The sequence below is a fragment of the Schistocerca nitens genome, chromosome 6 (genome assembly GCF_023898315.1).
Source record: "Schistocerca nitens isolate TAMUIC-IGC-003100 chromosome 6, iqSchNite1.1, whole genome shotgun sequence".
Taxonomy (NCBI): domain Eukaryota; kingdom Metazoa; phylum Arthropoda; class Insecta; order Orthoptera; family Acrididae; genus Schistocerca; species Schistocerca nitens.
Window position 1 is genome coordinate 593003390 of NC_064619.1, and position 72089 is coordinate 593075478.

Consider the following 72089-nt stretch of genomic DNA (forward strand, 5'->3'; position numbering starts at 1 on the left):
AGCGACAGCGACCGTGGACTGTAAATGTATGGTGCGGAATCATTGGCGACCACCTCATTGGTCCTCACTTCATTGCAGGGGCCCAAACAGCTGCAACATACATCGCGTTTCTACAGAATGATCTGCCAACGTTGCTCGAAAATGTCCCACTGCAAACGCGTCGACGTATGTGGTATCAGCATGATGGTGCACCTGCACATTCCGCAATTAACACTAGGCTGACCCTTGAGAGGATGTTCGACGGGCGTTTCATAGGACGTGGAGGACGAATAAATTGGCCAGCCCGTTCTCCTGATCTTACACCTCTGGACTTCTTTCTGTGCGGTACGTTAAAGGAGAATGTGTACCGTGATGTGCCTACAACCCGAGAGGATATGAAACAACGTATTGTGGCAGCCTGCGGCGACATTACACCAGGTGTACTGCGGCGTGTACGACATTCATTACGCCAAATTGTGAGCAGCAAATGATGGCCACCACATTGAAGATCTATTGGCCTGACATGTCGGGACACACTCTATTCCACTCCGTAATTGAAAACGGAAACCACGTGTGTACGTGTTCCTCACCCCTCATGGTAATGTACATGTGCGTCAGTGAAAAAGACCAATAAAAAGGTGTTAGCATGTGGACGTAATGTGCTGTTCCAATCTCTTCTGTACCTAAGGTCCATCACCGTTCCCTTTGGATCCCTACGTAATTCGGTGCTCTCCGATACACACGATCGACCAGCAGAGGAGTGGTACTCAAGCATCAACTTTAGGTTACAATATCTCCGGATGTAATTAACATTTTACAATGCAACAAACGGCACTGATTACGTATTTGTTTATATGTTCAGATGTGCTAACAAAGCTAACGGGGTTCCATTTTAAAAAAACCTAGGTTTGTGTTAAAAAACATACTTCCGTGCATTTTTTTATGGTTTGTATTAACCAATTATACTAGCCCCTCTCCTCACGTTCGGTCTGTGGAATCGATTCGTCAGTATTTGATGTGGTTTACGTAATATATCCAGCGGTAATGTTAGGTGACTCACCCTATATATATATTCCCGTAAAGCAATGAGTTTTGATCTGGGAAAATGATTTATTGATCCAGTGGCTGCTTGTTGTTGAGGTTTTTCAAAATAGTCCCCTCCGGCCTTGATACAGCACTGTCAATGCGACTACCAGGCGTCAGTGCCTCCCTCGATGTCTGCTGGTGTAACTTCTTCTCCCGACTCTGTGACATCCCTTTGGATGGGAAGAACATCGTCGAAATGGTGATCCTTCAGGCCTTTCATGAACTTTGGGAACAGATAAAATCTGATGGGCTCATATCGGTGTTGTATGGTGGCTGTGGCAAGGCTGCAACCAATATTTAGGGCAGGTAGGCGGTCACAAAGAAGGCTCTGTGGACAGAAGAGTTTGGTGGATGTACCACCGATCGGGAATCTCGGGACGTGTTCACTTGACGGCTCTGTGCAGGAGGCCAAGGACTTTTCCGAAGAGAACGTGTTGATTACTTTATTCCGGAGGTACAATTTCTCTGCTTTTTTCAGTTTAGCCTCATTTAGCCTCGATACAGTTCCGCACTGTCGCCTGATAAACAAAGTAAGAGCCTACGGAATATCAGACCAGCTGTGTGGCTGGATTGAAGAGTTTTTAGCAAACAGAACACAGCATGTTGTTATCAATGGAGAGACGTCTACAGACGTTAAAGTAACCTCTGGTATGCCACAGGGGAGTGTTATGGGACCATTGCTTTCCACAATATATATAAATGACCTAGTAGATAGTGTCGGAAGTTCCATGCGGCTTTTCGCGGATGATACTGTAGTATACAGAGAAGTTGCAGCATTAGAAAATTGTAGCGAAATGCAGGAAGATCTGCAGCGGTTAGGCACTTGGTGCAGGGAGTGGCAACTGACCCTTAACACAATGTAATGTATTGCGAATACATAGAAAGAAGGATCCTTTATTGTATGATTATATGGTAGCGGAACAAACACTGGTAGCAGTTACTTCTGTAAAATATCTGGGAGTATGCGTGCGGAACGATTTGAAGTGGAATGATCATATAAAATTAATTGTTGGTAAGGCGGGTGCCAGGTTGAGATTCATTGGGAGAGTCCTTAGAAAATGTAGTCCATCAACAAAGGAGATGGCTTACAAAACACTCGTTCGACCTATACTTGAGTATTGCTCGTCAGTATGGGATCCGTACCAGATCGGGTTGACGGAGGAGATAGAGAAGATCCAAAGAAAAGCGGCGCGTTTTGTCACAGTGTTATTTGTTAACCGTGATAGCGTTACGGAGATGTTTAGCAAAGTCAAGTGGCAGACTCTGCAAGAGAGGCGCTCTGCATCGCGGTGTAGCTTGCTGTCCAAGATTCGAGAGGGTGCGTTTCTGGATGAGGTATCGAATATATTGCTTCCCCCTACTTATACCTCCCGAGGAGATCACGAATGTAAAATTAGAGAGATTCGAGCGCACACGGAGGCTTTCAGACAGTCGTTCTTCCCGTGAACCATACGCGACTGGAACAGAAAAGGGAGGTAGTGAGAGTGGCACGTAAAGTGCCCTCCGCCACACACCGTTGGGTGGCTTGCGGAGTATAAATGTAGATGTAGATGTACATGTAGATTTTCGTACAAAGCACTCGTTGGAAGGCGTCCAGTTCGCTCCGTGCCTTCAACATTCTCCCGTCCGTTCTTGAACTCATTGATGCACGGAGAAACCTGGGACGCCGTCTTTGTAAGCCTTCTAAACCAAGGCAAGCGCCTCGTATGCCGTTTTGCCCAAGTGAAAGCAAAATTTTGTCGTCTAACACTGCTCCAAGGAACGTTCCAACTGACAAGTTTTCCGACGTGATAAAAATTCGAAAACAGCTTTTCCTTCTCTTGCGATCCGCAATGCGTCAGACCTCGTCTGCTGCTTAGCTGAGACCCCCGCCACACAGATCCATCTGGGGAGCGCTCTGCTGGTGACTGGAGCGCTGCTCGGCGGCCAAAAGCTTTACTTCGCGGACAAACTGTGTACCAGTCTGCCTCTGCGGAAACCCTTGCTGCACTTTGCACTGAATACGCCACGGAATGAGCTCGTTTCGTAGCTCTTATTATCGAGAAACCGTAGGCGCAGAGAGTAGTTCTACGATGTAGGCGAGGAGTACACATCCCAGGCGTTTAAAAAAAGGATAATAGCAGAATCATAGACCTACATAGATAAGGTCCGTCTGTTCCAGGACCCTATAGCATATTCTAAGATCAACATTTACGTCGATGCTGGAAGTAAACAGGCTTCTCTCGGTGAATCAACACGGATTCAAAAAAGGTCTGCTACCTTCATACACGACGTCTTGTGAAGAACAGAAGCAAGTGAGCATTTAGAGTGCGTCTTGAGATGTTGCCACATCTCGTCACTTGAAACACTGATCTGAGTGATGAAAGAGGCCAAGAGCCATTTATTTGCCAATGTATAATATTTAACTACGCACTGTAATGATGTATTTTGACGATTTACAAGGAGATATGAATCCAACGCCACTGACGCGCCTAAGAAACTACAGACTAATTCAACGCGCATGTAAAAACATGTATATAAAAAACAGACTCTGAAGGCATTTGAATAATAAAAAAAACAAGCGGGCAACCCATCGTATACTGCCGGACGATATCATTCTCTTTTTATCTCCTGTATAATACGGACGCACCATTACATAGGCGTCATTATAAGATTTGTAATTTTTTTTAATCTACAGATATATACTGTTATTTTGTTGCATGTGAGATTAGTATGTGTGAAAAACGCAGAGTGGGTAATGAATGAACATTTCTATGCGATTTGCAAACTTTTCAAACCACTTAGGCTCTGTCATTGTTATTTACGTAAGTGTTAACATGTTATATGTGTTTTAAATAAAGCTGGTATTTATAGTGTCAATTACTCTAAATTTGTGTTTACTTTGGTTGTTCGACAACCTTAATCATTTACTTTCTATGTGACAAGTTATTCTCACAGAGCCAACCGTGTCCGACGTGTCATTGTGTGAACAGAACAGTCGAGGCCGACGTTAACATACTACTTATATTTCCCCCCTTGTAATATTCTTCAAACTCAATTTTAAACTAGCCCTTAGGTACATTTTCAGTGCCAGTGACGTCCTGGAATTTCTTAGCAAACTTCACTTCTCAAATCGCACGTCGCTCGCACAAAGCCTTGCTGTTCCACAATGGTACGCGTCACTTTCTAAACGGGAAATGGAGCCACGTAAGTGTGTCGTGCTTCCCCTTCTCAATCTTATGCTTAGTAATATTAATATTTCCTTACATAAGAGTCTTCGTAGATTTGTAAAACGTGTTAGACACTCTTATCACTTCGTCATATACCATATAAGATGCAGTCACAGGGGGCATCATTGCAAATTACGATTGGCTGCACGAGTATTCGAGTAATAGAACCCAGCACCCCAAGGAAGAGTAACAAGACCTAAAATGTTTTCAATATACAGTATGTAGTCTAATTTATTTATCGTTTTCTGACGGTGTACTTGTTCAGAAGAAAGTTACGTCGCCAGGAACTGCAGAGAGACTTAGGCAACATTTCCGCCTGGAGTGACGGATGGTAGCTCTATTTAAATGTGCGTACAGGTATGATAATGCCTGTAACAAAGAGGAAGAAGCTGGTAGCATCTGATGACAACATTCCGGGCAATACTACGGGTCGATATGAAATGTGACGACCGCCTAAATTAGTGCTAGGGAGCAGCGATGGAATATTTGTGGCAAGAGTTCTGTGAAACTGCAGCACATCTTTAAAGCAACTGGCATACAATACGTTAATGCAACCAATTCTAGAGTACTGTACCCATGTTCTGAGTCCTTACCAAGCAGATAAGAGAACAGACATCGAACGAGCTCAGTGATGCACTGCGTAACAGGTCGGTGCAGCCTCTAACAAAATGCGATAGGAATGCTCGGGGAATTTAAATGGGAATGCTAGGAAAAAATTTTCGAATAAATTTGGAGAGAGTGTATTCGAAGATTACTGTGTGACGTTTATTCAAGAAACCTCCGTGTATGTAGCTTTTGGTTCATGAGACAAAAGACGAAAGAGGTTAGGGCGTACAGAGGCCTTTAGAGAGTCATATCTTCGTCGCTCAGTACATGAATAGAAAAGGAAGAGACAACGATCTTAAATGTGGTGTCACCGCTAGACACCACACTTGCTAGGTGGTAACTTAAATCGGCCGCGGTCCTGTAGTACATGTCGGACCCGCGTGTCGCCACTGTGTACTCGCAATCCTAGCGCCACCACATGGCAGGTCACAAGACACGGACATGACCTCGCCCCAGTTGTACGGACGACATAGCTTGCGACTAGACCTACCAAGTATTCCTCTCATTTGCCGAGAGACAGATTAAATAGCCTTCAGCTAGTCCATCGCTACTACCTAGCAAGGCGCCATGTGTATCATTGCTAATTGCTTACTACTATGCCAGAGATGTAGTTCAACAAGAACAAGACTACATTAAAGTTAAGTATATTAAAATCTCTCTTCTTTTCTTTATAGTTTTCATCCAGTCTCCTGTTTCAGAATTTACGCCCGTCTGCGTTAGTTTCGCGTGCACCTAGCCACTCATTGTGTCGAGACCTTAGGGAATCGACACAACATTAAATATCTACAGTTCATAAAATCTAGCCAGAAAATTACATTTTTCAGTAAGAGTGCTTGTTTCGTAACAGTTTCGTCATTCCACAACATTCATAAGAAAATAACTTAATATGGCCACAGACAAATCACTCTCTTATACGTTTATTTCCGTACTCGCTGCTCTATACAGGATGATTCAAAAAGAAAGAACAGGTTCCAGTTGTTTATTACAGACGAACTAAAAGGTAGAAACACATTGCGCATACCACTGGGTAGTGGAAGGTTCAGAGTCATATTTTCGCACAGACACTGTTCCATACACTCATCACGAGCACCACACGTTGCTCTAGAAACGTCTAAACTGTAGTCCATAAGACTCCACACACAGATCAACAGATCCTTGTTTATAGAATCGACAGCTTCAGCAATTCGATTTCTCAGGTCTTGAAGAATAGTTGCCATAGTTGGGACAAAGACTGTCTTCTAGCACAGCAGAAAAAAAAAAATCGCAAGGTGTGATGTCTGGTGATCTGGGAGAGCAAAAGCAATGAGAAAAGATTTTGTTGTCTACCTTTCCCATCCATCGTTGTGGGATGGTGCTGTTAAGATAACGCCGCACCTCATTGTCAAAGTAAGGCGGGCCTCCGTCATACAAAAAAATGAAGACAACGGCATCGCCGTGAAGTTGAGGAAAGAACCAATTTTTCAGCAACAAAATTAGAAATATATAATAGTACCTTCAGCTGCTGACGGGCGTTGATATATCAACGGGGACAAGTGAAAATGTGTACTCGGACCGGGACTCGAACCCACGATGTCATGGCAGACGCTCTATCCATCTGAGCCACCGAGGGCACGGAAGATACTGCGACTGCAAGCCTTCCGGAAGACCCACATTCTCACCTTATATGTCCACACACTACATTCGTAGTGTCCCTACGCAACACACTCATTACTCGTAGAAGACTTTCTTACCAAGTCCCGTAAGAGTTCGGGTAACGTGTGCATCCGCACAGAAAAGGGAGGTCATGGCCGGTATTGCCAGCATTATATAGTTACATGGATATGTTGTCTGTTCTTTCGGACATGTCCGAAAGAACACACACCATATCCATATAAGTATATAATTTTTCAGCATGTCCGGGTATATCTGTCACAGTTCCGTCCACGAAAAAGAAAGGTCCATAAATGTTGTCAACAGAAACGGTAGAAAACACATTCAGTTTCGATGAGTCTCCTTCTTGTTAGAAGACGACACAATAATTTTGTGAACCATAAATTCTTATATTATGACGTTTTACAAGGCAGATGTAACATTGATGCGTCCGAAAAGACAACTCGTTCGGAAAAACTGTCCTCTGCCGTGTCCTGGGGAAGTGTAACGCTTTCGTACCCTCCGTTATGGTCGTCGGGATGCAATTGCTGTAGTAACTTCTATTTGCATGACTTTATATGCAGGCGTCTTTTCAAAACACTCCAAACAGTTGTATGAGAAATCCGAAGTTTCTGGCCTGCCCGTCTTGTGGACATCCGAGGGGTCCGTGTGGAGACATTTCAAATACGCTTTACATTTTCATAAGATGTACGTGAACGGCCAGTGCTCATCCCTTTGTACAAGCAACCAGCTTCCAAGAATTTGTTTCGTCAGCCACACATCCGCTCACGTAAGGGCGGTTTCTTGCTAAATGGACGGTTGAATGCATGTTGCACTTGAATAATGGATTCACTTCGCGCAAATTACGATACACCAAATTATTTGTCTTGTGGTTTACCCGCCATATTGCTACAAATAAACAACAGCGCAGTTGAGCAAACGGTTTGAACTTTCCTCTACCCAGTAACAAGCGCAAAGCATTTCTGCCCTTTGTTGTTCGTCTGTAATAACCAACTGACATCTATCTGAATCACCCTGTATTCGTGATGATTTCCTCTTCTGTTTCACCGGGTATGCATACTTCTATGCACCTAAGTTGCGGAAATGTTTTAGAGTTGCAATAGTGGCAGCCGCCAGCGTGAAGCTTTTAATGACAGGGTATGAAATGACAACTTGGATTGTGCAACGGTCTTCTGAACTGTGGGATTAATTGAGAAAGGATATTTCTCATTCTGGAAACATCCCCCAGGCTGTGGCTAAGCCATGTCTCCGCAATATCCTTTCTTTCAGGAGTGCTAGTTCTGCAAGGTTCGCAGGAGAGCTTCTGTAAAGTTTGGAAGGTAGGAGGCGAGGTACTGGCAGAAGTAAAGCTGTGAGTACCGGGCGTGAGTCGTGCTTCGGTAGCTCAGTTGGTAGAGCACTTGCCCGCGAAAGGCAAAGGTCCCGAGTTCGAGTCTCGGTCGGGCACACAGTTTTAATCTGCCGGGAAGTTTCATAATTGTGAGTTGATGAAAGGTTAGCTTATGACAAACGTTCTGAAATGCACATAGAGCCACAGGTATGCTTCTCCCATAGACCTGTAGATACATGCGGATTGGGATTTAGCAGGCCATCGGGCCAGCTGGAGGTTAGCGCCCCCACAAAGGACCAGCAGGTAATTTGAGTGCTCGCTGGCCAGCTGGTACCACACAAACAGGACGGTGACGGCGAGCAGCGAGTGTCTGGCTTACACGCGCGTCACCCGGCAGCGTTTGGATACGTGGGGATAAACATACTCCGCCAGATTCAGACCCCTTTATACACAACTTGATATGTTGATACTAGTGCCTTGGTGGCAAACAGAGCAACGAATTATCGGGGATGAAGGATATGTGACTACTAAGCGCAGACACCGAAACAAAGAAACAATGGACATGTGTAATTAATATTTCATTAGTTATTATCTTTGGAGTGATTCAATGCCGTTCTTAATCTCTTCAGACCGTGTGATAATTTCTTTCTCAATACATTCCTACGACGCTCAAATATCTTTGTAATCTATCTCACATACTGAAATCATCGTCTGATCAACATCTGTTACGATATATTGTCTATTATGCATACATCACGCTAACCACTCCAAGGAGATTTAGGACCTGTTATTACTTCATTGTGTACTGTAACTCGTGAACAATTCAGTTGATTTTGTCAGTCTTGGATCAATTGCAAGGACTCGATCGTACGTCCAATCGATTATTTCACCATAGCTCATCGTAGCCAAAAGTTTCGCATGATGAAAGTACGGTGTAATGTTACATAACAGATATAATCAGACACAACAAAAAATTGATTGTCTTTCCAGAGAAAGTAATTTACTCGAATTTACTCTGTCAGACCTCATCTTGTGATTTAAATATTCGCCTACTATTTCTATTCTAAAAGATGCCTTTAACGTCACTAAATATAACGAACACCTCCTATTCCGAATGAGATAATCGGTTTGTGGAAGAATATTCCGTGAACTAATTTACTATTTTTTTGACACTTGCCTTAAAATGCATTAGAAGTAATTGTGCCTCAGTCGAAGCACCTGGTCAAAATTACTTACCTTAAAATACTGCATTCTAATTGTTATTCAGTAATTGAAACATCGATTCGTAGTTTTTTGTCTGTACAAAATTCTGATTTACATTACTGCTACTGTAATCGAATGGAATCTTTTGATTTACATCTTTCATTTCTAGTTACTCACACCCTGGCCCTACAAATGGCAGTCGGTTTTTGATCTCATAGTAACCTCCTCCACATTATTCTGACCTTGGCATCTTCTTCCCTTGCTCCTAGTATCTGAAGATCCTCGGCCACCTGGTCTATTTTCGTTCTACCTAAAAATCTTCGTGCTTTAAATTTTTTCTCTGATACTTCTCTCAATGTTCATCTCTACTGTCTTTTAAAGCCATGACCGGCCAGTCTCAGTCTATCTTGGCTTCCGCAGCAACGTCTCGTTCATTGTATACCTCCCTGAGTTCCTTGACCTTTCTTCTTCGCCATTCTTCTCCCTCACAAACTGCTCCAAACATCTTTCATTGAATTTTATTTTCGAAAGCCTCCATTTTTCTCTCTGTATGCTAATCTACTGTCCATATCTCTGCCTCATTGATGCTGCTGGTCTGATTATAGTTTTATACGTTCTTATTTGGTTCCTACTGGGAAACATATTATTTTAGATGTCGGGTAACCGCAGCCAAACTTCGAAATAGTGAATAAAATCTTCCACACTAGCTGTTAAAATAATTTTCTGAAAAAGTCACTAGCGGTTCCACGTCAGTAGACATGAATCTCCAGGTGACAGCACTTTAAAAAGTCATGCCGCGGCAAGCTGGCTGTTGGCAGCCAAGCCCCGTAGTTCATCGTCTAGATAAAACCTATAGCACGCTAACGGCGGTCGTCCATGACTAACCTGAAAGGGATCACGCGTCACCACGCCGTAGGGTACACAGGAGTGTGCACGACGCCAAGTTAAATGTACTTCTTAAAAAAAGTATTTTAACAGGCAGTGCGGAAGATTTTACTCACTTACTGAGAAAATGTTCGATGGCAGTAATCTGTTGGGTGAAAATGACACTGTGGACCCCGCTCTGAAACTACTTCTTGGGCCCGCATCTCGTGGTCGTGCGGTAGCGTTCTCGCTTCCCACGCCCGGGTTCCCGGGTTCGATTCCAGGCGGGGTCAGGGATTTTCTCTGCCTCGTGATGGCTGGGTGTTGTGTGATGTCCTTAGGTTAGTTAGGTTTAAGTAGTTCTAAGTTCTAGGGGACTGATGACCATAGATGTTAAGTCCCATAGTGCTCAGAGCCATTTGAACCATTTTGAACTACTTCTTGTTTCTCTTGATTTCTCTTGTTTACCACAACCTCCACCTATTTAAGCTCTTCTGCATCCAGGTCTTCCTGTATTGTTACATTGATCAAGAGTGTTGATATTGCATCTCTTTGCCTCACTCCTGTTCTTATGTCAAAATTCATGGAATACTTTCATTCCATTTACATCATCTTATTAGAGGCTCGCAGTGTAATATTTACAGTATTTATAACTTTCTTTGGTATTCCACACTTCCGCATTTCCTCCATAACTTTTTCTTTGTTTTTGCTGTTATAGTGTTCCTTTACATCAAGAAACAATTTGCCATTGTATTCCCAGTATTTCGATATGGTTTTTTTCAGTACATGTTTGATCAGCGATGGATAGCACCTTCATAAATCCCATTTTCTCTCATCTGTTATTACCTCTGTTAGACATGGTTCCCTTCTTTTTGCTTAATCTTGGAGAACAGTTCCTAGGGTGTAATAATTAATGAGATACGTCTATAATATCAACAGCCTTGTTTAGGACTGGTAGTATGCTAGCCACTATCCATGCAGGTGGAATTCCTTCTTCGTTCCAAATGTTGGTGACGAGTTAGTGAATTTGTTTCGCAATTTTATCTGCTAACTTTTGAATCATCCCCTTAGAAACATTTATGAATGACTTTGATGATAATCTTCTACATTATTTGATTTTCAAACAGCTGAGCAAAACTTAACGTACTCATACAGTTTTCTCTTTACTTATTCTGACCATCACTAAACTGACACACAATATTTTTAGCGCAACACAATCTGACTTTCAAAAATCCCTACAAAAGAATGCCCCTGACTAACACTAACCTATACCTTTCATGAATCACCTCACAAATGGTTCAAATGGCTCTGAGCACTATGGGACTTAACTGCTGAGGTCATGAGTCCCCTAGAACTTAGAACTGCTTAAACCTAACTAACCTAAGGACATCACACACATCCATGCCCGAGGCAGGATTCGAACCTGCGACCGTAGCGGTCGCGCGGTTCCGGACTGTAGCGCCTAGAACCGCTCGGCCACTCCTGCCGGCCACTTACCTCACAAAAATCTTCGTTACACGAACTACTGCAATGCACCGAGCGCCAGCTAAATAAAAAATTCTACCTACTGAAGACACTAACTACTGATAGGCATAGTTAGCAAATTAAAGATTTTGATAGAGAACAAGCAATGCATTTACCTTAATAATCTTCAAAAGTCATCATATATCAATTCATGACATCCATATTTACAAATTTCCTTTTTGTGGCTGACACACGTCCACATCGTCTGCTTGCAGTAACCTCTCAAAACTCTGGCAATTCTCTCTTCACATTCACTACTGCTGGCGGCTCACCTCCAACTGCACAACGCTACGCGCTGTTCACATCCAACTGCCCAAAAATACAATAGCAAATATTTCAACAATGCAAATCTGCCACAGACTGCACACAGCACAGTCAGAGATTTTCATACAGAGCGCTACTTGGCGTTACCAACATAAAAACCTAAACACCCTACTTACATAGCCCCCATGCTCCCCACAAAAATTTTACAAATTGTTTTGGGCATTGGCCAATACATATTTGTTAATTTTTTTTACATTAACGCTAACAAATACACTCCTGGAAATTGAAATAAGAACACCGTGAATTCATTGTCCCAGGAAGGGGAAACTTTATTGACACATTCCTGGGGTCAGATACATCACATGATCACACTGACAGACCCACAGGCACATAGACACAGGCAACAGAGCATGCACAATGTCGGCACTAGTACAGTGTATATCCACCTTTCGCAGCAATGCAGGCTGCTATTCTCCCATGGAGACGATCGTAGAGATGCTGGATGTAGTCCTGTGGAACGGCTTGCCATGCCATTTCCACCTGGCGCCTCACTTGGACCAGCGTTCGTGCTGGACGTGCAGACCGCGCGAGACGACGCTTCATCCAGTCCCAAACATGCTCAATGGGGGACAGATCCGGAGATCTTGCTGGCCAGGGTAGTTGCCTTACACCTTCTAGAGCACGTTGGATGGCACGGGATACATGCGGACGTGCATTGTCCTGTTGGAACAGCAAGTTCCCTTGCCAGTCTAGGAATGGTAGAACGATGGGTTCGATGACGGTTTGGATGTACCGTGCACTATTCAGTGTCCCCTCGACGATCACCAGTGGTGTACGGCCAGTGTAGGAGATCGCTCCCCACACCATGATGCCGGGTGTTGGCCGTGTGTGCCTCGGTCGTATGCAGTCCTGATTGTGGCGCTCACCTGCACGGCGCCAAACACGCATACGACCATCATTGGCACCAAGGCAGAAGCGACTCTCATCGCTGAAGACGACACGTCTCCATTCGTCCCTCCATTCACGCCTGTCGCGACACCACTGGAGGCGGGCTGCACGATGTTGGGGCGTGAGCGGAAGACGGCCTAACGGTGTGCGGGACCGTAGCCCAGCTTCATGGAGACGGTTGCGAATGGTCCTCGCCGATACCCCAGGAGCAACAGTGTCCCTAATTTGCTGGGAAGTGGCGGTGCGGTCCCCTACGGCACTGCGTAGGATCCTACGGTCTTGGCGTGCATCCGTGCGTCGCTGCGGTCCGGTCCCAGGTCGACGGGCACGTGCACCTTCCGCCGACCACTGGCGACAACATCGATGTACTGTGGAGACCTCACGCCCCACGTGTTGAGCAATTCGGCGGTACGTCCACCCGGCCTCCCGCATGCCCACTATACGCCCTCGCTCAAAGTCCGTCAACTGCACATACGGTTCACGTCCACGCTGTCGCGGCATGCTACCAGTGTTAAAGACTGCGATGGAGCTCCGTATGCCACGGCAAACTGGCTGACACTGACGGCGGCGGTGCACAAATGCTGCGCAGCTAGCGCCATTCGACGGCCAACACCGCGGTTCCTGGTGTTTTTTGCTGTGCCGTGCGTGTGATCATTGCTTGTACAGCCCTCTCGCAGTGTCCGGAGCAAGTATGGTGGGTCTGACACACCGGTGTCAATGTGTTCTTTTTTCCATTTCCAGGAGTGTATATCAAATGCACACACTTATCGATGCAATGTTGGTCAAAAGAAAAATTTTCTCACAGTCCATAAAGACAGTCCTGATCATTCATCACAGAAGTAATTGCAGTTTTTTTTCTCAAAGTCTGATCAGTGAAAGATAATGCACACGGAACTATTGGATTTTCATGCAGTCTTGAAGAAGTAGTGTTGTCCTTCCAACGGAAAGACAGTGCTGACTCTTGACATGCAGACATGTATTGGGCTGCAAGAGAGCAAACCCACAGCAGAGTCAGTCGAAGTTTTGAAGAATATTCGTAGGTAGGTCATCGCAGAACAGACCCACTGTAGTCGTGGTAGAGATTATGGTATTGGTGGGTCACAAGAGGTGCAGACCCATTGCAGTCCTTGTAGAAATAATGATATTGGTGGGCCATCAAAGGTGTAGACTCACTGTAGTCCTTGTAGAGATAATGGTATTTGTGGGCCATCAAAGGTGCAGACCAACTGTAGTCCTTGTAGAGACGGCCAGCAGCCGTCTGTTGCGACTGTGCAGGTGCACAATCACCATAGAAGAAAGAGTCTTGTGGACAATATAGCAAGTCCATAAACGACCACTTGTGCACTCACAAACTTTTTGGAATTGTCCTTAGAACCTTAGAACCAGCAACCAGTCCCTTGCTGAATTATTAACACACGTGCGAACACTAACAGTCCTTTTTTTCTTACATATTGTGCATTTACTATGACTTACAGAAACGTTTGCAGTGAAATGAAATTTGATTTGAAGAACTGGTGTCTATACAATTATAAATTTATAACATAAGAATGCAATTATTTTTTTTTCAAAGGTACAAAATACATCATTAAAGAACATAATAATACAGATAACATTTGTAGTAGTACAGGCTTTACAAAAGAATGGAAATAAACATATACATCAGTTTTACAGGAATTATGACATAAGTAAATAAATAAAAAAGTGAGAAGAGCTTTTGAAAGATTAATTTCAAACATGGGCATTAAAACAGAACAGAATAAATAATGCCTAAACATCTTTACAAAGTAAATAACGTATTATTAGAAAAATTATACAACATAACTCTTATCAGATAAACATATAAAGACAGGAAGAACACAAATACACAAGGGTACACAAACACATAGTGGAATAACACAAAAGGAAAGGTCAGGGTTTGTTTTACTGCAGTATTTATCGTATTTGATTTGCAAACAAAACTTTCTTTACTTCTTGGAGATCTCTCTTAGTTCATCATTATTTCCAAAAATTCCTATCTCTACCTGTTGTTCCTAAATCCCACTGTTTGGTTCATACCCTCTTTCAAATCTACTGAGCTCAGATGTATAAACTAAGGGACGAGGCAATGCAGCAGGACAAACCAATTAACACAAACAGCAATGACAAAAAAATGCAAATTGGCAAGGCAAGCAACAGTATACCTAAATTAGCAAAGCAAATGCAACATTACAACTAATATGAGCCAATGTGCAGCAACAAGAAAAAGAAATCAGTAGTTAAACTGGCTTAAGACAATGTAAAATTCAGTAGAACTATGCTGGCAAACAGCAGCAACAAATGCAATAACTTATACCTAAACATGATAAAGCTCAAGCAGAAAGAATATTACAGTAAAAATAGGACATGTCTAATACCTATGTCAGATCTTAACACCAGAGTAATGCATCACCTTAACTTACACTGCAAAAATGTTACCAAATCGTTGAAAAAATTATGCATGCAATTCCTGTGAAGGGAAATGTCTATTTGTGCTCCCTATTCTAAGAAAGTAGATCATAAAATTATTCTTTACTGGGTCTGTAGACAGAAATAGTGATATTAGTATAACTATTAAATTTTATTTTAACTAATGCAGCAGTGCAACTAGAAACTAGATATTAAACAAAATGAGCAAATATATAAATAAAGCAAGGCATGAAACGTTATTCACTAGCCATATGGCATTTCATAAGGCAGTAAAATATCTTTCAACTAGAAAGACATTAGTCGTAAAATGTTTCTCATCATTTCATTAGGCATTTCAGTAACTATCAGAAAGTACAAGCTCTAAAGTGTAATAATATGTCTTCAAGTATGAGCGTGTCGCATTTGTGATGCTTCCTACACAGAATAGTCAATAGTGAGGTTAATGGCCTCTCCTTTTTTTGTTGTGCTTCTGAAAGGTACAGTCTTTTTCTTTTCAGGTGACTGTCACATAGCAGGGCACATTGTGTCAAGGTCACTTGCTTTCCTTACCGACATATTTACGACAGCAGTTTCTACTACAGTGACAGTCTCATATAAACATTTCACAGGTTGAAAAATTACAGTAGAAATGCGTAGAAATGAAATCTCATGAATAGTAGTCTTCTGATACATCCACACATGTACACACATTTCATAACTCTGAAAGTACGATTCCTGGTTTCCAGCATTCGTTTCACAAACCAGTGTCCCTAACCTCTTCTCATTATTCATATGAACACGTAATCACATTCCTCATATAGCATCAGCTTATTGATCATAAACATATCTCAACAGCATAATACACATCGTTGTCGTAGTAATATCATTATAGCACATCTTTCAAACCTCAAACTCGTCGTAACTTCCTCCAATGATCTCAAAACCTTTTAGAAAATGCTCTCTCCTCGTTTCTATAATGTCAACTACCTGAAACGTACTTCAAAAATCATGATCCCTTACCCAATACAACACTCAAAGCTCTCATAGTATCACAATGGTTCCAAAAAAATATGAACAGTTGACAAAGTACAGGCAAAATACAATTTCATATATGTTAAGTTATCCAACTGTCTAATTGTGTAAACATGTGTCACTGATGTAATAAAAAAATGTTTGTTTCTCTGTTAAATATTCAGGTAGCTGTGTAATTCTGTGTTAGAGAAATATGGTACCGATGTGTAAAGTTGAATAAGCAAATACCATATTAGCTAGGGCTCCTAGGGCTTGCCACACGCTTAGTACACAAAGTAGGTGTGTACCCCCTGAGGATTAATGTAATTATACCCTCAGGTGTTACATTTTACAGCAATAGAATGAAATGTATCACAGAAAACTTTTTTTGTATCTTTGTAATTCAAAAATCTTTCAAAATAAATGTTTTAAGTACACAATTAATCACTCAAATACGTGTACTGTAGCGCTAAACTGTGCATCTTGTTGTAAGATAGTCTCTGTCAGTACTTAAGGGTAAAAAAAAACTGCGAAGTGTCGTAATTATCGTCGTCCATAAGCAAAGTTCTGCAGAAGTCACTGTACTTACCTTGTCATAACAAAAGTGAAATGCCTTGTGTATAGATATTGTTCTTATTACGCTTATTGCCATCATGAAGAAAGTACTGTACTGTGTTGTGCTACGGAAAAGGCTGTCTCATTGTAGCTATACCACAAAGTTACTACTAAAACATGTTTTACTTTGCAGATATAAAACAGATACACTGCAAAAGCAACAATGTAAATTGTGTCACACATTAGTAGTGTCGTGATATCATCGTGTAGCTGTCAAACAGACCAAATACAAAGTCATCTGTAATCTCACAGAAATTACTTTAAATAAGAATGTCTTTTCAAGTAAACCAAAATGCTGCATTCAAATCTCATTAGCAGTGCTGGTATATGTTCTAAGTATGTAAGCCTTATAGTTGTTATGTAATCATGCAACTAACAAGCAAGAATGTACACACAAAATAACACTGTGACATCTGTTCACTATAACAATGCATTCGTAATTACTGTCTAAATACATTATCTTGGTTCTTGCCTGGATAGTTAACTTCAAACATTGTTGCATGTTAACAGTTTCTAAGTGTGACAAAGCGTACTAGTAACGTGAAGTGAAAAATTTTATGGCAAAGACTAAGTTAAAAAGTAGAATATCTTTCAATGAACGGTTTTACATGTGAAATGTGGTGCCATCCTTTACTCTTTCTAGTTCGTAGAGTGTCAACTTCAATGCAATTACCATGTAGTATACGTCGAAATCTGTAAGGTCTATTGTAAATCAGAAAGAATTTGCGACTCAAGTGTTTCTTCTTATGTGATGTAACGGTACTTTGACTACCGCGCCTCCGCCAGTGGAAACATAAGATTTACGATCGCGCATGCAGAAGAGCGCTGCGCCAGCGACAGATTTTTATAAGTAATTTTAATTTTCTTTTTTTACTTTTGCGTAGGTGCTTTTTTTAAACAACTAGTTTATTACTCTCTTGTCTTCATACGTTCAAGACGTGTATTTTTCGGCGCTGTGTTAAACAATGATTTTAAATGAAAATTAAAACTATATTACGAAACGAAGTTATTTCAGTAGTGATTGGCAATGGTTATCGCCAAATTTATAAATTAATCCTGACAGTGACAACTTAAAGAAATTTTCGTAGACGGAGAACAAGAGGACCAGCGAACAATGAAAAGAAGGACATCCTACAATAAAATTAAGAAGTATTCCAGACGCAGCCACGAAGACTATATTATAATAGATACTACGTTTCTGACAGAATTATAAGGTAAATTTCAACTTATTTCTGATGCTGTTTCCTTACAGTCGCTTTTTGTAGCGTTGCCGACCCGGTCTGCCATTCACGGTCAAATTACAGCACTATGTCAATCAGTAATACGAAGTCCGCCTTATCCGTAACTTATTCCATCAAAATTCAAAACCCAATCAGATTTTCTATTTTGTATTTTCACGGCAGAACCCCGAGGAAAGGAAACACTACAGTGACAATGAATGAGCTTTAACGAGAACATTCTGACCAATATATAATTTCTTTGCAATTGCTTTACCATGCAGTTTTCTCCTTCTGTCTGCTCCCGAATTTATATTTTTAATAGCCAAATCAATTATGCCTTTGTGTCGAAGTTTACGTGTATTCGGGAAAGGTACCAGCTTTCTGGTTCTGTTCGGTGGCTCTTCATTCTTCAGTACAAGAATAGGTGGTAAAGCAGTGGAGTCAAGAGGCATTTCATTGAGCACGTTTTGACATAAGTGTAAATATCTGTCCCAATACTGATGCTTTCTGTGACAATAAAGTCTGCAAAGCTTATTGGATTTCTTATATAATCTGTTCATACGAGCTACAATGTGCTGAGTACAATGAAATAAAAACAGGTTTGATTTTATGATTCCGAAGAATACGTGACCAAACGGCAGATCTGAATTGAGGTCCGTTATCTGAAATGAATTTAGCAACGCGGCCGACTTCACGTAAGAAATTTTTAACAAAGGCGTTGGATACAGACCGTCCAGTGGCTTTACGTAACGGTGTGAAAGAAACAAATTTTGAAGTAAGTTCAACAGTGACTAGAACGTACGAAAATACATTCGATGTTCTGACAATATGTCCCAAGAGATCAACTGCAGCAAATTCTTTTAATTTAGAAGGAATGGTAGGAAACAACGGAGCACGATAAGAGATGGTAGATGCTTTAGCTTTTTGACAAAGTTTACAAATAGACAAGACTCTTCAAACTCTGTTTTCCATATTGTTAAAATAACAAGTCGTCCGAAGAATATGGTAACATTTTCGTGGACCAAAATGTGCGTAGCTGAAACGAATGTACCAAATGAGCTCGTTAACAAAATCGTCTGGAATGCAAAGTACCCATAGCTTGTCATCAACAGTGCAGCGTTTGAAGAGTATGTTGCTTCTAACCAGATAATAATGCCGAATCTGAGTGTATGTCTTTTCATGCTATTTACTTTTGATGTCTTTCCAAATCGGATCTTTATCTTGTTCATGAGCAATATCCTTTAAAGATGTGGTGATGAAGTTTCCAAAGGCGACTTTCTGAATGTAAAGAATCCTGAAATTTTTCTCGAGGTTGCTTTCTGTGTTACTTTTCTCAAGCCCAACCGGTGCGTGTGACAGTGCGTCCGCAACAATGTTCTCCTTGCCGGGAATGTAGACTATTGTGAAGTGGAATTCTTGCAAAAACAATGCCCAACGTTTTAACCTGTCATGATTTAATTTTGAAGACATAAGAAATTGTGATGCACGATGATCACTGTATACTTTTACGTGCTTACCAGAAAGAAAGAAACGGAATTTGTTAAATGCCCAAACGATAGCTGAAGCTTCTAATTCAGTAACGGAATAATTTTTTTCAGAATTTGTTAGCACTCGGCTAGCAAAAGCAATGGTTTTCTAAACAGTAGTGTCATTTTCTATGGCTTCATGAAATAAAAGACTTTAGAAGAATCCGTGCTAAGGCAGAAATCTTGTGACAGACCTGGATGAGCTAGTATTGGCGCGTTAAGTAGCGCTTCTTTCAAAGAATTGAATTCCAACTGTGCCTGTTCGTCCCAGTTCCAAATAGTATTTTTTTCCAGTATGATCTCTATAGAAGTGATTAATTTTTTGTCTGTTGAGCTTAAGCACCGCATGAACCCACAAGCGATTCGCCAATTGCTTCCACTCATATGACAGACTGTAAGAGGCAATAGAAAAACGCAATGCCCACTCCCTCCACCACCAGGAAAACAATAACAATCAAGTTTCCCACTCGTTCCGCCACAGAAGACCCATGATTCAACGGTTTTAAAATTAAATGGAAAGTCCCCGGATAAAAATACAGCAATAAATTCAGAAGAACGCCACTGAAGCTGTGACAGGAAAGTCGATTTTATCCACTTATAGTTATGTTACAACATGATGCCCATTATAAACATAAAACTTTGTCACATTACTAAGTTTGTGGAAATCTACGCAATTGCACTTTATTAATGATTGAAATTTGTTGACACAGCTGGCTGACTTTTAGCTTCGTGAATAAAATGATGTAATCTTTTCCTTCGCGATACGAAAGTCAGTGTTCAATGTGTCCCCCACTTTCGTTTCTCTGAGCATGTGTCCAAGGCAGGTGACATACCTTTTTGTAATGATATAGAGTCATTTATGGAGACAGTTAGCCATGGGCGGTCCGTGTTCCAGCAATGTCTGCAAGCAATTCTCCACAATATGAATAAATTGTATTCTGCTCACCGCCCTGTGTGGCCGAGCGGTTGTAGGCGCTTCAGTTTGGAACAGCGCGACCGCTACGGTCGCAGGTTCGAATCCTGCCTCGCACATGGATGTGTGTGATGTCCTTAGGTTAGGTTTAAGTAGTTCTAGGGAACTGATGACCTCATGTGTTAAGTCCCATAGTGCTCAGAGCCATTTGAACCATTTGTATTCTGCTCGAATTGTTCATGCAGCTACTTCGAAAGATAAATATGAGAAATTCAAACTGCCACTCATACTTATTCAGTGTTGAAATACAAACGGTGTATATATGTAGATGTCAAGGTAATTGCAATTCTTCAAAGAATGTAGCTCGGGTACAAAAACCATTGCTGCTTTCTATATGAGTGGGACAGCAGAGATATAAAAGTAGAACACAGTTAAGGGAAAAACTGGCCTGCTAGGAATGAACTACTTCCTGGTTAGTGGAATGCTTGAGCGTTTCTGTTGTTGACCACAAAAATGTGAATAGAGAAAGGCATTGTTGTCGGACTACAGATAGTCGGTAACAAGTGACGTTCGTGTGGGAAGGTATCGCAGGAGATCGGGAAGGAAATATTTTGTGGTATTGTTCTTTACTGTTATTTACTCTTGCGGTAGGGACTTACTTGATTTCTTTGTCAACTGCGAGATTCTTTCAGTGTTTCCATTTGGATGTCTTGTTGCGAAAGTGTGTCATTTTGTCATATACGTATAATATACAGGCTGCTGTAGACATTTACAAAACACATTATTAATTGAAAACTGAGTCTCGTATAGAAATTTTGAAATGGGATTAGGATTCAGAGGCGACTTTTTCCAGTAGCAGTGTGTATTGTCCTTGTAAATTGAAATTTTTGTTGTTGTTGACTAGTGTTATTTTACATAACTCTCGGTTTATCTAGGAAATTTATTTGTATATAGAGAAAACAGTCATTTTTTTGGTGGCTGGCGTCCTCAAAATGGAATAATATCGTCTGTCTGCGCTAATGCACATACGTACATAGCTGTCCAACTTCACACAGGTAAAAACCAAGATTTTTTTTAAATTGATTCGTTGTATGTGACTGTAAATTATAATTTGCTAACACAATTCTTATGAATGCAAATTAAAAGCATCAAAACACCTCCGCTCTAGTATAATAATTCTTAAGAGCTGAAAGCACTATGTGGCCACAATGCATTTATTCAAATGAAGAATGCCTGTAGCGCTTGTATCCTGTCTAGTGATGTTATCAGGCTGTAAGAATTATGACACCCTTAACCCTCGAGCGCGCATGACTGTCCATAAAGTTTTTGTTTCACAACTGCAGACCCGTACCAATTCCTTCAGTTTTGCTTAAGGTAACACAATGATAATATATGTTGTCATACGGCCAAGTGAGCAGCAGTAACATAAAATACATAGCGAGCCAGGCATAAAAATTACGATCCGTGCAAAAAAAATTACCCTGATTGTGAGCTAGCAGTCTAATGCCACACTGAGGCAGTTGTCTACTAGATAATTAGTGATCAAATAAGCAGCTGGAAGGGATCTGATGCCACTTGTAATGGTTCTTTATTTACGTGACCATTACGGCACTCCAACCCCAGTTCTCGATACCAGTAATATCGTACTACGTTTCTGCGAAGTAACAGACATATTTTTGTAACAATATTCACATTTGGTTTTATTAATGTATAGGTACTCCGATGTATCGATATATTACAGTGATATGGTTCTTGTGTGTATTCATTTCTGTGAGACTGTGACAATCTTTGACATACTTGTAACCGTTTTGGCGCGAATGCACTCAGAGCAGTCTTTGTTTCACTTTGCAGAAGTTAAGTTGTTATTTCTCTTTGTAAAAGAACAGTCAAGTCTTGTGTTTGGTTAAAGTGGAAATAAAATATATGAAGATTGATACAAAACTGTTTTCTTGATGATGTGACAATTAAGAAGAAATTTATATGAATTTACAAGAAGTTTAATAAAAATGTGGATTGTGAACACCAAGTCAAAAATTATTTTTACCATACCATTTTTCTGATCTGGGATTGTTTGATCACAAGAATTTCCTGAAAAACGCATTTGTTAGGTCTTCAAATATTGCTAAAATACAGATCTTGACCTTCTAGCAGTTAAAGTGGAATCACCCTAGAATCAACAAGATGAGCCATAACAACTTCGACGAAACCTTCGTGGGAATCCATTCAAGATATGTGCCAAAATTAATGACTTTTTTACAGTGACTTAATTATTTCCATTCTGACGATACCATCCACAGTCAATAACTTTGTTGTTGCCCGATATAGCGAACATATGCTGCGTGAGCAACATTATTAATTTGATTTCTAACCTACTTTGCAAGTGGTGGTATTGTTAGACACTGCACTGCTTAATGGTTCGAGTGGGTCATTACTGTCTCTGTAAGACCTGTTCTTGGCAACAGGGTGTTGTACTGAAAATTAATTTCATTATTGTTTAATAAAACAGCGGTGTAGCTCATATTATGTAAATTTATTTTCTTGCTGTTTAAATAAACTGTGATTTTGATCATACATGACTCACCTTGGCAACATAAATGAAGCTGTTGTATATATGTGTACAAAGTGCGCCGTGCGCCCGCTCGTGTTATGAAAAACGGAGCGCCCACTCGAGGGTTAAGGAATGCTGTCAACTTCTTCTACGTTGTACCAGATACTTAGCGAAAGAAGCGTGATTGTAGGTAATGCCCGCAGATGGAGTCCTAGAGCTTACGTGCGAATTCTAATTCAGATTCGAAATTAGTGGCGCCAAATTAAATAAGCGTAGCTCAATTTACTTCCATTATCTGCTCTAAACAATGTAACGTTTCTATCGGAACGATCATCAGCTACTGTAGCATGGAATCAGAAACCGTGAATTGCTCAGGTGGAAAAGTAACGAAAGAAACGAATATAACATTCCAATCAGCGACGTACAAAGTGTTGGCTAAGCACGTTCGGACCTGAGGTAGCTGCTCAAGAGAGAGCGTACGTAATTAGCTGACATGTGGCGCCGGGCAGGTGGGGCACGGCCGTGAGGGTGACTCCTGGTGGCCCTGCTAACCGCTGTCCGCTACGCGTGCTGCGTGCTGCGTGCTGCGTGCGTCACGCAGCCGGCAGGGCACGCCAGGGCCCGTCCCATACTTGCGCGCCATATGCGACCGCTACGCGTCACGTAGAGCCAAACAGCAATACCGGCACAGCACGGCGCGGCGTGGAGCAGCCTCGCGCTACGTGGTCGGAATGCGGTCAGCGGCGCCATGTTTGATCAGTCGGCCGTTACCGCAATTGTGTCCAATAGCTCCCTGCGAAACATTCTGGTCTTGCTAATTTTACCAGTAGTTGCACAATGGCACCATAAAATACGGCTTGAGGAGTGCTGTACCTACTCTACTAGAAATCTGGGTCAAAGGAGCACCATTTTTTCGAAAACTATGTTGTTTATACTTAGAAAAATTTGCGTGCAACGTTTCAAAATTCATACTCATTAGCGGAGGCGTTTGACATGTTGCCATAAGGTCTAACGTAAATACGAGAGTCACTCCAAAAGAAATGCAAACTATTTTTGTAAAAATACAGTTTTCATTCTGCATGTGTGAAAGTTTTACAGTGTCTTGATACATCCTTCCCGCTTGTTTTCAAACTTAGTTCAACCTGTTCCCGTGAGTGGCGCCGTCACAGCATGTCTTCAAGATGGCCTACAGTGTCTAGATCAACGAGTTAAAATTTCATAGAGTGGCTGAGATACTACTTACAGCGCTTCTAGCGGCAGCCAACGCTAACTCGGCCGCCATGTTCTCCTTAGTCAAAACATTAGGAAAGCGTTACCGTGGTTTGTGTGGGAAGTGTGTCAGCTGTTGTGATATTACTGCAATATTTAACTTTTCTAGTTGACTTTTTTGTTACAAAATATAAAGTCAACATGCCTGCAGTGTGTTCAGCGTTCAACTGCACAAATTGCAGCGATAAAACAACAAATATTTCATATTATAAGTAAGTATATTAGTACCGAAATACGACACACGTTTTTAATGTTTATTAAAGAGTCATTTGCATTGGAACTGTAATTATGCTTAAGACAAATGCAGGAAAGTAATTTATTTATCGTTGATTACAGATTTCCTTTAAAAGATAAGGACATTACAAAAAGATGGGTTATAAATATGAAGCGAGAAAACTGGTTTCCTACTACAGCCAGTTGCCTCTGTTCAGCTCATTTTGAAGAGAAATATATGTACCACACAAATGTCCAGAGGCGCCTTTTGTCAAAAGGAGGACCTACTATCTTTAACTTTCCACCACATTTACAAAAGCAAGATAAAGTATTACGACCACAACCCAGAAAGCGATCTTTCGACAATTTGCAAGATAGTGCTGTTACAGTGACATCATTAGCACAAAGTAAGTCAATAATTTAATTTTACTCCGTGTTCTTATTACTTTGAATTACATACTTTCTATTATAATCTTATGGTGTAACTCTGTTATAAACTTATGATGTAACTGCATTCTTTCAGTGCCTGTCGGACCCACATCTGTTTCTGCTGACCACAATTACTGTTTACCAAGCCCTAAGAAGTTGAAAACACAATATAACAGAGTACAAGCAGAGAACGCGCGACTAAAGAAGCGGATAAAGCAAATGAAGCAACTTAGTGTACGACACAAAAGAAGAATAGTGCAGTTACAGACTTTAGTTGCTGGTTTGAGAAGAAGGCTATGTAGTTCAGTTTCTGATATGTTAAACAGTGAACATGTAGTTGGTTTGTTGAAGGAGCTATTGGAACTTCAGTGCAGTGCTAAAGTATGCCATTATTCTCAGCAAATAAGGAAATTTACTCTGACCCTACACTTTTATGCTGCCAAGGCATAGCGACAAAAATATCGCATTTCTGCGCCCGTTACTGTTTCTAATAGTTAACCACAGCATGTTTAGAAGTTTCACCGTAATATTCTGGTGGTACCTGCTCTAATTGCATTAATTTATGGGCAACAAGTAACGTTATAGTGGATGGACAGACTTATTTGAGTTGTCTTGTAGTGTTATCTACATCGAAAAGTTTAGCCATATTTCGACAAAAACATCCCTTTTTGCTGTCAGTGTACACTGAAATCACTGCTGTCTATTGCTTGTTTTAGAAAAAATAAAGCTAGTATGGGCTATTTCAAGTAAGTCAAAGGCAGTTACAAGGGGGCGGGACACAGCAGACGGTTGCCTTGACTAAAGAAAACATGGCGGCCAGAACTTCAATTTGCTTCAAACATGGCGGACCTATAGCCACTCTATGAAATTTTAACTCGTTGGTCTAGATACATCCTTCCCGCTTGTTTTCAAACTTAGTTCAACCTGTTCCCGTGAGTGGCGCCGTCACAGCATGTCTTCAAGATGGCTGCTATACTTGACGTTCGTCAGAAGCAACGTGCTGTCATAGAATTCCTGTGCTGTGAAAAAGCGACAGTGGGAAACATCCACAAGAAGTTGAAAAAGGTGTATGGAGATGCTACTGTCGATCACAGTACAGTTAGTCGGTGGGCAAGCTGGTTACGTGATGAAAGTGGGCACGGCAATATTGAGGATTGTCCTCGTAGCAGCAGGCCTCGTACTGCACACACTCCAGACAATGTGCCGAGAGTGAACGAATTGGTGACTGCTGACAGACGCATCACAGTGAACGAATTGTCACGCTACGTTGGGATAGGGGAAGGAAGTGTTCGCAGAATACTGAAAGTGTTGGCGTTAAAAAAGGTTTATGCCAGGTGAGTTCCCAGGATGTTGACAGTGGCTCACAAAGAAACAAGAAAAATGGTATGCAGCGAACTTTTGGAACAGTACGAGAATGGTGGAGATGAATTTCTTGGAAGAATTGTGAAAGGTGATGAAACATGGCTCCATCATTTTTCACAGGAGACGAAGAGGCTATCAGTGGAGTGGCATCATGCAAATTCACCCAATAAAAAAAATTCTAAATCACACCTTCTGCCGGAAAAGTTATGGCTATGGTGTTTTTCGATTCCAAAGGACTCTTACTTGTGGGCATCATGCCCAGTCTAACCATCATAAATTCTGATGCATATGTGACGACACTGTAGAAACGTCAAGCTCGACTGAGTCGTGTTCGACCACGTCGGCAAAAGCAGGATGTTTTGCTGTTGCACGACAATGCACGGTCACATGTCAGTCAAAAAACCATGGAAGCGATCACAAAACTCGGATGGACAACACTGAAACACCCGCCTTACAGTCCTGATCTGGCTCCATGTGACTATAATCTCTTTGGTAAACTGAAGGACTGTCTTCGTGGAACAAGGTTTGAAGATGATGACTCCCTTGTGCACGCTGCCTAACAGTGGCTGCAACAGGTTGTTCCAGAATTTTAAGTGCGGGTACACAGGCGCTGGTTCCAAGATGGCGTAAGGCAGTCGAGAGGGATGGAAATTATGTGGAGAAAAGAAAATATTGTTCCTAAAGGATGTGTCTACACACTGTAAAACTTTCAAACATGTAGAATAAAAGATGGATTAAAACAAATAGTGTGCATTTCTTTTGGAGTGACCCTCATATTTGTCTGTATCACCCGACTCATAAAAATGAGACATAAGTGATTGCGATGTAAGCTAAAATGAAAACAGTCTTTCGAAACACTCTAACGATGATGTAGGTTCCTACGTATAATTGGATGAACAACAAAGGAACGAACTTTCGCATATCGATTGGTTTTACGCCAGATAGACGCAGTGCTATTACAGGACACGATTACGTGCGAAGTCCACATGAAATGGAAAACTTTAGGTTTGTTATAATAGAACTTTAGCTAACTGCCTATTGGCTTCTGTCTCGGGTTCTTCGGCCGACGTTCATCTAATGATTTTTCTGACGTTTCGCCAGCACGAGTGGCTGGCATTGTCAAAGCTTCACCCTCCATTGCCGGTGGTGAACTGGAGCCGAGCTCGCGGGCGCAGGCTATATGTACCTGGCGCGCCAACGTCCGAGGGCTTCTCCGCGGTCATTTCCGGTGCGGTTCTCCTCTTGCTACCTGCGACGGTCGTTCGCTGCAGTACGGGAAGCCAGGATCCGTTGACCTTAAGGCTTTCCTCTTTCTTGTTCAAACTGTTCGCGTGTTTTTGTATTTCTACAGCTTCTCTGAACAAGCGCGTGTGATAGTGCTTCTCTACAGCCAGAACTTCCGTGTCGGCGAATTTTATTACATGGTCGGTCTCATTCAGTGCGTGCTCTGCCACGGCCGATTTCTCCACCTGCCCCAACCTGCAATGTCGCTTATGCTCTTTGATCCTGGTGTTAATGGATCGTCCAGTCATTCCGACATAAACTTTTCGCATGTGCATGGTATGCGGTATATTCCCGACATTGCAAGTGGGTCTCTTTTCTCCTTCGCCGATCTAAGACACTCTTTGATCTTAATTGTCGGTTTGAAAATCGTCTTTACGCCATGTTTGCGCAATATACGGCCGATTCTGTCCGTCACTCTGGGAATGTATGGCAGAAAGGCCGTACCCGACAATTCTTTTTCCGGTTCCTTACTTCGCCGAGGTTTGGGCTCTGTTACACTTCTAATATAATTTGTGGAGTAACCATTGCTCCTCAGGACAGTTTCCAGGTGTTGCATTTCTCGTTTGAGGTGTTGCGGCTCACATATTCGTCCTGCTCTCGTTACGAGCGTACTAATCATGCCTCTTTTCTGGCTCGGGTGGTGGTTTGACAGTTTGTGCAGGTATCGGTCCGTGTGAGTCGGTTTTCGATACACGCTGTGTCCCAGATATTCGCTGTCCCTTGTGACCAGAACATCTAGAAATGGCAGTTTCTTGTCCTTTTCTACTTCCATGGTAAATGTTATGTTGGCATGGAGGCTGTTCAAGTGTCTTAGGAAGTCACTGAGCTGTTCTTCACCATGGCTCCACACCACGAAAGTATCATCGACGTACCTGTACCACACCTTAGGTTTGCAAGTCGCCGAGTCCAGTGCCTGTGCTTCGAATTGTTCCATGAAGAAGTTGGCCACCACTGGACTGAGAGGACTACCCATGGCGACGCCTTCCAGCTGTTCGTAGAAATCGCCATTCCACGTGAAATAGCTCGTGGTGAGACATGCATGGAAGAGCTTTCTGATGTCTAGCGGAAAAAATGGAACCGATGTGCTCCAGAGCGTCACTGAGTGGCACTTTCGTAAATAACGAAACAACATCAAAGCTGACCAGGATGTCGTTTGGTGCAAGTTTCAGTTTCTTCAGCTTCTCAATGAAATGTCCTGAGTCCTTAATGTATGTGTCGGTCTTCCCCACGTGTGGCTGGAGCAGAGAGGCCAAGTGTTTTGCCAGTTTATATGTCGGTGATCCAGGAGCGCTAACGATCGGTCTCAGTGGAACGTTGTTCTTATGGATCTTGGGTAATCCATACAGCCGAGGTGGTAGGGCTTCTGTGTTGCGCAGGTTTCTCTGTATGTCCGCCGGCAGAGAAGACGCCTTGATTAATCGATTCGTATTCCGTGTGATACGTTGCGTCGGATCTGCGCTCAGTTTTCGGTACGTCGTCGGATCTAATAGGTCTCGGATCTTTTGCTCATAATCTTCGGTCTTCATTACGACGGTCGCATTCCCCTTATCGGCAGGCAGTACCAATATACTCTTGTCGGCGTTGAGATTCTTAATGGCTTGTACCTCTTCTTTCTTCAGGTTGCAAGCTGGTGGTTTTGCTCGGCGCAGTATCCTGGCTGTTTCCGTGCGTATTTCCTCTGCTCTTTCACAAGGAAGGGTACGAATGGCTGCTTCGGTGTTGGCAATGATGTCCTCCATAGGTATAGTTCTCGGGATGATAGCGAAAGCCTTAAGGTCAACGGATCCTGGCTTCCCGTACTGCAGCGAACGACCGTCGCAGGTAGCAAGAGGAGAACCGCACCGGAAATGACCGCGGAGAAGCCCTCGGACGTTGGCGCGCCAGGTACATATAGCCTGCGCCCGCGAGCTCGGCTCCAGTTCACCACCGGCAATGGAGGGTGAAGCTTTGACAATGCCAGCCACTCGTGCTGGCGAAACGTCAGAAAAATCATTAGATGAACGTCGGCCGAAGAACCCGAGACAGAAGCCAATAGGCAGTTTGTCAACAAGTGGCCACGAAAGCCTCAACAATTTTGTAGAACTTTAGCTGTTTTAGCATCGGTATCCCCCTGCACAATTTTCGCTGTTAATAGTGTGATTTGCCGTTAGGCGCCGGTATTGGTATTGTGAGGTATGATTGAAACACAAGCATTAATTGCATTACAATTGCAGACAGTCAGCATAGGTGTGCAGAACGTCATCATGGTTTCAGTAGTAAAACTGTTTTCTCAAAACAACAGTGACATCGCTTCTGCTCTTCGCGAGTAACAGACTTATTAAAGGTAAACGGAGAGCACCTCTTTCTGCATTAACATTGAAGAATACGCACGACTCGGAGGTTATAATTAACGGGTGAATTGGAAAGTGTTAGTGGGAGAGGCTGATGGTGAAGCGCGCCAAAATTTTTTAAAGAAATTTCTGTTGCCATGTTGGAGAATGCTGGACTCAATGAGTGATCATCAAGCAGTGCACGAGCTGTGTCACGACAGCTGAACATTCCGTGGTCCACGTCTACATCCCACTTGAGATGTTTCAGGCAGCTGTAGAGCAAACTCTAGTGTGGTTCCAGACTGTCGTGCATGCATATGGTGGTTGCGCTGAGCGGCGTTTGTAACCTTGAACGTATACACGGGTGTATGTATGTTGTATGTTAACCGGGGACCTAGAAAAGACGCAGAGGCTCCGTCACCGCCGCAGCCGCAGTGGTCCACAACCCCACGACGACTACTGCAGTCCACTTCACCCCACTGCCGCCCCACACCGAACCCAGGGTTATTGAGCGGTTCGGCCCCCATTGGAGCCCCCCCCCCCCCCCCCCCCCCCAAGGTAACGTCTCACACCAGACAAGTGTAGCCCTATGTTGGGTTTCGTGGTAGAGTAATGGTGGTATACACGTACGTGGAGGACTTGTTTGCGGAGCAATCGCCGACGTAGTGTAGCTGAGGCGGAATAAGGGGAACCAGCACGCATTCGCCGAGGCAGATGGACAACCGCCTAAAAGCCATCCACAGACTGGCTGGTGCACCGGACCTCAACACGAGTCCGCTGGGCGGTTTCGTGTCGGGGACCAGGCGCTCCTTCCCGCTTCGGAAAGCCGTGCGTTAGACCGCTCGGCTAACCGGGCGGGCTACGTGTACACGGTACTCAAGTAACAAATGATATCCCCTGAAATGGAAATTATAACACGTTTCTTTCAATGGTTTATTCGACACTTCTCTTCCAAATGTCCTTAGATATGTTTCCATAAAGTTTCATTGTGAAACCATGACGCGTTTTTCATAGGGGTTCTCTCAAGCAGTGAAAATTTTTTTTATAAGCACTCCGTATATTCATCGTAATATGTTCAGTCAGGTCAGTGAAGTAATATAAATCACAATTAATTTACACAGCTGGCCGAGCATGATGAGTAATTTGTTGGTGTAGTGAACATTACAGTATTGGTGCCAATCGTTTATACCTCTAATCTCTTTTACCCTCGAGGACAAATTGGTGTTTTTTTGTAACTAATTTTCGTTTTACAATTTCATAATGCAGCGTAGAAAAAGGAGGCTGTCAGAAAATCAGAACCTGCACGCAAACCGGTTTGTATTAATGAGATCCCCTTACGGAAGGAGAGGAAGATAATCCAGTGCACATTATGTGTGCTATAATGAAACGCTGCAGACAGCCACTCTCGCTGAAACCGGTGCTCACCATCTGTAGAATCACTGAGAGGATCCACAGCGGACGTTTAGTAGAAAGCCATCTGAAGAATATAGCTCCAGCAGTTGCCTCAGTTGCCATCTGATACTGGAGAACTTGAATATAACAAGAAAACCTGCCTGAATTATAAACTGACACGGGAAGTGCTGACTTTACGGTTTGAATCAGAACCGGTCCTGGTACCCTCCTAATGATATTCGGCGAATGGCATGGTCTGTCCGTTGTCCCGACTTACATACCATCGAGGATGTGTGTGACGCTTTGTGTAGACGTGTTGCAGCGCATCCATGATGTAGCAAACCATCAAGCGTTCTTCAACCCGCTGGTTGCAGAATGGGACGTCCTACTATAAGAACGCCGTACCAACCTCAGCCCAGCATGGAAACACGTTGCAAAGTACGATCACACACCATATTAAGAACCATTTCTCGCCCGTAGTATTGTCCAAGGAACAATCATAAAACACAGTGACTCCAGTACAATCATTGTCTTTGAAGAAAAGTGTCATTTTCGTTCGTGTCATTCCGTATAATGCTTCCAGTTACTTTCTGTACTGTACTGTACCATAACAACTCCTTCTACGTACGGAAGAGCTTTCATCGAGCAAACTTGGCAGTGAGACATCATGTAAATGTCACTTTTGTCTTTAAGTTTCGCACGCCATTGTTTTAGTAAAATTGTGCCATAAATTTCTTTATTCCCGAATTCGATTACCCACCACTTCATTAGTCATTCGAACTGACGACCTAATTCTCAGCACCGGCGCTGTAGCACCGGGATTCAAATGTTTCTTTGGTTTTCTTGTCTGAATTGCTTATGCGTATCGTGTTGGTAATGCTCCTTCAGCATCAGTCGAAATGCTGCAACAGGCCAACGCATATTACTTCTATGGCTGTACAGTTTTGTCTTTGGTTGCTCAAACGTCATGCCACAGTACTGTGGCATAGGATTTCAGCGCGTATTACATCAGCAGACGTGTAATAGCAAAATACGTCAGCATCCAAGAACATCTCTGCCATCGATTTCAAAGAGACGTCTCGCGACTGCTGTGCTGTGAGTGTTATCTGTGGCTGAGGCCGAAGTCGACTAGAGTCGGCTTGTGTGGAATCTCTGTCACGGCCTGCCTGCGGACGCGAAAGACTGGAGTGCATTGGGGAGCAGCCGGCCTATGTAAAGTGTCACCGAGGTGCGACAGTTGTGCCACGTCGGAGTGTCGAGCCTGTGGCAACGGGCGCACGTCTTCTGCGTGTCGTTTGCTCAACGCTGTGCAAGCAGTAAGGCGTTCGGATGAATGTTGAGCAGATACCGGCAACGAATGCAATCTGTGTGACTGTCTTTGTTTACTGCACAATACGTGTCGATGCTGTGGAATTACAAGAAATGAGTGCAGGCTCTCTCTCTGCCATTTTCTCACTACAGTGTTCCAAATATGGAGGACTATAATCCGATCAAAATTACTTTATACACTCATGCTCATAAATTAAGGATAATTGCGGAACGTGGTGTCACACAACGTGGCACTACACAAAACAGGCGCTAATAGCACAGGCACACAAGGAAAACATGCCTCGCGGGATTAGCCCAGCGGTCTTAGGCGCTCCAGTCACGGACTGTGCGGCTGGTACCGGCGGAGATTCGAGTCCTCCCTCGGGCATGGGTGTGTGTGTGTTTGTCCTTAGGATAATTTAGGTTAAGTAGTGTGTAAGCTTAGGGAGTGATGACCTTAGCAGTTAAGTCCCACAAGATTTCACACACGTTTGAACATTTGAACTTTTATATATATATATATATATATATATATATATATATATATATATATATACGACTCAGATCTGTAAGTCCACGGTATTGGTAATAAGTAGAGAAAACCGTCCCGAAACACATGTGCTACAAAACGCCACTGTTTCCTGCGCATGTACCCCGACGTCAATGTAGGATATGATCACCACGCACACGTACACAGGCTGCACAATGGGTTGGCATACTCTGGATCAGGTGGTCGAGCAGCTGCTGGGGTATAGCCTCCCATTCTTGCACTAGTGCCTGTCGGAGCTCCTGAAGTATAAAAAATGGCTCTCAGCACTATGGGACTTAACTTCTGAGGTCATCAGTCCCCTAGAACTTACAACTACTTAAACTTAACTAACCTAAGGACAGCACACACATCCATGCCAGAGGCAGGATTCGAACCTGCGCGTGGTTCCAGACTGAAGCGCCCAGAACCGCTCGGCCACTCTGGCCGGCTCCTGAAGTATCCTAGGGGTTTGAAGTCGTGGAGCGATACGTCGACCGAGAGCATCCAAGACGTGCTCGATGGGGTTTGGGTCTGGAGAACAGGCAGGCCACTCCATTCGCCTGATATCTTCTGTTTCAAGGTACTCCTCCACGATGGCAGATCGGTGGGGCCGTGTGCTATCATCTATCATGAGGAAGATGGGACTCACTGCACCCCTAAAAAGGCGGACATACTGGTGCAAAATGACGTCCCGTTACACCTGACCTGTTACAGTTCCTCTGTCAAAGACATGCAGGGGTGTACGTGCACCAATCATAATCCCACCCCACACCATCAAACCACGGCCTCCATACAGGTCCCTTTCAAGGACATTAAGGGGTTGGTATCTGGTTCCTGGTTCACGGCAGATGAACACCCGGCGAGGATCACTGTTCAGACTATACCTCGACTCGTCCGTGAACATAACCTGGGACCACTGTTCCAATGACCATGTACTGTGTTCTTGACACCAGGCTTTACGGGCTCTCCTGAGACCACGGGTCAGTGGAATGCACCTTGCAGGTCTCCGGGCGAATAAAACACGTCTTTTCAGTCGTCTGTAGACTGTGTGTCTAGAGACAACTGTTCCAGTGGCTGCAGTAAGGCCCCGAGCAAGGCTACCTGCAGTACTCCGTGGCCGTCTGTCATGTGGTGTTGTACACTGTGCACGTCCCGTACCGTAGCGTCCGGACACATTTCCTGTCCGCTGGAATCGTTGCCATAATCTTGAGATCACACTTTGTGGCGCACGGACGGCCCGTGCTACGACCTGCTGTGTTTGACCAGCCTCCAGTCGCCCCAGTATTCTGCCCTTCATAACGTCATCAATATGTGGTCTTTGAGCCATTTTCCACACACAGTCATCATTAGCACATATGAAAACGTGTGCACACTTACTCGCCGCACCGTACTCTTACATACACCAACACACCTCTGCGAATGTGGAATGCTGCCAGCACCACCGTGCGACGACCGCAGGTCAATTGTACCGCATGGTCATGCGCCGAGGTGATTTAAATCCGCAAACCGCCCACCAGAGCGTTGTTTCACCATGTATCAGCATTAACCTTAATTTACGAAGACGAGTGTCGTTAACACTTCGCTCGTTGTAGCTCGTTTCCTCTAGTCACGTCGCTCATTATCACGTCCGAAACATTCGCAGTTGCCACACCGCAACAGCAATTAGTTTGCTTCCAGTTCCTTGTCTGGCTTTCTTTCTTGATGTGTTTGGATCCCGAATCGTGGGTCCAGCTCTTTTATTTAGTGTGTCACACATGATAACCACACCAAAAACAAAAAACACACTCACATAACGACGCTGTCGAAATACACACATTTCATACACAGCACTAGCCAAACACTACTGGATCCTTGCGCACAAGACGCCATTCAGCGTCATTTATAAAAATACTATGACTCTAACCACGATAATGTGTAAAGCTGAATTTTTGAAGGTTATCAGTCAAGCGTTGCGACTGGGACATGAGAGTCATAACGCAACAGTATTGTCCGGTGTAATGGCGTGGTATAGTGGTTAACATCTGTACTTGACGTGTAGAAGATCAAAGGTTCGAATCTTGTCAAAGGTAGTGGAATCAAATGAAAAGACTTTGATTATGATTATTATTCAGTTAATTGGTTTAAATGTAATTTCTTTTATTTGTAATACTTCACGGCGTTATTTTCATCTTCGTATTGACTTTTTTATTTGCTCATATTTTTCTTTCTGTCAATCGTTTTTAGTTTGGAATCTGCTTGTGTCGCCTATAATTTGCAGCCAAGTGCCAACCAGGACCGCTCATCAGTTGGTAACGTGGAATCTCGTGTAGCCACCATGAGGACAGCTGTTTTAGGTAAATATTGACAGCGAGAAATTACAGTATGCTTTTGCCGCTAAACCTGAAAACTGCCGCGGAAGATTGCTATGCAACTAAAACGCATTATGAAATTTTTCTGTCTTGAGTTTGTTCGTAGGGGTTAGCCTTAAACGCCACGGATAAAGTGAGCATGATTTTAGTTCTGCCGCGGGTTGTTGATCCCCATTTTCCCGTATACATTGCACATCACAAAGTTGTGGTAGGTTTGGGACATAAGTTTAAATTCAGGACTACAAAATCCGTCGCCTGCCACAGTTATATCACTTGTCACTTAAAATCAATTGCCACCAAAGCGTCTCCCGTTTCTGTCATACCTCACTGTGGCTACATCCAACATTGGTCTGATTTACACGTTAACAGGATTTATGATGTGACCTGACAATGTTTGTGTGTCACCTATAACCGAGCGGTTTCCAGCAGCGGGTGTGGCAACACTGTAGCGGCAAGTCACAGACATCACGTATCAAGTAATTCTAATCGGACTACGGTCCACGGTACGCTTGTCAGGTTCGAATGGATGTGGAAGTAACGGAGACATATGAGCCTGGTTTGCGGCTGTGGTTGCAACAGGAGAAATGGCTGCCACACCAATGATTACCAAACTGAAGTCATGCTTTGTTTGCTGTGGTTCACCGAGCGTCTCTTCCGGTAGAGGCTACTTGCCTGTTTTCCTCATACTGCTGCGTGGCCGCTCAGCAGTGTGACACTCCAGTAGAGTGTGGGTTAACTGTGTCTAAGCGACGGTGTGTACTAGCCACTGTGCTCTCCAGTTTTGACTGACCTTGCTTGCGAGGCATTGTTATTCGACAGTGTACAATCAACACTGTTTGAAGTTGTTTTGATGTCTACTGTGGCGTTGTGCTGGTCAGTTGCGTCCTTTCGGTCATGTTTGTGTCAAGTGTTGCGTCTCCTTAGTGTTCCATTCTACAGTGAATTCGTGTCTTGTATATAATACATGTGAGAAGTTGCTCTACAAGTGCAAAACTTATCCTCGTCCAACCACTGTTTTATTTAATATTAAGTTTGCCTTCCCTTTTGTTCATTACGTATGTCTTTAAGTGATGTAAACAAATCTGATGTTCATTCAGTCTTTCCCCATTTGTTCCTTTTTAAAATGTTTCGTGCGCTGAAAACGGCAAGAGTGGGTATAAATGGTACCATGTATGTGAGACAGCTTTAATGATACAAAGTTCAATTTGATGATATGGGTGGTTATAATTTAACTGGAGGTGTTCTGACTGCTGCACTGCGGGATGGTTACAGTGCTGAAACATCGTAGGTATGTTCATTAATCGGTGCGCTAGAGGAGTATTCTGAAAAAAATAATAGTTCCATTTTCTGCCATCAGGTGAAAATATAGCGCTGCTAGCAGTCAGAATGTCGTGCGGATGCAAGAAAAGGGGGAGGAACGATGAAACACATGATAACGATGCTCCTGTTACATTTATTAGGATATGGTTAGAATTTGCAGCATGTGTTCGTTTTGGTCTCCTGACTCAGGAACATGCTGCATCCATAACACCACACGGTTGACAATTTCTCGCAGAGTATCTGGTGTAATCAGAGTGGTACGTCATCGTATTCTGTCCTTCAGATCAGTAAGGTAGTTAACGAAGGCTCCTCGAAGCAAATCTCTCACCTAGCAAGCGAAATGTGGCGTCGCCGCATTTTGCAATAAAATAGTGGTGTGGATACAGTTGCGCACTTGTTACAAAAGGAGGTCCTTATAACGTGCAGACATCCCTCTACCCCTAACAGGCGTACGAGGTGTCATCCCTTCGAAGAAAAACGGACCGAGAATGAAGGATCTTGTGAATCCATATCGCAAAGACACATAAGCTGAGTGCAGTGGATGCTCCTTCACAAAATGTGGCGAAGTAGAGACGCAAATGCGACAGTTTCACCATTTCATTGCTTGCCAAGAAACGAAGGGCAACGTCACATCCTTTTAAGCTATCTTGGGGCTTCATTTAGTGATTATTCTGAATGTTACAGCAATATCACTATAAAATGCGCCGGAAAATCTTTGGAACTGTTAACCAGGGGAAAGATAGTTCCTGTGACACAGGTCAAGCACTGGCTGCAGATTTTGAGGCGTGTGCTGCACTGTCAACTATACATAGCTATAACCACTTCGTCAACAGCTGCCATTGGCTCAAAATGGCTCTAAGCACTATGGAACTTAACATCGGAGGTCATCAGTCCAAGACTGCCATTGGCATGGGCCGCCTCCGTCTCCCTACTGCACCACCTAATTCATCTGTTTCTTCAAGTTTCTTGACCATATTCTTTAGCCCTTTCAACATGGGGCCTTTTCACAACTGTTTCCGTCGGCGATATTCTTGTCAATGCAGCGCTGCTATTGCTGCCATTCTGAAAAGACGACGTTACCTTCAACGCACGGCCTTCCTTCTCAATAGCTATCGAATTTCGCATGGAAAGCTTTAACCTCCTTCACCCATAACACCAAAAGTCTCTTCACAAAAGAAATCAACACGAGTCGCCAATCGACAAACAGCGTATTGACGTCAAAACGGGAAATATTCCACTTCTGACTGCTTACAGCGCCATGTTTTCACCCAGTGCCAGGGAGAACTATTTTTTTTTCAGCTTGCTCCACAGACGTACAGATTAACGAACGTAACTATGATGTTTCAGTATCCTTAGATGTGTACGGTCCACAGAGTTCGAAAGACTGTTAGTTTAATTAAAAACACTCCGTATGTCTTACTATGTGTGATGAAAGAGTTGCTTTAAAGCCTTCGAGAAATATGTTATGAACTGTATTTTTATTTGCAAAATAAAAAATGCAAATGGCTATCAAACTGGGTCCTGATTGATGTTTGTAAGATCGTTATTGCCACCAAGAGTAAAATGGTGAGACTGTGTTTATTAATAAATTATAATTTGCAACTGTGTCCGGTAAAACTCTCAGAACGTTCCATAGCCCACAACCAAGTCCCCTACCATAAAAACACGTAACTTTATTTTTTCGAGATGGTGTTTGAAACTGTGTGACTTCCCCTTCGTACAGAGTGCTGTGTATCGATTAAATGGGCGGAGTGAATTCCCGTTGAGTAATGAGCTTTCTTCCGGTGCAGTTCACAGCCGCAGTACCCGTGACAACCGCCGGAGTGCTCGGCGGCGTGGGTGGTTCGCAAAACGCGCAGAGTGATGGCGGGGCGTTGTCGGGGGCGGGACACATTAATCACGGCGCCGCCTATTGGCGCGTGCGACTGATTGATGCCCGCCACTGCTGCGAGGGACTCCGCTTCGACTCCGGGGAGGGGCGGCCCGATACAGATGCGCGGTTTGGCTGCCCGCCCTCTTTGCACAGCGATCTGGCCCGGCAGTGCCTGAGTTCCCTGCCTCCTATCTACGCTAGCAGAAATATCTCTCCGACAGCTTGCTGTCCCCACAAGATAAAAGAGAATCAATAACGATTCCGACCATTTTTTACATCTCATTTAAATCAAATGGCTCTCATATCCGGCATGATTGAGATTTGCCTTCAGAGGTAAGTTTATCGATATCATGACTTCATCACTTTTCAGGAGTATATTCGCCTTTTCTGTACTCTGATAGGAGTATTGTTCCGCTAATGCTATGTGGTTCTTCTTTTTCGTGAAAAATAGGAAAAATGGGTAATATACTGTGCAAGAACCAAGGGGATCACTAACACGGAAACACCAAGAACCTTCGTTCATATTAAAAACGGTGTGAGAGGGAACTGCAGCCTTTCCCCTCTGCTGTTCAATCTACACATCAGAAGGCAAATGGTAGAAATAAACAAAAGTTCCAAGATTAGGTTTAAAATTCAAGGCGAAAATACATCAGTTCAAAAATGTTCAAATGTGTGTGAAATCTTATGGGACCTAACTGCTAACGTCATCAGTCCCTGAACTTACTCACTGCTTAACCTAAATTATCCTAAGGACAAACACACCCACCCATGCCCGAGGGAGGACTCGAATCTCCGCCGGGACCAACCGCACAGTCCATGACTGCAGCGCCTAAGACCGCTCTCATAATCCCGCACGGCTCACTCCTAACATTTTTGCATCTACGACAGCACCTCAACTATGGGAAATTTTGTTCATTTTTTCTCTTCTCCGTTCACTTAACAGTGTCACCAAATCTGTATGCAAGCGACAGCGTCCGCTACCTCTTTGTTCCAAAACGCCTGGCATAACGACGGAAGTTTTTCGGGGATTGGAGTTCGATTGGCGATAGAAGTGTAGGGTCAAGTGTTTTGGATAGTCCTTGCGCTAAGGACCGTTCGTATACCAAAGAGAAGGATCTATATAGCGCCACTTTCCTACAGTACATGGCGTAATTTTGAACATTACACAGTTCCTCTAGCTTAGCCAAATGGAGAAAACCGGTTCGTTCTTTTTACGTCAGATGTGGTCTACGGTGAGCCTTCAGTGGCTTACAGAAGTACCATTTATTTCGTTGGCAGTGTCTAAAACACATGAAATAGTGTTTTTCACGATTTTTTCGTCGTCAGCAGCGAATATCTGAATAAATAATCGCAGAATATTGCTAGAATATTAATGATATGTCCTCTAAGTATGTATCTAGAAGTGCCATTTCTCCGTTTCATAAAATTTTTTTCCCGGTGTCGAGAAACACCCCAAAAACGTTGGTCTCTTTGAGTACGAAAATTGAGTCAGTGATTCCAAAGACAACTATGAGGAGCAAACGGCTGAAAGTGTTACAATGTGTTCCTAAGATCTCGATCTCTAAGACCTTCAAAATTTTCTCTATATATTTATCCGTTTCGAAGATACAGTAGTTCAATGCTACCATAGTGCCACAAGTAGAAAACCCCCATAAAACCCGGTGTGAGGCGAAAAAGCAGTTTATAAAGTGACGTAGCACGGAGATGTACACTGAGAAATTGATGCGACAGCATGAAAGCGTAGTCCGTCCCCGGTAGTGAGTGGTCAGCACGACAAACTGTCAATCCTAAGAGCCCGGGTTCGATTCCCGGCTGGGTCAGAGATTTTCTCTGCTCAGGGACTGGGTGTTGTGTTGTCCTAATCATTATTATTTCATCCCCATCGATGCGCAAGTCGCCGAAGTGGCGTCAAATCGAAAGACTTTCACCAGGCGAGCGGTCTACCCGACGGGAGTCCCTCGTCACACGCCATTATTATTCATCAGAAGGGTTCTCGGAAAGCCGGCCACTGTGGCCGAGCGGTTCTGGGTGCTTCAGTCCGGATCCACGCGGCTGCTACGGTCGCAGGTTCGAATCCTGCCTCGAGCATGGATGTGTGCGATGTCCTTAGGTTAGTTAGGTTTAGGCAGTTCTACGTCTAGGGGACTGATGACCTCAGATGTTAAATCCCATAGTGCTTAGAGCTATTTGAACCAATTTTGGTTCTCGGAACTCCACTTTGAAGTACTGTAGCACATGCAGAATTTTAGTGCACGTAAAATCGGATGTGAGGTGTAAAATTAATACTGTGTTAATTCTGTGTCACATAAGTAACCTATGAAAATTTTACTGACCTATAAGTTCCACATGCCCTGAGGTAGCAGGGAAAAAAGGGAATCGACAGAAAAATTCTCCTGTCGAAGCACAAAAATTGTATATATGGTCCTGTTAGTTTAAAAGTCTCTGACTGAAAAGGTGAGTGTCAGCTACCTCATTCTACCCTCATCTACCTTCGTCAGCACCTTTAAAATTTCCCAAAAGGCTTTGGCGTGTGAATCTATTCGAGGTTTTTGTACAATGAGAGAGAAAAAGACAGTGGCAGTGGAAAAGAGACGGAAAAGTAATAAATACTGGAAGATAGTAGGCAGTGGTTGTGGTATAGAAAGAGTGAGTAACGCAGGGGTAGTGTGAGAGAAAGAGAGGGACACGATGGCGTTGGTACATAGTTGATAGGGACCGAACTGTGCTACAAAAAAGAGTCAAGAAGATGGTTCATGTGGCAGACGAATAAAGAGGAGCAGAATATAGAGGTGGGTGAGAGGCAGTAATAATGAGAGACAGAGTCTATGACAAAGACGATGAGGAAGAGAGAGGTAGTGACAGTGAGAAGAGACATCAGAAATGGGAAGGAATGAAAAAGATAGTAGCAGTAAGAGAGAGCTAGGAGGAGACCTCGACGGTGGTTTCAAAATGGTTCAAATGGCTCTGAGCACTATGGGGCTTAACTTCGGAGAACATCAGTCCCCTAGAACTTAGAACTGCTTAAACCTAACTAACCTAAGTACATCACACACATCCATGCTCGAGGCAGGATTCGAACCTGCGACAGTTACGGTCGCGCGGTTCCAGACTGTAGCGCCTAGAACTGCTCGGCCACTCCGGCCGGCCAATGACGGTGGGAAGAGACAGTGTTAGTAGGACAGAAGTAAAAGACTGTGGTTACTGGACACGAAACAGTGAAAGCTAGAGAGTCACAGACAGATAATGACAGTAAGTTGAGATGTACGAGCGAGTGAGAGTGGGCAAGTGCGAGTCGAAGTGTATATGGACTAGTGGATGTGATCGAGTAACAGTTCCGGGTGTTTTAGAATGTGAGAGGTGAGTTGCGCTTTAAAATGAGTGCGGATTCTTCACATGCCAAAATTTTGGCGGAAATATTTTAAGCTTCTGTGGAAGATACAATGAGGCAGCTCGTGCCCCACTTTACAGGAGTATATTCGCCTTTTCTGTACTCTGATAGGAGTATTGTTCCGCTAATGCTATGTGGTTCTTCTTTTTCGTGAAAAATAAGAAAAATGGGTAATATACTGTGCAAGAACCAAGGGGATCACTAACACGGAAACACCAAGAACCTTCGTTCATATTAAAAACGGTGTGAGAGAGAACTGCAGCCTTTCCTCTTTGCTGTTCAATCTACATATCAGAAGGCAAATGGTAGAAATAAACCAAAGTTCCAAGAATAGGTTAAAAATTCAAGGCGAAAACACATCAGTTCAAAAATGTTCAAATGTGTGCGAAATCTTATGGGACTCACCTGCTATGGTCATCAGTCCCTAAGCTTACACACTACTTAACCTAAATTGTCCTAAGGACAAACACACACACCCATGCCCGAGGGAGGACTCGAACCTTCGCCGGACCAGCCGCGCAGACCATGACTGCAGCACCATTAGACCGCTCGGCTAATCCCGCGCGGCAAAATACATCAGTAATCAGGTTCGCTGACGACAATAGTGAAAGTGAAGGATAATTGCAGGACATGTTGAATGGAAAGTTTTACTGAACACCCACTCTGTTCTGTGAATAAACCAATGCAAGATAATAGCAATGAGAAGTTGCAGAAATAAGAATAGCCAAACACTTAACATTAGAAGTGAGGACGACGTAGCTGACGAAGTGTAGGAATTCTGCTACCTTGGAAGCAAAATTACGCCTCACGGACGAAACAAAGAGGACATAACAAGCAGTCGACTGCAGGCAAACATGACATTCCAGGCCAAAAGAAGTCTGCTAGTATCAAACATAAGCGTTACTTTGAGAAAAAAATTTACGAGATTGTAAGTTTGGAGCACGGCACTGCATGTAAATTGATCGTGGGAAATCGGAAAAGAGAATCAAAACGTTTGAGATGTGGTGCTATAGAAACCAGTTAAATTTAGGTAGAGCAGTCTGATAAGGGGTGAGGAGGTTCTCCGCAGAATCGTCGAAGAAAAGGACACAAGGAAAATACTGAAAGAGAGGCAGACTGATGGAACACGGGTTGACGTCAGGGAATAACTTGCGTGATGTTAGAAGGAGATCTAGATGGTAAAAAATGCAGGAGAAGAGAGAGATTCGAATACATCCACCAAATAACTGAGAACGGAGAGTAAAAGTGCCACTCTAAGATAAAGAGGTTGGCTCAAGATACGAATAAGTGACTGGCAGATCGAACCAGTCAGAAGACTGATGTCTCAAAAAGTCAAGAAAATGTTCTTCTTTTCTCATGACTCTATAAAATTCTTCATTCCAACTGGCTACTTGAGACAGTGAACTGTTTTCCCCATTAATCTTTTCATTGTCTGAATTCTCTTCCCTCTTCTCGATCACTGCAGATGTATCTGTGCTACTGTCTCCACCATCATGCTCCTCATCGTCTTCCCCAGTGAATGAATCACCCAACAATAGTTTCAGAATTTCAAGAAAATCCTTATCTCTGAACGATAAAAGAACAGTTGTATAATGGTGCGCATTCAGTATTTCAAGCTCGCGGTAAACATGACGACTTCGGCCTGCTGTTAACCTCTTCTGATTGCTTTAAGTAACACAGAAGGACAATATATTAAGCGATATACGAGCTGTGAATTGCTTGGACGCATCCAAATAAAACAGGCTAGATTCTTATATTTTCAATATACGCAAAGTAAATATGTTTTTTTCTGTTCTTTCGGACATGTGCAAAAGAACAGACACCGCTTTGATCCTGAAGCCACTATGAATAGAGACACAATGGAATTAAAAGCATTAGCTGCCAGTGGGCACTGATTCAGTTCAATGGGGCAATTTGAAAATGTGTGGTGGAGGACTCCCGCTTACTAGATGGATGCGCTGATCACTATGCCATCCGGACACAGTGGTCACCACAACCGCACAGATTACCCTGGCAAGCCTTCCATCACACCCAAATTCTCAACTTATACCGCACAGTACTGCTATTTAGCCTCATTACTCACCTACATCTCGCCGGTTCCAGTAAAAGTCGGAGCTTGGTGTGCATCTGCGCAGAAGGGATTATGGAGAAGCGACCGTTTCATTCATGAGTAACCTTTTTCTTTGTCCCTCTGTATAACAATGAATGTTGGTAAAAGTGTAACCTTCCTTGATGTCAGTAGTTTGACGAACCCCTTAACTTCTATCATCACTATTAATTTTGGCAATTACCATTAATTTACCAATCGAAGATTTTTTCATATCATGTTTGCGTGGAATGGGGCCGATCTGCAAATCCAAAGGATTCACTCGAAACAGATCACAGGCACAGCTCTTACCTAGCCATAGCCCAATGGCCCCTTGGATTCCCATGCTCAACTCTCGCAAGGGCCGTCCAGCGAAAACCTGTTTGTTTCCTCGGGAAACTAAAAGACACTACTAGTCTCACATCTCACTTCCAGTCTGTCCCATTTTGCCAGGCAGCAAGTTTCTCAGTATTGTCGCTGTTGTGAATGGTTCATTGTTACATGTGCGAGAGCCGAATGGCTTCTACTAGAGACAGTGTGACCAACTAAGAAGTTTTTACGTTCTTCAGGACACGTCTTCCCTGACTACCCATTAGTACTTCATTTGATGTTACAGATTATCACATTGTGCAGAAATAGGTAACGTAAATCTGGTTAACACCCACCATGTGTCTCAGAGATGTTAGCTGTTACATTTGTTACGCTTCTGCTTTAGACCAACCCACGTTGATGTTTCCAATAATTTACTTCATACTCAAAGAAAATATATCTATGGATTATTGTTAGAGCTCACATTATATTTAGGCATACAATTTGCTTGTAAGGGATGGCATCGAGGAAAATGTAAGAGAATGTGGGGGCTGAGTGTGCACTGAAGCCAAAATTATTATTTTGGCACATTCATAATAAGTAAAGTAACAACAACTGTATGTAGGATTACTGTAGTTTCTTTACTTTTACTAACGTAAAGCTGGGTAACTTCGTGACACTTTTAGCACAGTTTATAACATACCATTATTTAAATGTGTACCGCGAAGTTTAATTTCCATGTATATGGAATTGTATATGTATCGCATCAGATATATGTACTATTTAATTGGTTTATAACCTACCTAAAATTCTTCAAAATCACAGTTTCTGTCAACTTTTCCAAATATTTCGACATATCAAAACGACCATGACTGATATGGGAATAACCAATTAATTTTACAATAAACTTCTGGGTCCAACAAATTTTCCATTCCGAATGTTATTCGTCTCCTCTCCTAAATAGAGATTATCCGTGAAAGGTGTAATGTTTCAATGTTTTATTATCTTCTTTGTGAGTGGTATCTCACATGAATTTCAGATATGTGTCATCCTCTTGCAACAGGAGTAATTTCTTGCAAATCTTCTTAATCTCATCCTATAGAGGAATACGTATATTACCCATTATTCTTTATCTTCCTTTTGACTCCAATAATTTTTCTTTCTGTTGGGTGTCTATGGGTACTTTTGGAAATGCATCCAGTGCCACATTCTGTTCTTCTTTCTCATATTTCAATATCAAATTACTATAGTAACAATGGCCACTGGCCAACATACTATACATCAGTTGGCACTCCTTCCAATATGTTAGGGGTTTATGGTCAATAACGATTATTCTATGATGTCCTCAAACATTATAAATAACCTTCTTCAGACCCCCAACAATTATTAGAGCTTCCTTCTCAAAGATGCTGTAATTCCTTCTACAGTTTGTCAATCTGCAAATGGTGAACGCAACCGTTCATTGTTTCTTATCTCCCTCCTCCTCCATTCCTGTCTCATGATTTCTTGTGTCAGAGGCAAGACAAAAGGGAACGCTAGGATCAGGATAGTGTAATAATTGAGAGTTGGTTAACATTTCTTTGATTAGTTCAAATGCTCGTTGGTGTTATGGCGTCTAGATCCAGATACTGTTCTTTTTGCGTAATTTAGATCAATTTGATCACAAATGGTTGATTAGAAATGAATTTATGATAAACTTCCCATACCACAAGCTCTGATTTCAACTGTTTCTTGCCCTTCGATGCATGTGCTTCCTTAATCGATCTTACCTTCTCTGGGTCTGACTCATTTCCTTTCTGTGATAGTGTCCTAAAAATCTGATACTTTCTTTTAAAACTTCAGATATTTTAGTTTTCAATGTCATCCTGGCCCCGATGAGTGTGTTGAGCCATTCTTCTCGTATCTGGAGGTTTTATTCCCATTGCATGGTAGCTATCAATACAACAGTTCAGTTTTGTCCCCAAAACTTTGTCCAATGCTCTTAGAAATATGCAGACATAGTCACAGTGATGATAATGGTAATGGTACAACCTTATATTGATAACATTTTCCACTGAAAAGAGATGCCATGTTTTTTCGGTTTTCTTTCACCAGTACACTTGCCATTATCAGCAAGTCAAATCACAGTTGCTCATGTATCAAAAACCTCTAAATTTATGCATAATTTCTGGTATGTTCTCTGCCCTATAAGTTTCCGTTTCTATAATTCTATTACGGTTTCTAGCATGTACTAATTGAACTGATCCGTTCTGTCTGCTTACTGCATATAGTAAATTATTGTACGCTGAATTAGCTCTCTCGCCCATCCCCCACTGCTCAAATTTTCTAAGTCTTCCTCTTACTGCAGTTTATTCGGCCATTGGTAAAGATACAGTTTTACTGCAAATGGTGGATAAGGTTTTAATTTAAGTTTGTTTGACTAATTACATACGATTCCATGCTGATCAGAATAGACTCGTTTGTATTCATCAGTAATTTCTTCAAAGCTTTGTTATTTACTTCTCCCATTGTCTAATAATCTGGCACCTCGTTGTCAGAAGTCCATAAGATCACCTCTCTTATGAGCTGACGATTTTGGTAAACATTAAACACAGATTTGTGAAGAAATTGAAATCACTTTTACCTCATCAGTCTATTTGCTTCGCAAGTTATGATATAAGTAGATAAATTATTATATTTAATGCAAGCCAAGGTTAATGTAACAACCTCTCATATGAATGCTCAGAATACAGCTATATTTTCACAATGAACATGTATGTTAACTCTAATTGTTATGTTCCATATTTGGACGAAATGTAGGAATTTTCGTCGGTGGAACCTCCAAAGAATTCCACTAAACTACGCATAAAATACACAGTCAGAGTTGGTGGTAAGTTTACGGTCTTCTTATGAAAAAATGTCATCTGTGGAATAGTATTTAGACATGTAGACTGTTTTCATCTGTTCAAGAGAACTGATTGTTAGGTGAGATATGCCCTGAAGTATTCGGATCGAGTCATTAAGCAATACTGTGTGATTACACCGACTTAAAGTCGTACTAAATAAAGAAACCGTGTAAACCATGCATTGAACATGGTATATGCAGTGTCAGTTCAACCGTTAGATTTGGTTTGGTTTCTATTCTACGAAGTTCATGGTTGATGGAACGTGAGAAGGGAAGCAAACAGGTGAACGTCAGTGCAAGACTGAGATATTAGCACCACACACCACCAGTGTTTGTCAAGAATATCATGCTTTGGCAGAGCAGCGGGATAGGAAGAAGTGTTTTAGTCCGGACATTGAATACGATGACTAACAGTGATGTTAATCACAATTAAAAGATCACATTATGGTGAGTCGTTCACATGACTCTCCAATTAATGTTCGTAATACGAGTAAAATGAAAAGATTCCACCTTTAACACAGGATGAAATGAAACGTAATGGAGAAGGAATGTAATAACTAATTTTGGAGTTTATTCTCGATGTAAAATACTTTGATATGCGTTTTTCAGACACATCGTCGACGACTGAAGCTGTTGATTGAAAGAATGAAACTGTAAAAGAGCAGCATACTCGACATTTGGGAGAGAGTTGCCTATTAATTACTTTAAGAAACGTGATAATGGTTCAGTGCTCAACATGAGCGTAACTAAAAAGGAAATTCCTTGTACTGTCTTCACATCCGTTATCTTACTTTCGTCGCTGTAGAATTTCTTAAGATTTGTGAGCTATCCTCGTAATTTTACCAGTTGTGGACGCTGGGAAAGGCTGTTTTAAGTGATATTTTGATTTGTAGAAACTGTTAGGCTAATTCCAAGAAACATCGGCTCACAGTGCATTTCCGTTGTGCATGTGATGGAGAAGTAGACGCCAGTTATATCCTCTTCCATTGCACATATCAGAGCATTTCACAAACACTTTCTTCTGGCATTTACTGTAACTAAAATGTAATCTAGGGCTTTGTCGTTGTTGTAGAGAAACTAAAAGATGTCAACATTTTTATATGTACACGTTTTAAAAATGTGGAGCTCGTCCTTTGAGGTGGTTGCCTTAAGTAGCTTTGGTAATACAGTACAGTTTCACATGAAACTGTTAAACAATTGTAAACTTTGTGACTATAGTGTACCGTTAGTATAAATATATATCGCTCATCTTTGGAAGACCTCTCACTTGTACGTGCCAATAAAAAAAAACGAAAAGAAGAAAGTATTAAATTTCCCATTATGAATCAAATTCTAATTCCAGTTATTAAGATTATTTGGTTTGAATGGAGAACATCTTTCCCACGTTAAGTGCCTTATCTCCACAACCAAATGTTTCAAGCCAACAGAAGAAATAATTTCCAACGGAGAGAATCTTTGCAGCACATCTTTCCGAAGCAAGAATGAAGGTCCACCAAAGCCCCTCAGGACCTCGAGAATTAATAAGATCCCTGCGTGAAGTAATGGAAAAAATTCCACCAACGAAGAAGGAATAATGAGCGGCGAACGCCAGGCAAAGGTCGTTATTCATAAAAATTCCTATAATGAAATCACGGCGTGGAAATTATGTCGTCCTCATCTCACGAAATTAGAGACACCAGTGAGGCGTGTAGTTACTATAAAGTTGTATATTAGTTTAATTAAGAAACAACAACACAAAATGAAAGCCTTTAATTGGATTTACTTAAGTAGTTAATCGTACTGCAAATGTTGTCGAAACGTAGTAGGATTAAATTTTGTACGAACGGATCAGAAATGTATTAGCTGCAGGAGGTCCATTTATTAAGCAAGGCTACCATAATTACAGTATGTTAATCTTTGCAGTTTCCCTCTGTATGGCCCCTACATGTTTCTTTTAACACTGAATTACGTAGGCTGGAAACTGAAAAGCGATAAAAATGTGCTAAGTCTAAGTACGTTGAACATCAACTTAGGTCCGATCACATATACTGAAGGCAAAGGAACGTCGCGTTTTGATTTTGGTGAATTTGATGTTTACCACGTCGCATAAGAGGAGAAGTAACGTGACACTTTAAGCAAGCTTTTTTCTGATTCATTCTCTGTATGCACAGGAAGCGTCGGAAAGTGGTGTAAATGCCGAAAGCGTCAGTGAAAGTAATTGCTAAGAAAATATTATTTTAAAACAGCTAGGTAAGGTTAATGGTTTTCTAAATATAAAAGTGTGTTATCAGGAACCACTGTATTTCTAAATTATAAACTTTATATGCGTATGTAGTAGTAAGCTCTTTCTAGTCTACAATGTAAATGATTTTTTTCAGTACAAAGAAGACTGCAGAGTTTCAAAACATATGTTCCTTGTACTTCATATCAGTGCTACACAGTAACTAGGCTTTTGAGCACTGTTTCAACTTTTCGTTTCTTAATAAGTTTCTACAGGAGTACAGTTTGATTCAAGTCTACTGTCTCTTCTTGCAACAAGATCGAATGTGAAAGAAAGCAGCTAATCCTCTTTGGAAATGATAACGATCTATGTTGTCTTCCAAAATAGACTTACATTGCTTTCAAGTACAACTTACGCAAACGCCTAGGTGCATCCACCTTATCGTTCTTTTCACATGGTTTACGCTCGTCTCCGTATTTGAGGCCAATAATGGAATCTTATTCTGTGGCTTTCTATTCAGGGATAGCTCGTTCGAAAGTTTGTGATAAAGTAATTTTCACCGTCAACACTTGGCCGGCAATAGGAGAGGTGCCAGTGACGTAATGATCCAGGTCAACAGCCTTTAGATCTATGTCCTGGATTAAACTGCAAACTTTTTTGCGGCATCGTATAAGCACATTGGTGAAGATCTCCGGTTGCTGGATTGTGACTTTATCACGAGAGCCGCCGGAACATATTGTATACCTAGAAGCACCGATGAGGTCGTTTCGACTGCTATATGAAAATTATTATTTTAGTTCTCATTGTCATCGTTTAAAATGTGTATTTTAGGTTTATAAAACTAAAATAAGATGGAATTATTAATTTTTCTCATTTATTAAAAACAAGAATGAGCTTTTAGAAGCTTTTTACGTAATTAACAAACACAGTTTTAATGTCAAATTATTTTAGTAAAGAAGCTGACGTATTTGTTGTGTACTCATTATTATTAAGTTAATTGCGTACTATAATATTTTATGTAGCGCACTTATAGTCATGAAATGTGTTTGCCAAATCCATATACCACAATATATTTGTAAAACACTGCCTGACTTTTACTTCAGTTTATTTGCACTCACTGATGTGAATTATGTATCTTTAGTAACAGGAACTACATACCACGTCCTTAGTTATGTCCTTTGAACAAGAACTACACACTCACTTTTTGCAGATATAACTTGTCTTATTCGTACACTTCTTTATTTGACATTGTCTTCTCATTTTATTTCCTTCCACAGAGTTTCCAGATTCAGCTTCTGTTCGCACCAAATTACTTTTCGAGTCCACTTATCCCACACGAAGCTCCTTTGTTAGCTTCAGGATATAATTTCGACAATTGATCTTCATCTCTGTTACTTTCTTGAAAATGATCCATGAATTGATGGCTGCCAACTGAAGAATATTATAAAATACAGGGACTGGCCATCTACTAGTACCAGCTCGAACAGTGTATTTCTTTTACCATTTGATCCATCACATCAACATTATATTTTGTATTCTTGTAGAAATTTATTGTTTCTGGAGATTTTTTCGGACCAGCTTTAAATTCAACTTCCGAATTCAAAGTGCTATACAGAAGCACATTCTTGTTTCGTTTGCCTTGGTATACTGTAAGATTGCCACTGCAATGTTTGAAGAGATCTGAGTCGTAAAGATTAGCCGTCATTGCTTAACTGCATTAGCAATTTCTGTTCTTCATCGTCTAATTCTTCCAACAATGCTAAAAGTATTAGTTCTGAACTTCTCGCCCAGTTTCACTGTTTAAAAAAAGAAGTCCGTAGTCATGTTTCACCCCTTCTTTTGAAACGGCCCCATCAGCTTCATCACTACACTTTCAGGAAGGGTCTCGTCATGTGATCTGCGGTCGTTTTCCCCTAAACAAGGGAACCTATTTCACAGTAACTTTTAGTCAACGTAGACAAGAAGCTAGAATTTTCTAAATAATTTATCTGGTTTGCTGGGCATATACTGGAGTATCGGTCAAATGGCAATTTTCAATGAATTTTTTTCATAACTTTTGATACAAAAAGCAACTTACGTCTTCAAACAGTCTGCTCTCGTGTATCTAACGCCAAAGCGCAGGAATCTTAGTATTTCTTGAAAGCAGTTTCTCCCCGTAATATCACTAAAGACAGGTGGGCCCCACTCTTTAGACCACAGTTCATCAAGTTCAGTACTGGTATATGTCCGACCGCGGCCACTTTCTCCAACGCGCCGTGAGCGGCCGAACCGGACACCCTGAGGCGAGCCCCCGGGTGCAGTCATTCTGCAACAACACAGTGGGGAGCCGGGGCGGACGTCCTCGCCTTGTTCAAGGAGAGCACAATGTGAAGCAGCCCTTCTGACAACGAGAAGCGTGCCGACAGCTGATGGACACCTGCAGCCATTAGAACGCCAAGAATGTACGCTCGAAAGCATTTTAGTTCTTCTGGGCTAGCGGCGGTCATTTTACCTGCCTTAGAGAGCAGGAATTTGCCGACAATCCCAGCACCCCACGGGCACAGGGAGCAGCGTGCAAAAAGCGCTAGGAACTGGCGCAAGGAGTCGTGTGAAAGAAGCCAGCATTCTTAAGAAGATGTTTTTTCTCGACAATGAGTACATTCCTTATAAATGACGGACGCCAGCAGATTTTGAGACGGAGCCGAAACAAGAGTCTGTCCAAAGCTTACTCAGAGAGAGCGGTTATCAAAAAGTGTTGTGTAGCTGCTCTCCCAAGGGAAAACATTTTAAGAATGTGAAGTCGTGAGAAAGATGCCAATTCGCGAGGCACACGCCAGCCCACGGCAGATAGAAAATTTCCATCCTGTACGGAGAGGCGTGGCGATGAAATGGCTACATTGAAAATTTCGTCCGCCAGAAACGACGCCGAAATGGATAATGTTTCGAAGAGGCGTTGAGCTGAGAGATGGATGAGAAGCGAAAAGAGAGAGTGGTGGAGACACCGCGGAAGCGAGAGGACATGGACGCTCTTCCACCCATCGCCAACATCTGCCTTCCGACGCCGTGACAGCACAGCTCCGGCCACGCATCCGACATCGGGCAGACAACGCGGAGATCGTACCTGGGCCCCGCCGCATAGCCGCGATTGCTGATGAGGGCAGGCAACCCGTGCGGCACAGCTCCGACGCGACGCGCGGTACCGGCGCAGCACCAACCACCGACAGCAGTATAAGACGAACGATTACGAAGAATGGAGAGACGACTCGTCCCCTCCCCCTTCCTCTTAGTAACTGAGTCGTATCTAAGCCCAGTCAAATCGGCCCTGAGATTTGTAATTTTGTTTTGTTTTGTGGAAACAGCACAAAAATAAATAGATTTATTTTATGGTTTGATCTTATAAGCAATCTTTTACATTCTTAAATGAACTTCTTAATTTTGTACCCTCTGTGTTTGATTTCATTTAACGTGGGGTAATCTCATTAGTCATCTGATGTTCATTTCATGTTCGACAGCAGACTGTAATTTCACGAGTTCATTAGATTTTTGGCGCCCAACATGGGGCACGTGATTCGTAATTTCTCGAGTTCACTACAATCCCATTGGCTCCAAGAGCACCACGAGCGTACAATAAAGCAATAAAAGCCTCCAGTTCCTCCAAACCTACACTCCACAATTCATTTCCTAGAATACGTTTTGATTCAGTTTCCGTACAGTGTTTTATGTCTTTCAGTATTGATTCATCAAAAAACAGGCGCCATGCACGCACTACACTGGCATCAGAAACATACCACTTTGTATATGGTGTAGGTCCTGGATTTTCTATCACGATGTTATAACGCGCCAATCTGCCAAGTGTTTTCTTTCCAAATGCTACTACAGCCCACTCAGTGATGACAGTACTCAGCAACATATTACGTGGTCTTGGGAGGTATGTGTTCATCTATCCCTTCTGATATCTCCTTTCACGTGATACCTTTTCTGCTGCTGTAATAGAACAATAGATAACTACAAATCAGCAGTGTCTGCTCAGAGTAATTGTCATCTAAATCCTGAATTTTATGTGAAAGTTGAATTTTTACCTGTATATAACACATTTCATAATTATTACCAACCTGGTTGAACAACTACGTTTCCAGCATAATACACTCCTGGAAATGGAAAAAAAGAACACATTGACACCGGTGTGTCAGACCCACCATACTTGCTCCGGACACTGCGAGAGGGCTGTACAAGCAATGATCACACGCACGGTACAGCGGACACACCAGGAACCGCGGTGTTGGCCGTCGAATGGTGCTAGCTGCGCAGCATTTGTGCACCGCCGCCGTCAGTGTCAGCCAGTTTGCCGTGGCATACGGAGCTCCATCGCAGTCTTTAACACTGGTAGCATGCCGCGACAGCGTGGACGTGAACCGTATGTGCAATTGACGGACTTTGAGCGAGGGCGTATAGTGGGCATGCGGGAGGCCGGGTGGATGTACCGCCGAATTGCTCAACACGTGGGGTGTGAGGTCTCCACAGTACATCGATGTAGTCGCCAGTGGTCGTCGGAAGGTGCACGTGCCCGTCGACCTGGGACCGGACTGCAGCGACGCACGGATACACGCCAAGACCGTAGGATCCTACGCAGTGCCGTAGGGGACCGCACCGCCACTTCCCAGCAAATTAGGGACACTGTTGCTCCTGGGGTATCGGCGAGGACCATTCGCAACCGTCTCCATGAAGCTGGGCTACGGTCCCGCACACCGTTAGGCCGTCTTCCGCTCACGCCCCAACATCGTGCAGCCCGCCTCCAGTGGTGTCGCGACAGGCGTGAATGGAGGGACGAATGGAGACGTGTCGTCTTCAGCGATGAGAGTCGCTTCTGCCTTGGTGCCAATGATGGTCGTATGCGTGTTTGGCGCCGTGCAGGTGAGCGCCACAATCAGGACTGCATACGACCGAGGCGCACAGGGCCAACACCCGGCATCATGGTGTGGGGAGCGATCTCCTACACTGGCCGTACACCACTGGTGATCGTCGAGGGGACACTGAATAGTGCACGGTACATCCAAACCGTCATCGAACCCATCGTTCTACCATTCCTAGACTGGCAAGGGAACTTGCTGTTCCAACAGGACAATGCACGTCCGCATGTATCCCGTGCCACCCAACGTGCTCTGGAAGGTGTAAGTCAACTACCCTGGCCAGCAAGATCTCCGGATCTGTCCCCCATTGAGCATGTTTGGGACTGGATGAAGCGTCGTCTCACGCGGTCTGCACGTCCAGCACGAACGCTGGTCCAAGTGAGGCGCCAGGTGGAAATGGCATGGCAAGCCGTTCCACAGGACTACATCCAGCATCTCTACGATCGTCTCCATGGGAGAATAGCAGCCTGCATTGCTGCGAAAGGTGGATATACACTGTACTAGTGCCGACATTGTGCATGCTCTGTTGCCTGTGTCTATGTGCCTGTGGTTCTGTCAGTGTGATCATGTGATGTATCTGACCCCAGGAATGTGTCAATAAAGTTTCCCCTTCCTGGGACAATGAATTCACGGTATTCTTATTTCAATTTCCAGGAGTGTATGAATCACTGTTTCCAGTGTGATCGTTTGGTTGACCGTAATCTTCATCCGCATCTTCTCTTAGGTCGTCTGCATCTAGGCTACATTCGGCTTCAGACTTATCATCTGGAATATCATGTCAGAGAGACGACCAATTCTGCATCGGTAAGCGACGGAGATCTGCGAGCCATGATTACTATGTTTTTACGAGCTAACGAATGAGAATATAACTGAATACGCAGAGACAAACAATGGACGTAAGAAAATTAAAAGAGTTTTCACTATTGTGCGTATTATTACTGTTTAGAGACTGATTGTTAACAGACTTAATCCCAACCAGAGGAAGAAGGACATGTTGTAAGACATACTGTGTATACTTCTTAGCAACATCCTAACCATTTTTCAAAAAATAAATATATTTAGTACAGGTAATTATGACATTTACCCTGGAAAAGTCACTGAAGCTCATTGCAATACGACAAAAACTGGAGAAAAAATACGTTTTGGAAAAGTGTTGCCGTCATTTTGGCTGCTCTGGTGGTTCAAGTGTTAAGCTTATATGCCACGTAGGTGTTATTCGAGAAGATTAGGGTACGTATTGGCATCGGTTTCATGATTTTTCTTCTCTTTCATCACCATCATCGACATAAACTATTATTACATTAATCACAAACGATGTGGGTAATAAGATCAATGTGGAATTTCGTTAAAAATGAAACAGAGAAATAAGTCACATAAGACGAGACAGCTGATATTAAAGAAATTGGTAGCTTTATAAAAGGCGAGTGTTCTATTGGATATAGTTTTACTTATGAATATGTGAGGTAACTGTTTTATGAAGTTCATAATACAAAGGGAACAGCATAATAAAAAGAAGTAAAGAGGGAATTTAGTGACATTGAAATTTGTCACACATTCTCTTATGGAATAAGAAAAACCGTTAGGACCCTCAGAAGTAAAGTTTCTACAGAATCAATAATATCTCCAATAAGACACCAAAATGCTGAGCAGTTACGTTACATACTGATCTTAGCCGCATGTGTAATACACCAGCAGTTCGAGGTACGTTCCCAGACATTAAAATGTGTATTTTTTAAGCGTTTCTGTAAAGAAAGGACACTCAACAGATGTCAGTAGCTGCCAGCAGTCTCACTAATTCTTCCAAAATATGTGAGCAGTTGGCATTGTCGAGGAGTGATGCAAGCACCACCGAACGATTCAGATAATTTGTTAATCGCAGTTTCGATTTTAAAAGGCCTTCCCTATGTAGGCACTTACACATTCATTAGGGAAATTTTAACATTGCAAAATATCACCGACTTAGGTGTTCACTAACTTATCAAAGGCATTTTATTGTGTGACAGTAATACTATTCTGCTTGAGATATTAATTTTGTGTGGTATACAATGTTTATCACTTGCATGGTTTCGTCCATTTTCGGACAGAGGATGGAAAAAGGCACACTACGATGATTTACCCTTGATTGCGGACCAAAGTCATAATATACTTTCTAAATTAAGTAATTGCCGCTGTCTCTATAAGTTATTATTTTTGTCACTGTCACTATTGCGACAGTAATTTAAAATGCAAAGTGAGAAAGAGTCAGTAAGATGTGTGGGGTATATGACACTTCCTGACTGTTTTAAGTATTTCTTGAAAATATCCTACAGCCAGCAAGAAATGTACACAGAAGGACGCCATATCACCACATCAGGAGAAATCCTCTAGGGTGTTATGGAGGTTCGATCACAGAAACATTACTGTTATTGTTCTGTATTAATGAGGTAAAATTCTATTTGAATCACAAGTCAGAATTAGGAGTATTTTGTAAACGATGCAAGCATAATTATCCAGCCTAGCATTGTCGTATCAACAGAGAAATTATTTTTCACAAATGTCTAGCTTTAAAATTTCAAAAGTAATACTGCTCATCCAGTTTCGTACTACCAGAAACACTTCCTCCAGTCAGTGCAATGTACCAATAGAAAATCGAACCAGAATACAAACTCACGGTACTTGAGTGTGCAATTAATAAAAAAATGAAACGAAATAACTATATAGTTGACCTTCTAAATGTTTTAGGGTGAACTACTTTTGCCATAAGGATAACTGTCAACCTGAAGACTTAGCAATCAGCAGTTAACTAATTTTGCATATTTCCTGTATCTAATGTTCATTGTGTTAATGTTCTGGGATAGTAACTGGGAATACTAACCACAACTGCACAGAAAATTTCCCCAGCATTAAATTTGTTGTCAAAAATCTTTCGGAATTCGAACGTTGTAGATACACACTTACAAATATGATACATGAAGGAAAATATATCTGCAAGTTTCTCTATAAAGTGCACAGAAAAGCCTGAACACACAGCTGTAAAACTCTTTTTTAATCTGCCCCATATTTCTGCAATAGTTCCTTCCATACAATAGAGAGGCGCTATTGGCTAGAAATTTGTGGTCAACTATAGTACTGTAAATTTCGACGGCACTTTGACAAGTTAATTTTGTTTATCGCAAATGTGATGCACTGAAAAGTAAAACTAAGCAGTAACCTCCATTACAGTCACTCAACACTGGCTATTCCCAAAGAGTAGATGCCTGATGGTATAATAAGTAAACCCTCTTTTACTTGAGAGACTGGATTCATTGGAGGATACACCAACTCCGATAGTTGTTTAACTGCGGACAGGTGACGCTAGGTGGAAATGTGGGTCATCCTAGAGCAGTGCCAAGGTACTGCATGTAAATGCAACAAGCGCTGCGTCCAGGTGGCGCAGAGGTTAGGGCAACTATCTAGTAAGCTATAGATCCCAGGTTCAAATCCCAGTCCGACACACAGTCATCGCCGCTGATACTGCATGAATTCCCTATGCAGCTGACGTCAACAGTCCCTTCCCTTTGCTTTCCTTTCTTCGCGAACCATTAATTTACATAATTTGTATCAAAGCTGAAGATTACACATGGTGTCTGTTCTTTCAGACATTTCCAAAAGAGCAGACACATATAACTTACGTTTAAGCTTACAAGGTGCATTCATTCTTCCCATTATCTCATATTTCATTTATCGCATACTATTCAAGAATACTTCGAGTGGCATTCAAGAGCCCACAGGACGTTTCCAATGGTACCACAAACTAAAGCAAGGAAAGGACTAAAGCAAGCTACCATCATTCGTCTTCAGCATACTGTTCACTGACAATAACTTCCCTAGACCATTTTAAATGAGTTCTAGGAACTGCCAGCGAGCAATGATTTTCACCACACCACAGATACCACACGCTCTCGCATGTCCAGCAAAATGTGATACATGTCTCATCGAACGCGTCGTTGATATGCAGGAGAGATGAATCAGTGTTATAAATGTCAATTAACTATTAGCAGTTATCACCAGTGTAGATATTTGCTCGTCAATCAGTTTATGCGGCACATATCTGCAACACATCGTCAGCTGCTAAACATCTTTGTGATTGATGACGTGCCACTAAGCCCCAGAAGGACTTGTAGAATGTTCACCTTTCGTGGCGAACCTATGCCGCCCCCGTTACGGCCATAAAACGCCACCAGTTTCATTTGCGTCTCAAAAGTGTTTGAAGTAGGTTTATACCAAATTCCGCCAATATTTCTTTTTGTGCCAAAATCGCAAGCGTCTCCATTGCCATTAAATGTAATTGTATCAGATGTTGATAGTGATGGGCTGCCCAAGAACTCTATGGCTCGAGTCTTCAAGCTTAATAACGTCCAATTGAGGATTATGCTGCGTCTTGCGTGTGCGACGCTTTGACGACTTTTAGAGATGTTCACTAATGGACACACGCACATTATCAACGTAAGTCCGCTATTAGGACACCCGCCCACTAGCCGATAAACTTACACATATCTAATTCAGTTGGATTTTTACGGATTCTGTAGAGCTGCATGTGTCCCATTACCCAATGTTATCTAATCGATAATCCATTTCAGGCTATAATTTCTTAAGCATATGTGGGGTCATCGACATAGGCACATTAACAACGTCTTTTCCACAACCGCATAGAAAGTAACTTGTAGATGGCTGCAGAGAAACGTTAAGCAATCGAAAATAAATAATTGCAGGAAGCTTTAATATTTGACAAGGTCAGATTTGGAGAAAAGCGATTTGTTGTGCTAAAGCTTTGGATTCAGGTAAATTAATAATAGTCAAGATCTCAAATATAATAATATATTGTTATATTTGCATTCTTGACTGTTGAAGGGTTTTTCTGAATGCCACAGCTTTAGTCGAAGGAAAATGTAATTCCGTATTAAGAAAAATCAAAACAAACTTGGATGAAATTAAAAGCAAGGGCGTCAACATTAACCCTGCTGTTCTGTTCGGGTCTATATGACCCGAAACGAATATGAACGTTATTTTACATTATGTAAATACCAATATATATTTATGAAACTTTGTGACTTTGTCTGAAAATGGATGAGCAGCATGTGTTTTAAAAGGTTTTAAAAAAGTTTAAGAAGTTTGGGCTTCAACTGTAATAGTTGCATATGTAATGTTCGGGTCATAATGACCCGACACAAATATGTTTAGTGTAACTCGTATTTATTTCTAAAATCTGGAAATGGCGAAAATTATTTTTGTTGTGTTGTGTGGGAATAGTGACTGCATCATTCCAACTTACTCTCAACAATCACCTAAAGCTCCATGCGTTCACAACAATGGGCTTGTTTGTTGCTTTCCCCAGGAAATAATAATTGGCAGTTCTCAATAATTGGAATGCTTTGTTTCTGCCCAGTTTGACTTGTGACACCATGGCGATGAGACCATTGAATGATCGTGAGTTGGAAGAAATAGTAAATGCCTCACCAGATGAAGGATCACTTTCTGAGTTTGAAGATCACATCAGCAATGCATCTGAAAGCGAGTGTTCCGATGACAGTTACGACAGTCCACAGCCCATACAAAATAGTGTAGAGACTTTTCTTTCTAAAAATGGGAATATAGAATGGCAGTTGCATCCACCAGCACAACATGGTCGCCTACCAGCTTCGAACATCATCAAGAGTACCCCAGGAGTTACCAGGTATGCAGTCAGCAGAATATCTGATGTAAAATGTTCATTTGAAGCAGTATTTCACACAGCGCTTCAAAATGAAATAATAGAGATGACAAATATTGAAGGGCAGCGAGTTTATGGTGAACAGTGGACAGATATTGATGGTTCTGTTTTCCATGCATACTTAGGACTCTTACTCCTAGCGGGTGTATATCGATCTCATGGGGAGTCTACAAAAAGTTTGTGGGATAAAGATACTGGGCGAAACATATTTCGAGCAACCATGTCTCATGAAACATTCTGTAAGATATCACGTGTCCTGCGATTTGACAAGAAATCTACTAGAGAGGAAAGACGACGTACTGACAAACTTGCCGCAATTCGTAGTATTTGGGAGAAGTGGGTAGAGGTCCTTCCTAAACTGTATAATCCAGGAGAAAATGTTACTGTTGACGAGCAGTTAGTAGCATTTAGAGGTCGCTGTCCATTCAAGCAGTATATCCCAAGTAAACCGGCAAAATATGGGATCAAAATATGGACCATGTGTGACAGCAAAACTTCATACGTACTGAAAGCCCAAATTTATACAGGAAAGGTGAGTGGAGCGGCACCAGAAAGAAATCAGGGAATGAGGGTGGTATCTGATCTCACTTCTGAGTTACGTGGTCAGAATATCACGTGTGACAACTTTTTTACGTCGTACAATTTGGGGCAGCTGCTTCTGAAAAGGAAATTGACTATGTTGGGAACTATACGGAAAAATAAGCCGGAGCTTCCACACAAAATGACCAACAAGGAGGTACACAGCTCTTCATTTTACTTCACAAATGACACTACTGTGGTTAATTATATTCCTAAGAGACACAAGAATGTTGTACTTATGAGCACTCTCCACCATGATGCGGAAATCAGTGACAGGGCTGATAAGAAGCCAAAAATGATTTTGGACTATAATTCAACCAAAGGTGCTGTAGACACGCTTGATCAGTTATTAGGTACATATACATGCAAACGAAAAAGTAATAGGTGGCCAATGATAGTTTTCTACAATATTCTTGATGTTTCTGCTTATAATGCATACGTTTTGTGGATTTCGGTTGACCCTAATTGGAATGCAAGCAAATTGACTAGAAGGAGAATATTCTTGGAGGAACTTGGAAAGTCACTGATAAAAGAACATATTGCATCAAGAACGCATTTCCCAAGAACAGAAGATTCTTTGAGAATGGTCACAAGCATCCAAAACCCGAATGATGTGGGTGGTGTGTCAGAATCGGTAACAACAAGAAAATCTACAAAACGTGCACGCTGTAAGTTCTGTCCATCAAGTAATGACAATAAAACAAACATGGTGTGTGGAAAATGTAGTAAACATATTTGCAAGAAACATGTAACCTACTTGTGTCCACAGTGCAAGCAGTAAGAAAAGAACTGTAGTATTTTATAAGATGATTGTATTGAAAATTCTGTTGTTTCAAATTTATGTGAATACTTGTGCCTAAACTACAATCAGTAAGAAGAGAGGATTCTAAAGTTGTAGTGCTTTCTATGTTGGAATGTAATAAAAAAACTGTAGTGTGTTCTGTACTGTAGTGTGCTCTAAGATGAATATCTGTAATGACAACTGTCTGTTGTTAGAAAATGTCAATACTTACGTCTAAACTGTCAACAATAAGAATAGAAGTATGGAAAAACTGTAGTGCTTTCTAAGTTGAATGCCTGTAATGGAAACTGTCTGTTGTTTCAAATTTATGTGCATATTTAAATGAAAAATATCCCTCAATAAAGTTGTATGCATTGTTATTATTATTATTATTACCATTATTATTATTATTATTATTATTATTATTATTACTAACAAGGTACTGGAATAGAACAACAATGTCGATAGCTAAAACTGTACCAAAATTTATGTTTCTAAAGCATTTTGATATGTCGGGTCATATTGACCCGAACAGTATATATGTCAAGTAAAAGTGAACAGAACAGCAGGGTTAAGAGCGTAGCGGCAATTTCACAGAGGAGAGAGGACATGTGTAGAGAGTAGAAGAAGACCTCATGGAGGAGGAGGACTTTTCTGATAACGCAACAGGAAGAAAGGAGAGTCAATGTGCAAGACATAGGGGATCCAGTATCAGTGTCAGAGTTCACAAAGCTTTGTAACAGATGCCTCAAGAAAGGCAAAAGAGATAGGTAAAATTTCTTTGAAATATCTTAAATCTTTGGGATGAGTACCAACCACACAATCGTTCATGTTGGTGTGTAAAATTTATGGGACGGCATCCACAGAATAAGACTGCAGGAATAAAAAAATCACCCACATATTCCTTAAATTAACAAGGGCAGATAACTACGAGAATTATTGCACAGTCATCTTTACAGTTTGGTACTTAAGATGCTGACAAGAATAATGTACAGGAAATCGAAAATAAAACTGAGGGTTTGTTATATGGCTTTCATAAAGATAAAGGCAGCAGTGATGGTCTTCTGATCTTGTGACTAATTATTGAAGCACGACTTAAGACACATCAAGACCTGTTCGTAAGATATATCAGTCTCAAAATACGTTTAGCAATGAAAAGTGGTGCAAGACATTCCGATTTCTGAGAAAAATTGGAGCAAGCTATAGGGAAGTGATCTCTGTATTTTCTCTATAAAACGAAAGCAGAAGAAATGTGTGTATGCCTAGGATCTCCTCCCAAGTCCCTGGATCAATTTCAAGCAAATTTGGCACAGAAACAGCAAGCCTCATGAGTATCAGCCTTCGGAATTTACAGCACCCAACCTCCAGCAGGAGCTGAGATATAGACAAATACAAATTTTCTCAGTCCCTGGTGTATAGGCTGCGCTGCATTACAGGTCTGTGTGTTGGCATAGCATATGCCTGGCTTAGCTACCTAATTTGCGACCAATCGCTAATAGGTGTCCGTGGACAAATATTGAACATTCTGCATAAATGACTGTAATGGATTTGGCAGTTCATTATATCTACCTCAGTCCCAGATTTTCTCTCAAATACCCAATTCCCTTCACATGATTGAGATGCTCTGGAAGCGAACACACAGACCCACATATGACCTGATCTGACCTTCCCAACTGAGGACCACTACTTTGCAACCATAACTGAACTAACTTTTTTTCGTTAAACTTGCCGTGGAACTTTATCAACTATACTTATATAATGTAGATGATTCCCCATTTGGGCCAGCTGAGAGTGAATAGTAAAAATCGAGGGCATGTGGGACCGCTGTCTTGGAATAATTCAATGTCAGCTTCCACATTAGCCAATTAACTGTCACAAACAGAACAGGCATCAGCTACCTCACTAAGTGTTGCTGTATTTAACATCAGCTGGCAGTCCAGCATCCCACGTAAACACTGGCTTAAATCGGCGATACCACCTTCAGCTGGTATGCCATCTCATATCTTAATTAGGCTGTGTTACCTACGACATCCCCAAGAAGTTCCATTCGTCTAAGACCGCTTCCATCACAACCATATCTGAAACAATTCAAGGACAGAGCAGTAAACATAAATAATAGCCTCTCTTACCCACAAGCAACAGCAGAACCGCCATCACTGGAAAAACCCGCGCACTTAGCCACCAGTTTTCCACATTTTATTGAAGTATTATAATTTAAATTATTTCAGACAGTTGTAATCAGGCAAATCCTAATTAATTTTGGTCCAATGGAGTGGTTCCTAGCTTGAGGAGTAAGAGTGGCGCTGGGACAAGAAATGATAAGCACCATTTAAAAAACAACATTATTTTACTAAATACCCAAAACTGTTAATCTTACATAACAACTTCTGACTCCTGTTTGGTTCTAGGCAAAGCTTTCTTTTACTTGCGAAACTCAGAAAGTTTAAATTTATGTTTACTCAATACCTTGTAATAAAACCAAGTCTCAAAAAATTTAAATAACTTAACAACGGAATAAAACATCAACTTTAAAACTTTCAAGCTTACATCAATTATAAAATTTCTTTAGATAAACTTTACAATAAATTTTAGGAAAATAAATATTCACAATTATCGACATATGAAATCACTAGAAAGATAAGCAAAATAGAGGCAAGTATGCCAATCGCTTTTAGAATAAGTGGCCATCAAGCGCCTCGTTTCCAAAAGAAATTCGTATACGTGGCGAATTAACTTTAGAATGGGTGATCAGAGGGTACCACTCGTACATGCCACCTCAATGATTGCTAGTTTTGCCTTAAATCAACACGTTTTCCACACTTAGTAATGATAGCTCCAGCAACACGGCAACTGTAATAAAAAATTATAATGAGCAAGCAAGATGAATAAAATGTCTTATTCTGCCAATAACATCAGAGCTTGGTGTACTTACCTGATTTCAAGACAGGGGCTTTAATTTACCCAAAAATGTTACTTAACTAGTGGAGGAGCTAGATAAGTGAACCTGTAAACCAACCAACAAATTTAAGTATCGAGAACAAACACAGGACCTCAATTGCCTGACGCAGTTTAAAACAAGGATTTTAAAATATCCAAAATAAATTTTACCTTATTTTCTTGACGCACTACATTCTTTACACTGAAGGAAGTCTTTTCGTCGTGGTAGTATGTGGACACTGGAACAAAATTTATGTCCGTTAACAAGTGTAGGGAACTTCGCATAGGTCTGCATTACTACGACATTTTAGAGCAGGGTAACTGCCTACGAAACGTAAAACTTTCACTGCGTCTTTCGTCACTAGTCCTAGAATACAGTTTTCACGTACATTAGCCACACCACAAGGTCCCTCTAAAGCCGAACAAATTGCACAAACACAAGGACTACTAACTTGTTCTGCAAGCTACCTCCGAAACGGTGCCTTCAATGGGAAGTAAACAGCCCAACCTTTGCTGAAAATGCTGTCCACTCGAACTGAGTCAAACTAACACGCACCTCTTGCGGACACTGCAAGTTTATCCCATTCATCTTGGTAAGACTGATCTGAGTACATACAACTGTCCATACACAAAGGATATTTCACATAGCGGTTCTGCATGTGGCTAATAGCTGTATAGCTCCCCTCCTTTTTACGGACTCACTCTGTGGTCGCCTTCTGTCTCTCGCTCTCTCTCGATTTCTGTACCTGTTTTCCTTCTTTGTCTGTCTGTCTGTCTTCCCTTTAATGCCACCGTGTGTGTGCCTTTTAAGACTAGCGACGCCAGAGTTCCTCTAATATCCGAGCTGCGATTTAACATCAGGCATCAAACCCTGATCAAACCTTCAGCGAGGTCGAATACGCCACGATTCACATTCCATTCAATAAGTCCTGGAGTTCTTCTACCCTTTCACTCAAGATATCAACTTCATTAGTAAAAATTAACAGCGACATCCTCTCACACTGGATTTGAATGCCTCCCATTAATTTTTATTTTATTTCCGCCATTACTTCTCCGAGATATAGATTTTACAGCAACGGTTTAAAACTGACACTTTTTAATAAGTAGTTAGTATCCGAAAGTGATTATGATTCTATTCGCAGTCGAAGTATTGATATCGAAGACAGGTCAAAGATATTTGGTGTTAGAATGCCAGAGCCGTCGGCATGTCACGTGGCTCATCAACCAGCACGAGGCTGCAAGTGACTACTGCACTTCTCCCTCAGTCTTCGATATGTGTCATTGATTAGTAGGATGATTGGCATTCCTTGTGTCGATCGTTTTGGATCGCACACTGAACTTTTCATGCGATTCGCAAGTGTGAGTGATCATAAGCCGTGTAGGATAGGAAAGCTTCCTCTTGGTTCTGTTACATATTGTTTACCAGCCTTTTCCTGTGTCCTCATTCAAGTCCGTGTACGACATATATATTGCACAAATCTCCTCCATCAACCCTCTTCAACCACCTCTTCCCACACTGCCCATCTCCTCCTTCCTTCTCCCTATCTCTCTCCTTCTCCTCCTTCTCCCATGGTCCCTCCCTGCTTCCCCTTTCTCCTATCCAGTTCTTCCTTCCCGTCTCACTATCGATATCCATATCCCACTCCCTCAGTCCCACATTATGCACCTGTCTCCCTACCCATTTCCTCCTGTACCCCTCTTTCCATATCCACCTGTCCTGCCCCTCTGTCTACCGCGTCCTTTGTCCATCTGGACCTTCCTCCAACTGTGACTATCTGCACGTGTAGCCCCAGCACAACAGTTCGATGACGCAGGTCAATAGTACTCCTACAGTATGCCTGTTGTGCACCACAGCCTATACGTCTGTGCTTGAAAGCTGTTTCTGCCCCTGACAAATTAGCTGTCATACAAAGTAGGTCGATAAGGTAGACCCGAAACTACTGCAACACAACACAGTTATCGTGCAGGGCAAGCATTTACGTTTGAAATCAAGCATATCAAAGCGATAGGCTACCAAATTGCCTATGCCCTTAGCAGGACGTTTCTGAAGGAACTGATGAGGGCGTACAGCAGGTATTGACGACCGGGGCACATAGTAAAATTATGGCTCTTTATGGAAAGCTGGGGGAGCGACAAGAGGACTCTGCTTGTGAAACTGAGACAAAAGGTCTGAGAAGGTATCGAAATTCTGGGAAGACTCTGGCGTTAGGAACTTGCTTATTCTGTATAAGAAATAGTAGTAAATAATAATAGTGATGCTGTAACTGTTGGCTGGTAATATTTACTGACAAAATGCAACCTAACGCTAGATTGCGCACTTACGGCTATCCTGTGCGGCGGTTTTTTCAGTACGACTTAAAAAGAGAGAGAGAGATTATTAATTGATCACCGATGCGTCGGTTCTCGATTTTGTTCAGGAGACGTACGGATTGATTACGTGAAGGGGTTTACTTAATTGACCTTTTGACCCAGATTACTTTCACGCAATCAGAATCTTCGATGAAAATACCTAAGGGACCTATTTGAATACAAAAATGGAAATGAAAGCAAATTAGTGGAATTTCGTAAGAGAAAGATTAATAGATCGCAAATTGAACACATTAGTTGTCTCCCAACTACAACTGAGACACCGCGATAAAGAGCGAACCTGTAACAAAGCTCGTATACAATTTGAACATAATTTTTGGTTAGTGAAAGAAAAGAATAAGAAGAAAATTACTGCATCGTAAAATATTAATATATTTTGAACAAATTGGCTTTATACTTCTAGACATTGACAAATACACAATAAATACATGACTCACATCTGATATGTCTTTTGTACATGGCGCAGTCCAATAATCGCTGTTTTGTCAGTCCGTTCCTTCTTAAAATTAAATGTCCTTGCGTGTGCGTAAGTACATTGTATCCTCACCCGAGTTACCGAAACGTTTGTTCGTAATTTCACATTGTTTTTACACAAAGTAAAAATACAACTTGTAGCAGTGCTATGTAGTACGTCGTAACATGTCGGCGACCAAAAGTACAAGGGATAACGAAGTCTCTAGAATATTTCTTAACAAAAGATAGATTGCTCTTTCTTCTGTTTCGCAGCTTCTTGCTATCAAGCGCTGCGGCAATGATTTCAAATATCTGCGCCCAGTGGGTCGTAATGTTTATTTAGAGTATTTAAACGCTGGACGCGCGTCTTGGTGTAGGCGCACATTAAAAAAAAAAATCGTCTCTATACTTTCGCGCTGTGATTCTTAGCATTTCTACGAACTATAGCTCGTTGGCTGTCCTTTTCTTTTATGGCAAATATCTCATATGCAAAGTATCTGAAATTCAATAACATTACATGTCCTATGCAAACGGGGTCTTTGTATTTTAAGGCAGCCTATGTTAACAAAGACAAGATTTGCCTGCCCAAGGAATTGGTAGCTCTGTTTTTCAAATATTTTCATGCGTCAATTTGTGGAGGGCATTAGGGTCTATAAATTACAAAAATTGAAGTGCACCTGACTTGGTCAGAACTTTATAAGTGCATCAGGAAGTTAGTAGGGAGACGTTATGAGTATAAAAAAAGTAAACCACGTTATGAGTATAAACAAGGTAAACTGAATCAGAACACCAGTAGGCGTGAGCTTCAGTCGAGTAAGGAGGATCATTACCTGCATAAAATATTTATAGACTATTAGCAGCCCCTGTCACGTACTAAGGAGTGTAATCATTATTTGTTATTTGTGGAAGTCGCCTTTTCAAGATCTTTGCTTCTGCTCCCCAGTAAATGCACCAATACTGAGCTCACCGTAAATTTACTAAGTTTCTAGTGAGTGGCAAATTATCAGTGACACAGTAGTACGCCGTGGGGAAGCCGTCTTGGGTACTACGATGTACCTACGCTACAACATGGGAGTGTCCAAGTTGTGTATTAATTTAGACAAAAGTTAAGAAATTAGTTTATCGAAATAGAGCATAAACGACCGAGATGCAGGCTTTACTGATTTCCCACCAGGATACATAGTTCCCTGCGAGTAACGACACACCGAATAATGTTCCGAGTAACAGACGAGGCAGAAGTTAAACTAACCAAAGAATTAACCCTTTCATGACCGAATTAGATTTTACTCAGTTTTTAAAAAATTTTCTTTTGTATTTTGCTTAAGGAATAGCTTCTAAAGTGATATGTACAAAATATGTATGAATGCTACCACCAGTTTATTTAATATTTTAAGCGGGACTCATATGTCCCATTGGTCATTAGCTGGGAGCATTGCATAGGTTTGAATAAAATCATAGGACAGGACATTTAAGGGGCTGCGGAACGCCCTATACTTGCAATGTTAAAATAACGCTTATAAATTACATCTTTCCTCACAAAGTATTTGAGGTAGTAAGTTGAACTTTTTACAGATTATTTATTGGAATATGGGCTACAACTTAACACAGGGATTTTACAAAATTTTAGTTCAGTTATTAAAGATGATTTTTTTTCAATTGTAATGAAAATTCACAACATTTTTTGCAATTTTTTATTTATATATTCAAAAATATACAGTTTTTTGGAAAAAGGCTGTGTTAAATTATGCAGAAAGTACTGTGTAACATTTACTGAAAGTTTGAAACAAATATGTTTGGAAGACCCTTAGAAAACATGTAATTAGTATGAGAAAATAAAAGTTTTGGGAATCGAGCGACAAAGATTGGATTAACTTTTTAGTGCATTCCAGGTCCATAGGATGGATTATCTTCATCCTCTGCAAACTCCTCCTCCAGCTTCGTCTTGTTCCTCCTCCTGTTTACTCTTGCTTGTATTTCTAGACTCTTTACAGCCCTGTCTGCAGCCCGAAGGCGTTCCTTGTCTAAAGCAAGCATCGCTCATACCATGTTAGAACCTATCTTCATTCCCATATTTCTAAATACCTTGGCTTTCCAACATTTCTCCTTTTCTTAAAAGCCTTCAGAGGATTTCTAATAACTTTACTTTTACTCATTATTATACTTCAACAAAACAGAGACTCAAGAAACAGAATTAATTACGAATATTTTCGAGATAACGACAGAGTAAATAAACATGAAACAATCGACAATCACACCAGCGATATATATTGAACCATCACAGGTTAGCCACAACACATACTTTATCTCACATCACTAAAATGTACCTGATGAACACGGACGTTAATAATAACACCATTTGACAGCAGTTTAACAGCGCCACAGTGGGTCACGCCCATGTAGAACACATTTCAAAAAAAAATTTAAAAATAGTTGTAGTCTTCGAAATTGAATAAATTATATATCTATTAAAAGGTAATAGTCTGCAGATTCAGAAAACGCAAAAAAGTAAAAATTGAACTTTTCATGATTTTGAGCCTTTCTGGAGCCCCTTAATTTCAGCTGCAACTTTTACAAGAAATAATTAATTTTTCTGACCAGTTTATACTAATACAAGGGTTATATTGCAAATGATGTTTGATGTTGATTTTACCAATGCCAATATCAGGAGCATTTATTTTCTATGAAATTTTTCCAAGCAGAAATGTGCTCATAGAGGAACTTTGCAATGTATTCACATCATGTTAGTTCGTACTTTCTTCTGCTTTCTGCTGCAGGACCTGCAGCGTGTCCTTGTGTCTTTTACTGGGAAATGTTTTCCGGCTTGAAGGCGGACTTCATATGTTACGCTCTTGGCACCCGGCTTATTTCTTCTTCGAAATTTTGGTCTTCCTCTTTTTCTTTCATGACCTGCTGTTAGTTGTCTGAAAAGCGAAAGGCGAAAGGATAACCGGTAATGTCCTCCTCAATGCTTACAGTTCCACATTATGAAACTGTTAACAATTTCCAGGTCAATTACGTAAAGGAAAAGGCGATTCCACCACTTTAGAGACCACCTTCCAATTCCATATCTCTCATGCATCTGATCAAAGCGATCCACACCTCCCATAAATGTATTTAGAACTGCCTTAGGAGAGAATGATGAAGTACCGTTTTTCCTCTTGACAAAGTTTACATCTTCTGGGCTCTGTTAAATACTTAGTATTGTCACACTCTTATTGTCTTGCCATTTCATTGCTGATACACATCCCTTTGTTTGCAACATAAACTGCCCCGATTGTAATTTGTCTTGCTCCTTCACCATACCTGGAGGCCCCTTCCTGTTTGTCCTCACTGTTTCGGCTCCAAAAAGTCCTCTTTCATTTAGTGACTTCATCAGATTGTACTACATGAAGAAGTTATGGAACACAATTAGTCGGTGACACTGCAGGTATGACTCAGTAAGACGGAGCACAACAGTTTCTCCCAAACTGAACGATGAGTCTTGGATGTCGTTCTTTCCAGTATACACCTCAAACTGGCTTATGAAACCTGTTTTTGAATCGGCAAAACACCAAATTTTGTAGCCACGTTTTACAGGCTTCGTTGGAAGGTGCTGCTTTATAGAAGAACGCTCTTTGAATGGGACCATACTTGATGGAGTGTATACTTATTTCAAATTGTTATGGATAGCCCCAATTATTGGGCGTAATTTGTGTAGTCGATCATAGCCAGCTTCACCTCGTTGTACTGCTGTAGCATTGTCATTGCAATGAATGTTTTCAGTCAATTTTTAAACCTAGTTTTAGTCATTAGTTGAGATTATACCTAAAAGTGGGTCGGTGGAACAATAGTGACTCAGGTCAGGCAGCCTATGTACTCCCATTAGAATGTGAACGGCAAAAAAAATATTTTATTTCTTCAACGTCAGTGTCTTTCCAATTGCCGCTGGCCTGTCTTACCCTTTTACCTCTATTAATGTTGTCACATGTTGAGATGCATAGGCATTAGTCTCACCTTTAATCTTTCTCAAAAAATTATCAGTAAAAATTGTGAAAAAATAATCTATTTCTTTATCATTTTTCCCAAAATCGAACTTTGTATCTGCACTTCCGTCAAGAGATACTATTAAATTTTCAAAATAAATTACGTCGTTAGTCCACTCTGTTTCAGTTTCATTGTCATATTTGGCCACATTCTCTTGTTCCGCACACACAATAACTTCATTTGCAGTGTCATTGGTAATTACGGCGACATTTTCATTTACTGCACATGCAGTCCCATCATTTTCTGCCACCTCTATTCTAGCACTGTCAGCATTGTTGTGACGACCATAGATAGGTGGCTTAGCCAATGTCCTAGGCGGCGTAGTATCAATAGATGTACTATTGGATAAATCAAGACGGGTGAGTTCATCTGCAGCTTAATCATCAGTTTCTTCTTCCAAAAATTCTTCATTATCAGGAAATGAAAAGTAATACTCAAGAAGTTATTCATTTTTCAGACGTGACATTTCTAAAAAGAAAACGGAAATAAGGTCTGCAGTTGAACTACCACACTGTATTGTGCAACGAGTTATTATTATTATTATTATTGTTGTTATTTTTATTATTATTGTTTGAATACTGTACCAAGACAAGTGATATAGCATCACACAGAGAAAGAAATAAAGCCAAAATGTCGAATGTATAACGAAATTTTGAATAATATATTGACAAATATGTCCCACTCGTCATGTGATTGATATTTCATGCAGTCAAAAGCTGAAAACTGTTTACCAACTAACTGAAACACATTTTACACTGAAATTCCACGTAATATTTACAAATAAATGAGAAGAAACATAATAAATACAGTCATTATTCTTACCTTGCTATTTACAAAAGAAAAGTTGATAAATATGCAAAAACTTTCACAGAAGCAACCAAACAAGTGCACTGCATCGAATATCCAGCAGAG